Genomic DNA, 72,089 nt, shown 5'->3' with positions numbered 1-72,089 from the left:
ATTTTTTGAGGGACCTCCACAGTGTTTTCCAAAGTGGCTGTACCAACTTGCATTCCCACCAACAGTGTAAGAGGGATCCCCTTTCTCCACATCCTCTCCAACATTTGTTGTTTCCTGCCTTGTCAATTTTTGCCATTCTAACTGGCGTAAGGTGGTATCTCAATGTGATTTTGATTTGAATTTCCTTGATGGCTAATGATTTTGAACATTTTTTCATGTGTCTGTTAGCCATTTGTATGTCTTCATTGGAAAAATGTCCGTTCATGTCTTCTGCCCATTTTTTTGATTTGATTATTTGTTTCTCGTGTATTGAGTTTGAGAAGTTCTTTATAGATCTTGGATACCAGCCTTTTATCTGTAGTTTCATTTGCAAATGTCTTCTCCCATTCTGTGGGTTGTCTCTTTGTTTTGATGACTGTTTCCTTTGCTGTGCAGAAACTTTTTATCTTGATGAAGTCCCACAAGTTCATTTTTTCTTTTGTTTCTCTTGCCTTTGGAGACGTGTCATGAAAGAAGTTGCTGTGGCCTATGTCAAAGAGGTTACAACCTATGTTCTCTTCTATGATTTTGATAGATTCCTGTCTCCCATTGAAGTCTTCCATCCATTTGGAGTTTATCTTTGTGTATGGTGTGAGAGAGTGGTCAAGTTTCATTCTTTTGTATGTAGCTGTCCAATTTTCCCAGCACCATTTATTGAAGAGACTGTCTTTTTTCCACTGGATGTTCTTTCCTGCTTTGTCAAAGATTAGTTGAGAGTGGTTCTGCTTTATCCCACTTCTTCTGCCTCCAGATAAAGAGAAAGAAAGAAATGATGCTCTTCCTGCCCACTGATCACCCTTTCAGACACCTGGCTACCTCTTTTTAGGATTGGGGCAACTCTGAGGCTTGAGGCCCTCCCACCTCTGCAGGATCCTGTACCTGGTGCTGCCCTCAAAAAAACAGAGAGGCATTTGCCTGCATGGAGAGGAACTGAGGACACTGAAGAGTGTATTATTGAACAGTAATGTTGAGGGAGGCGAGGAAAGGAAACCCCATGCTTTCTAGTGCTTAGGCCCCAGACAGAGGGAAGGAAACACGGAATAAAGGGGAGACAGACAGCCTATACTGGTGCAGCCCATGGTAGGTCTGGCCATGGGATGTTCTGGACTTTCAGGTCATTTCTGCAGACCAGGTGGAGAGCAACCCTTGTCCAGGCAGGTGCCAGCATTTCATCCCCAAATGGTATTAACAGCACACAGGCCATGAATAAACAGTTTTGAAGTGGAGTATGGTGCCCAGAGCCTTGCATTCTTTTTGCTCTTACAGGTGTCCTGAGAAGCCCCTAGAGCTTCTTGGAGAACACTTTGAGAACCAATATTGGTGACTATACGGGACAAGTGTCATTCATTTCGGTGACCAGCATCTAAAGTGGCTTTCCATTCTGGAGGAACATAATTTTAGATCAGGCTGATTTTATGGCTATGGAGGTACTTATCAAAGATGTTTGATTCTACCTGTTAGCTCAAGTGTCTGGGACTTGTAATTGTTTTCTTAGATGACTTACTGAAACCTGTACTCAATAATGACCCATAAGGAATGAAAATAAGATACCAGAAAAATTTGATATAATGTAAAGGCTAAAAAAAATTAAGTAGATAAGGTTGACATGGATTTATCGTACGCAGCTCGCTGTGCTCACTGTTTTCCCTAAGAGGGACTAGAAGATACTTCCTTTACCAGGTCACTGAGATTGACCATGACTACCGACATCTTTGAAGAGAGCCGTAACGGTTCTTATCTTCATGCTGAGAGTGCCGTAACTGAAATGAGATCCCTGACTTCCTTGGGGATACTAGAATCCCCAGGGGAAGAGCCCAAGGAGTGACGCTTTAAAAACCTCCAGAAGCAAGGTGCTACATGTATCATTTAATGTTTTTACTTGCAACAGAATCCATGTGGGCTGGCTTAAGCAGAAAGGGATTTTATAGAAGGATACTATACACCACCCAGGTTGCACTGGGCAGGGATGCTGCTAAAGAGCAGAGCCTGGGGTTCCGAGGCAGCCGTTTGGGCACTGCTGCCCTTTGGCACTGGTAATCTCTGGCTGTCTCCGTCATGCACTTGTCAAATGTCAGCTCCACTGCATTTAGCCTTCTCTTCATTTTGTTCACTTCCAAATCGATTTTCACACACACCTGTCTGCTTTGTCAGAATCAAAGTCACACACTTGCTCCCTAACTGCAAGGGAATTTAGTACTGTGAGAACGTCTAGTAGGGCACAGGATTGAACCGCAACACACCTTGTTTCTGTTGGCAAGGAAGAGATGGAGCATGGCTCCTGGGTGCCGGCTAACAATGTCTAACAACAAGGTTCTGTAACAGGCAGCAGGCGGGCACGCTAATCAGAGCAGCCTGCACCCATAGCTAAATGACTATGGGATGGCTAATAACTATGAAGTCTTTTGCACTGAAACAGATGGATAGTTTCTTTTTTTTTTTTTTTTTAAAGATTTTATTTATTTATTCGACAGAGAGAGACAGCCAGCAAGAGAGGGAACACTAGCAGGGGGAGTGGGAGAGGAAGAAGCAGGCTCATAGCGAAAGAGCCTGATGTGGGACTCGATCCCGGAACGCCGGGATCACGCCCTGAGCTGAAGGCAGACGATTAACCGCTGTGCCACCCAGGCGCCCCAGATGGATAGTTTCTAAGAACCTTCTTGGTCCGTGTAATCAGAGAAAGCTAACAAACACTGGACCTAAGGAACAACAACCTCTTTTGAGTCCCCAAGTATAGAGAACCGCTGCTTCTCGCTCAATTCCTAAACTTGAGCCATAGACCCGGAGGCCAGACACCTCTGGGGAAGGACCGTACAATGATGCCACAAGTATATACTGTAAATTCTACTCCTGGCTATCTTCAAAGAGATCCAGAGCCTTTTACCAAGGTAATGGCGGCTTGGCAGAAAAGGAGACATCTATAATTTCTAGATTTTTCATTGGCTCTGAGCTAATTGCTGGGGGATCTTATAGGAGTTAGGTGATAAATGAAATTTTGACATCATAGTTGGCCTAAGTGAATCCCCAAGTCCATTCCATGTTATTTTCTCAGTTCCTGACTGTAAGGTTGGAATAGATATATTCAATACCAGGCAGAATTATTATATTGATTCTGTTAAGGGTTTCTTTGTTAGGAAGTGCCATATGCAAGACTTAAACCCAAAGTAATACCCTAACCTTGGGTGAAATCATATAACCATTAAAGACTCAAAAGCTGGAGGTGTGGTGATTCCTATCACAACCCCATTTAAATCCTTTATTTCTCCAGTGCAGAAAATGGCTATATCTTGGAGAATAGCAGTAGATTATTATAAACACGATGAAGTGGCCTCTAGTTGCAGCCATTCCAGGTGTGGCTGCCTCACTGGAGCAAATACCGAGCCCGTGACGCTCACTCTAGAGCTATTTAGATGGCAGGTGCTTTTTAAAAATTCAGTTCCGATAAGAAGACAGAGTTTGCTTTCACCTGGCAAGGACTGCAGTACACTTTATTGCTTCAGCTTTCTATCTCCATGTCACAGTTTATCCACAGAGATATTTAATCACCTCTTACCCTACAAGGCGTCGGGCTGATTCAGTATTGACAACATCATAATCAGATAACCTGAGTAAGACACATGAATGCCAGGGGGTTGAATTCCATGCAAGTAGAGGTACCTAGTGATCAGTAAACAATTTTTTATTTCTCTTTAATATCTTCGGCAATATAGAGAAATGTTTTTTAAATAAAATTTTGTATCGTTTAAATCAGTACTTTGTTGCTATTTTGTTTTTTCGTTTATCATAATGTTATATATGTGTTCATGTATGTGGACCTTGCCAGTTTTCACTTTGATCTGAAATGCCATAATGTGCTTAGCTTTCCTGGCCTGTGAGAGCTTAGTTGTTACTGTTTTTCTCTGGATTCTAAGTACCGTTGCTATAAATATCTTCATATAAGTTTGCCTTGTTGTTGTTGTTGTGGGTTTGGGTTATTTCCTCAGGGTATTACCCACTCCCTAAAGTGGGTTGCTATGTCAAAGGGTATGAGCAGTTTTATGGCTTACGTTACATCTTGCCCTATTGCTCTTTAGACAGATCGAACCAACTTGCAATGCTACCAATGGTCCATAGGCATGCTCTTTCCCCACAGTCCACCTAGCTGGATTTTATGTGCTTTATTTATTTTGGTTAATATAATATCATAGGGATCCCTTAAAGTTGTGTTACTATGGCTTTTTAAAATTGTTAGAGGGTCTATGTATCACACCACGTGACGTCATTTTTGTCATTCTACACGTTGTTCATATGATGCCGGTTTCCTTGGCGAGTCTGGAAGCCTGTCAGTGGTAGGGACTGTTCGTCATCCATGTGTCTCTCCATTCGTTCATCATTTACTGAGTCTTTATTAAGTTCTAGTCCAGGCACTGTGCCAGGTTTGAGGGATCCTGGGGAATCAGAGGTAGTCCTTACCCTCAAGGGTCTCTCCTGTAGTTGAAGAGAAGAAACAGATCAGTGGTTATAATTAAATGTGACTTAAAATGTGCATATAGTGCTGATGGGGTTCAGAGGAGGAACACAAACGGTTTACTTAAGTCGTCCTTCGAGGAACCCTGGAATATTTTTACGAGGAACCATGCTGTATTCAGATATCCAACCCCCAGGGAGGGTGAATCCAGCTTCAGAAGGAGAGTAAAAGCCAGGAGAAGGAGTGAAAGAAGTATTATACTCTTCAAGAAGAGAGAGCAGCATATGTAAAAAAGGACATGGGGAAGTAAGAGTATTATGGGACCTTCAAGAAGGGAATAAGCAGGGGCAAGTTGGGAGAAAGGCTTTGAAGTTAGGTGAATCAGGTAAGGTATTTTGGCTTCAAATAACAGGCGACTCTGATTTAACTGATTGAGACAGTGAGATAAAGTTGTATTTTATCAAGTGAGGGGTCCGAGGTAGGACTCCTCCTGGGCTGCCTAACTCTACGGCTTGACAGTGCCATCAAGAATCCAGGTTCTTTCCATTTTTCTGCCTTGCCATCCTCGTGGGCTTCCTTCCTGGTTCCCAGATAGCAGCGTCCCTGTTCAAGGACTCTTTTGCAGATGGAACAATGTGGGGTAGAAGAAAAGGAATGGACTCTTCCCCTGTCTCTTCTTAAAAACAAAGAAAGCTTTCCCAGAAACTCCATGGAAGACTTCCCCCTCCTTTGCATGCACCTTCTCCCCTCCTTGTTTTTCTGTAGAATCTTTTGTTCCAAGAACTCCGTATCGATATTGACATCTCACTGACCTCAGTGTATACATGGAAGGAGACTCAGATGGCCAGAGGCCTGCACTAGTCATGAGACCACCTTGAAGAGAGGAGGAATGAGGCGGGCAGCATGTACCAGGATCCTAGCAAAACTGCCCGCATCCTGTATTTTCCTATAAAACCCCGCATCCTTTTGCCCTGGGCAGGTCTGTAGTTTTGAAGGCGTGATCCTGATGCAGCCCCCTTTGCCTGGCAAAGAAATAAAACCAAAGTTCCTCTTAAAAAAAAAAACCCAAAAACATAAAACACAAGCTCCAGCAAGGAGAATGGCATTATTATGATTGGCTTAGCTTTTTTTTTTTTTTTAAAAGATTTTATTTATTTATTCGACAGAGATAGAGACAGACAGTGAGAGAGGGAACACAGCAGGGGGAGTGGGAGAGGAAGAAGCAGGCTCATAGCGGAAGAGCCTGATGTGGGGCTCGATCCCATAACGCAGGGATCACGCCCTGAGCTGAAGGCAGACGCTTAACCACTGTGCCACCCAGGCGCCCCTGGCTTAGCTTTTTTAAAGGACTTACTTATAAAACGAGAATAGCATCATTTTCCTTGAGAGTTGAAATGGACCAGAATAAGAATTTAGTTAGCAAAGAAGAATGGGGAAAGGAATTTTGGAGAGACAACCAATTGTATTTGCTATATTAGGGAACTGATATTTGTATCCCCCATTGGTCTGGTTGATCTGCTGATTGTCACTTCTGAATTATTTCCTATGGAGACCTTATCATTAATCAGTTTTGAGCCATTTAGAGTCCCAGTAGTGATTGGAGAGTCATAGCAGGTGCCCTCTTCTCCTGCCCCTTTGGCCCTAGTAATACAGTGGATGAAAAGAGATGAGAAGTCACCAAGTAAATATTCATTGCATGCCTCCTGTGTGCCAGCCAGAGTGCTAGGTGTCATGGATACAGAACCGAATAAGACGCAGCACCTCATTCCTGCCCCCAAGGAGCTCACGTTGGGGTTTGGGGTGAGATAGAGGAAGGGCCTGTCATTAATCAATTAGAGCTGTCATTTACTGAGTATCTGCTATGTTTTACCAAAGAACTTTGTCCAGTGTTCTCATTTCATCTTTACGCCTACCCTTATTTATGTCCCCCATTTGAAAAGTGAGCCTCAGGCTTTTCAAGTCCCCACCACCAGCAAGGGTGAGAGCCAGAGCTCACACTGAGGTCTGCTGACTCAGAGCCCAGGCTTTTAACTGCTCTGTTGTCATCTTCCTGCCCTTAACCCAAACACCGGAGTGCCCTGAATTCCCAGAAGAATGCTATGCTCCTGTTGTCGGGGGTACACTGAAGAGGTGCGATGTGAGCTGAAACATGGAGGGCCAGAGGAGAAACCAGGTGAACCAGGTTGCGAAGGCCTCCTGGCCATGGGGAAGAGTGTGTGCAAAGGCATGGAGGCGTGGGATTGGTGGGAGGTGGAGTACGTTAGGAGTTGGGACTGAAGAGGTAGGATGGACCAGATGGAGACAGGCTTGTATCCTATGCTAAGAGGTTTGGATTTGTCTTGTTGATGTCTTCTGAAGTTTTTGAAGCCAAGTTGGATTCTAGAAAGACCAACTTGGGAGCGTTGTGGAAGTTGAGTTTGAAGGGGACAAACTCCAAGGAGACCAGTGAGGAAACTATCGTGTGAACCAGATGAGAAATAATTACAGGAAATGGTGGAGTAACTGAAAAGATATTTTAGAGGTGGAATCAAGAGAATTTGGTGATTGATGAGATTTTGGGGTGAAAGAAAAAGAAGATTTGAAGATGACTGCGATATCCCTGGTTTGGGCAACTAGATTGAGAGTGATACTGTATACTCAGGAAGCCCTGTATAACGGGTGACAAAAACTCAACTACTATTAACTGAAGCAGGGAGAAATGTAAAGATACTTGCTGCTGGGGAGAAATTGATGAAGCTCCTGGAGTTGAGGGGAAGAGATGTGGGAACCAAGGGCTCAATACCTGTAGGACACAGTGTCTCATCTTTGTCTCCCTGCTCAGCATTTCCACTCACCAACAAAATGACCACTGATAGCTCCAAATATTCATCCCCCATCTTTGCAACCCCAGTGGAAGGACATCTCCTCTCACCCACAGGCCTGTTTGAGTCATGGGTTCACCTTAGACCCACCTCTGTATCCAGGGAAATGGGTTACTGTGGTGGCCAGGCCAGGACCAACTGCTCCGTCCTGTGGCCGGAAGAAGGAAGCTGATACAGAATGTACTGGGCGGCTCAAGCTGATTCCAGTCCTGGTTCACTTGAGATGTTATTGACCAAAAGAGGCGGCAGTAGGGGAACAGCATTAAATGGCTTTCACTCCAGTTCTGATTTGGATGTGTGGGATTCACAGCATCATACTACCAGCCGACTCCAAATGCCATAATAATTTATAGAAATCAACATGCTGGTGAGACAAGGAGCCTGACAGACAGCAGATGGCTCCCGCACAGAAAGGCTAATCAGTCCCGACAAACGACAGCCATCCTAAAAGAGTGGAACGTACACAGCATACACACACATCTGAATGGCTCAGAGACAAAGGCTCCCGCGTGGCTTAGCCAGGGGAGGGAAACAGCCTCTACAAGGCAACGTTGTGGGAAAGCCCGAGTATTTCGGGCCCTCTCTGGCTGACCTTACCTCCCACCGGCTCTTCACGTTCCTACCTCTGTGCCCTTATTCACTCCTCTCCCCCTGCCTGGGATGCCCTGATCCCTCCTGTCTCTGTCCCTTGAGAACCAACCCAAGCCTCAAGGTCATTGCAAATCCTCTCTCTACCTAAAGACTTGTATTGTTGTTAATGCTTCATGGATGTGTTTGTGACTAATTTTCCTTGCTAGGTTAACTAGATTGTAAGCTTCCTGAGGACAGGTGACGTGTCTCACACATCCCTGCATACCCAGGGCATCTGGCACAGGACCGTGAACTACATTTTTAATGAAGATTCATTAATTCACTGACAATGTTGAGGGAAGGGAAGTCACATTTCTTAAAAGATAGAAAAACTACTTGCAACATACAGTAAAAGATTAATCATACTACTAGGTGGGGGCTTTCACCAACTAAGCCACAGTGCCCACCATAATCATACTAACATATTAAAAAGGGCCTTTACAAATCGATAATATGGTACAAGAAATCCAACAGAGAAGCAAGCAAAGAAAATTAACCGGAAATGTACAGAACAGGCCTTACTTATGAGACACATCAACGTTACTCGCTGTCAAAGAGATAAACAATGTGAGTCTAAGTTTTGCTTATCAAATTGGGGAAGACTTAAAAGTGGCTTCTCCGATGTTAGGAGGAGCATAGTGACACAGATACATGGAGGACACGGTGGGACTGCACATGGCTACAGCTTTTCTGGAGATGAAGTTGGCAATTTTTATTAAGTCTTAAATACGTTACATATGTGTCCATTACAAATGTGTAATTCTGCTTCTAGAGTTTTATTCTAAGAGTGTGACCAGTATGATGGTGAATGACCTGATTGATTCTCACTTATTTGGTGTCGAGAGTCAGTCCCCAAAAGAGAAGTGGAATGTATACAGTTCTTCCCACTTGCCTGACTTGACAAAACCTAAAAGAAACCCTGAAAAAAAAAATCCCTAACTGACTTCCTTTAAAAAAAAAAAGTCTTAACAATTGGAGTGATGCCTTCTGGAAGATGGTGACTAGCTTCCTTTCCATTGGCAGTGGATATTCTAGTTTCCCTGGAAGACCTACACACCCAGGATCTTTTGTTTTCATCTAAGCTTCTGCTGTGAACATTCCCATGCAATCATGCAGCTTCCATCATTTTCTGCTTACTTCTCTAGTCCTGGAGGTCTTTGGGAGATCTGAGACACTGTTTTAGAGGGTGACCTAATTGGCGGGGTGTAGACGGGAAGGAGGAACCTCATTTTATTATTGATCAGGTTGTAAGGCTGGGAATTCCCTGGGGCCATGAGCCACATATATTCCCCTTGCCCCCTCCAGGATATGCCTGCCCAGTCCCTATCTTTGCTCTTCCTCATCCCCTAGCATTTTTGGACAGTGCTTGATATAGTTAGTACTCATCGTTGGGACTCCCAAGTTCTCTGGTGGGGTAGTGCTATTGTTTTTTCTTGGCCATGAACAGTTGCTAACATTACTGAGGTTCAGACACAAAAATTCCCCCAGGTTTTGAAAAGCTTATAGCTGGGGCCTGAGGCTCTCAACTCTCGGCTAACTACCAGATTTCTTCAGCTTGGTCTGGTCTGCTTGCGGGGAAGCATTTTGACCTGGAAATGTGATGCTCTGAGGACGCCATAGGAATCCAAGCACCCGGCTTTCCGCTTGGGAATGCGACTTGTGCCTTTAAGACCTGTCTTGGGAAATCAGCCTGAGCAACATAATTGCAATGAAATTACCCCAGATCACACCCACACATTCATTACGAGATTCCTTATTGACACCTTGACAATTTGTTTCAGAAGACGTTATTGCATATTCCTCCCTCTGGAATAGATGCAGATGCATATAGACATATGAGCCCACACATAATGTCTACGCATATCAGTGCGTGTTTATTATATAATTATACGAGGCTATCAATCAGTTTTCATTTGGAACTCTTTGCATTTATAGTTCAGGAAGTTATTTAAAATCAAGAGGTGGAGAAGGGAGCCTAGAAGAACTGTAGAGGGAGAGCTGGATTGGGTAAGCAGCAAGCATGTCTTTGCTCTTTGGAAGCTGTAGCCCCCACCCTTCCCCCCACTCCTCCCTCCTTCACTAGACCATGTCTTGCGACCAGTAGGGTCTCAGTTCTAGGCAGCACCCACAGTGGGAGGTATCAACGAAACAACTCCAGGGGGGAGCCTCCTCAGGGTCATAAGGTGCCATCTTTGGCCCCTGTAGACCCTTCTCTTGGGTCCGGGGAAGACTTATGGCCACACTGATGTGCATACAACGGCAGAGGGACACTTAGCTGACAATCAGACTCATACACCACCCAAAGTCCATGAAGGTCAAGCAAAATACCTTAGAGCAGGGTTTCCCAACCTTTTAAGGTCATGACACACACCAAAACAAGAATATTAAACTACAGGGCATTTGGGGTTCTATTTTGGGGCTGAGGAAAAAAAGTCATTCCATTTTCTGTATATTTTACAATATAAAAAATAAAATATAGTATATTAGGAAAGACAATATATGTTGAATTAGGATAAACCATTTTCCCAGTTTTAATGAGAAACTTGAGCTTGCTTCCTTCCATGAATACAACCGTTTTATACCAGGGCTTATGGTTGAAATGGCTTCGCACCATGCCTGATGAAGGCTGTTTTGCGGATGATCTCTGCAAATTCTTGGTAGTCACCCTTGATAAGAAACTTTGTTTGCACAAGTGAGTGATAAAAAATTTAAAGCCATTTTTATAACCATTAAAGATTCATAACAGTTGAAATTATATGTAAAGTATTTAACAGCCTTCCTTTTCTTTCATTGACAAATGTAGTGTTGAAAGTTTTTGTGATGATGCGATGGGTTTCAAGTTCAATTGAACTCATTCATGTCAAGGAGTCAGAAGAATGATGGCGTTCTGGCTCATAGAACGTGGATGTGGTGTTGCGGCATCGCTTGGCGGCCGGCTTGGATGACGCTTGAATGACACTGCAGCCAGACCAAAGTATATGAGTTCAGTCTCGGGGCATTGCCCCCATGCCTGCCATTTAAACCCACCCAGCCTCTCTGCCCTTCTCCTCTGCTTGCTGCCTGCTGGGCTGCACCCGATGCCCCGTGGCGCCCGAATTGTTCCAGCGGCCCATCAGGTTTTGTATCTCTGTGATGGCTCCGGTGGGCTCGTGGCTGGCTGCTGGAACAGGTGTCCAGGTGGCGAGTCTCTCCTAGGTCATTCTCACTGCAGCTCTGAAGAGCAGGAGGAGGGGCAGATGACACTTGTCCTGCTCACCGTCCGTGGGAACCATAGCATATGCTGTCACACCCTTCCTGCCTTGAGTGGCCTTCTAAGGGGGCTGCTTGTGGCCACCAGAGACCACCCCCATGCACTGTGTCTGCCCTGGGCCCCGCCCTGCTTGCTGCATCCATAAATGCCCTGTGCATCTCATCTCCAGGCCTTTGCTCACTCTTCGTTCCTTTCTGGAGTGTTTTCTCATCTTCTGTCCTCGGGGTTAAAACTTACCTGGTCTGCAAAGCCCAGCTCAAGCCCTTCTCCTCCACCAAGCTCTATCTGACTAATGTGTCCCATAGAGACATACCTTTCTCAAACTTCTAGAATCTGTGCTCAGGTCTGATCTGTGCCCTGAACTTACAGTAATTCACGTTGCTGTTTAAGATCGAAATGTGCTCTTGTCTCGGCTGGAGAGTGAGCATGCGTGTGTAGCTAGTGTCTCAGGGGCCCTGATCAGAGGACTCGAGAATACATCATCCCTCGTTCAACCCTGCACGGTGCCTTGCACATAGTAGGTGCTCGTTCAACTATCTGAGTGATTGATAGGAACCACTTGCACACAGTAAAAATGATTCATAATGATGGTGGGTGACAAATTCCATCAAAAGTAATGATTTTCAGCTCCAACGTTTTGTGCAACATTCTGGGAATACCAACAACTTGTATTACGACTGACAGAATGTGCCAATGTTCTTCTCCTCTCATTGACTAGTCAAACAAGTGCTCAATTACATTTAATATTAAAGGTTCATTAGCCTTTTGTAAATACCCTTTACCAGCCGGTCCAGCATTTTCATTTGGTCCAGGGGGCATTTCGGCTGCAAGGGAGGGTTGTGGAAACACAGGCTCGTTTTGCTTGGGGTGAGCCCTCTCGGCCCTCACTCTCCCAGCAGACTGCCAGCCGGGCAGTGGGTCGAAGTGTGGGGCCAGGGGTGAGGGTTAACAGCCAAGTTAGGGACCTGCTAGGTAGCTGTGCTTGGAGTTCGGAGTCTTAGTTCGCCCGGTGCCTGTTTTGTTTTTTTCTTAATTTAAGTTTGTGATTGACGTATTATGTACACTGGCACTTTTAAGAGATTCGAATAAAACACAGTGAGAGTTCAGAACAAATGTAAATGGCCTCAAAGAAAAGGGAGGGGAAAACCGGCGATAATCTTTTTTAATGGCTGTGAAATGTGGGAAGGATAGATCATGAGCTCTCTGCATGGGGCCCTCGTCTGATCTCAATCCAGTGTTGTAATTTAGACATGACTTTTTATTTAATTTCTGACTGAGAAAGGGAAATTAGAAAACAGCATTATCTCAGCTGCTTCGTTATAATGAACAATATTTCACAGTGCCAGCCCTGGAGTTACCTTCAGAACTTCTTTTATGAGGCGGATGTTGACTCCGGCTCTAGGAGAGCTTGAATTTTCCCACACACTGGTTGCTGGAGGAGCAAAAACGGAAGTATGGGTTTTAATTAGAAGCTGGTTTAAGGCTCAGGCAGCCCACAGGTTTGCAGGTAAGGGAAGGGAACGGCAAGGTCATAAAACCAGGCGCTGGGAGACCCTACAACCGGAATTAGGCTGCTCTGGACTTGCTTACATGTAAGTAACGGTCCCCTTTCAATCTCCCAACCGTGTTTATTTATTTAATTTTTAAATCGGGGTGGGGGGCGGATTTATCCAATCTGTAATTAACCCTTGCATCTGGCCCAAGCAGTTTTGCCTTCTGCCCCTTCCACTCCCCGCTCCTGGCCACTAAATACATAATGGTCTGATAAATATTTAAGCAGTGTTGAGGGAGATAATGCAAGTGATCCATTAGAGCCGCTGGGCTGGCGCGGGGGGGGGGGGGGGGGTTGGGGGGGGTGGACAGCGGTGCTACAGAGGGTGGAGGAAGTGCTAAGATCCCGGGCTGAGCAGCAGGCTTGCTGACCGCAGAGGGCCCCGAGCGCCGAGCCCGGCCGTGGGGCCGCAGGACATTTGAGGCCCCGGGAGCCTTTTCTCCCACTTAGCTCTCCTAAGCACTGGCCCCTGCCCTGTGGGTCAGCCTCGGTGCTGAGTGGAATAGGGCCCAGCCCATATTCTGGAAGGGGGGATGGCATGGGGCCTCCCCTGTCCACGCTGCAGCTGCTGGGGCCTCCACACTGCTAACCTCTACAACTGGGGTCACCGTGGCCCCGGTTGGCACACGACAGTTCCAGGTTGTGCGAGTTGTCTGGCATCGTCCCTGATCGTGCCCTCTTTCACTTCCGAGTGTCCCGATTTGGACAATAAATTATGCAGTCACCCCACCTCTGACCTTCTAATAACACGCTTCAGAATGAACGAGGGAGGCCAGAAATAGTGGCAGCAATGCTCCTCGTATAACATGCACCCAACACAGCCATCTGTGGGAGCCAGAACCCCAACGCTCAGCTGCAGAAGCCCTTCACCCAGGCGCGTGCGCCCCCCGCCGCCCCCGCTCCCCATATGGCCCCTTGACTTCTCCTAACGCCTCTTGCCCCTCACCTGTACCTCTCTCTCGGCTCACTGCAATCTCCCCCTTGATCCTAATGTTGGCAGACACACCTCATTCTTTCAGGGTCTAGTGTGGGTCTGATCTGTTGTGGGATCCACCGTAGCTCCCAGCTCAGCGTTGACCATGGCTGTGGAATGAATGAATCAATCTCGGTTGTTTGTGATCACGTTAAATCTTTCTTATTACCTCGGAAGGTAAACTTTGACTTCAGCAAGGTTTTTTTTTTTTTTTTTTTGGTCCCCCTTTATTCGGAATATCATTCCTATACCCAGATACACATCCACATAAAACTCTCCTTTATACACACAGATACACCTCAAAAGAATCACATATGAAAACACTTAGAGCGTACTCCTTCCATGCCTTCTCTCCGCCCGCAGAAAATAGATCAAGTTCCCCATTTCTAATGAATGCATGTCTACTCAGTGTCTCTCGTTTCCCCTCTTTGGAATAAGGAGTAGAGTGTCAAAAGTTCAAGACAGCCCCTCTTACCCACTCAGTGAATCCTTCCTCTTCCCTTCCTCCCTTTCATTCAGCTTGCCACTCATTTCTTTACTTCCTGCTCATCAATAATCCTTTCTCGAATACTATGTGCTGGGCTAGACTGATTGCTGGGTGACCTGGGACAATCCCTTCTGAGACCTGTTTTCTCATGATCAGAGTGAATGGAGTGTCATATCGCTGGCTGCAGACCCACCACCCAGGGCATTCCTCATAGAGCTGACATAAATCCACACGTCTGCCTCTTCCCCGCTCCCAGGGGGCAAATCTGGAGGGTGAAGAGGGAAGGGACCTCCAGGGACTTCACACCCTGCAGCCTATTTGCACATTGACTTTCCCTCCAGCCCTGGCCCCTGGTCAGCCTGTGCCTAATGCCCCTGAGCTCTGCTCCTCGGGGGAGCTGCCTTGGCCAGAGCCCAGCTGCCCCGGCGCTCCAGGGTTATCAGCCTATGTGACCTTGACACCAGCTCGCTCCCTATGGCAGTGCCCTTGTTGAGGGGGTTATTTCAGTGCTGGGGGCCTACAGGCCCCACTTCTGGGAAGTGAACCCGTCTGGACACGCAGACCTTCATGCCTTGCCAGTCACTCAGAAGTTTACCCATCTGCTGGTCCTGTCCTCACTGCTAGCCAAAATATCATTTTTCACGCACATATACATACACACAGATACATGTATATGTATGCACAACATACCTGCATTAATACAGGCATATGGCTTGCAAAAATAGTTCACCAAATCAACATGCTTGCACACCTATAAGTTTATGTGCACACACAATTTGTACACATATATGCACATACACCTACAACATACACATGAGTGTGCATACCCTAACAACATTGAAAACATGAGCTAGACACCAGTCTTCCAACATCTGCAGGACTCCCATGTGTGAAGCACTTTGAGCTATGCCATGTGAGTAGGCGGTGTGAAAGTGTACGCTTGTGTGCGGATACGCACACCCTGAACTTGACAGGTAACATGCCACCTTTCCTCTCTATCTTTAATATCTTTCCCCTTACGTTGCTACTGGCTTTGCAGGTGACCACGTGTAGCAATGTCGCTTTTTTAAAAGACTGTTTTATTTTATTTTATTTATTTATTTATTTTAAAGATTTTATTTATTTATTTGACAGAGATAGAGACAGCCAGTGAGAGAGGGAACACAAGCAGGGGGAGTGGGAGAGGAGGAAGCAGGCTCATAGCGGAGGAGCCTGATGTGGGGCTCGATCCCATAACGCCGGGATCACGCCCTGAGCCGAAGGCAGGCGCTTAACCGCTGTGCCACCCAGGCGCCCCAAAAGACTGTTTTATTTTAAAGCAGTGTTAGGTTTGCAGCAAAACTGACTGGAATGTACAGAGATTTCCCATAGACGCCCTTCCCCCACCCCTGCATAGTCTGCGCCATTATCAACACCCCCCACCAGACTGGGACATTGGTTGCAATGAATGAATCCACAGTGACACATCATTGTCACCCGAAGTCCAGAGTTCACATTAGGGCTCACTCTTGGTGGTGTGCATTCTATGGCTTTGGACACATGTATAATGACGTGTATCTGCCATTAGAGTATCATACAGAGTGATTTCACTGCTCTAAACCTTTTCTGTGCTCCGTCTATTGCCCTCTCCCTGCCAACCCTTGGCAACCACTGATCTTTTGACTGTCGCCATAATTTTGCTTTCTCCAGTATGCCGTGTGATTAGAATTATACAGTATGTAGCCTTTCCAGATTGGCTTCTTTTGCTTACTATTAAGCATTTAAGGATCCTCATGTCTTTTTATGGCTTAAAAGCTCATTTCTTTTTAGTGTCAAGTCATATTTCATTTGTCTGAGGTATCACAGTTTGCTTATCCATTCAACTACTGAAGGACATCTTGGTTGCTTCCAAGTTTTGATAGTTAGGAATAAGCTCCTGTAAACGTGCATGTGAAGGTTTTTGTGTGGATGTTAAGTTTTCACTTACTTTAGGTCAAGACCAAGGAATATGATTGCAGGATTATACGGTAAGAGTATGTTTGGTTTTGCAAGAAACCACCAAACTGTCTTCCAAAGCACTGTACCATTTTGTGCTCCCACCAGCAATGAATGAGAGTTCCTGTTGCTCCGTATCCTTGTCAGCATTTGGTGTTGTCAGTGTTTTGGATTTTGACCATTCTAATCAGTATGTACTGGTATCTCATTGTTGTTTTAAGTTGCGTTTCTCTGATGACATACGATGTGGAGTATCTTTTCATACGCTTTTTTGCCATCTATATATCTTTTTTGGTGAGGCATTTGTTAAGGTCTTTGGCCCATTTCTAAAAAATCAGTTTCTTCTTTATCATTGAATTTTAAGAGCTCTTTGCACATTTTGGATAACTGTCTTTTATCAGATGTGCCTTTGGCAAATATTTTCTCCCACTCTGTGCCTGGTCTTCTCATTCTCTTGACACTGTCTTTCACAGAGCAGAAGTTTTTAATTTTAATGCTATCCAGCTCATCAATTGTTTCTTTCATGGATTGTGTCTTTAGTGTTGTATCCAAAAAGTCATTGCCAGGACACCTGGGTGGCTCAGTTGGTTAAGTGTCTTACTTTGGATTAGGACGTGATCTCACGGTCCTGGGATCAGCCCCATGTTGGGCTCCCCACTCAATGGGGAGTCTGCTTCTCTTTCTCCTTCTGCCCCTCCCCCAGCCCGTGTTCTCTCTCTCTCTCCCTCAAATATATAAATAAAATCTTAAAAAAAAAAAAAAGTCATTGCCACACCCAAGGTCCTCTAGGATTTTTTCTTATGTTGTCTTCTAGGAGCTTTATAGCTTCATAGTTTTGTGTTTTACATTTAGGTCGTTGATTCATTTTGAGTTAATTTTTGTGAAAGGTGTAAGATCTGTGTCTAGATTCATTTTCCTTGCTTATAGATTGTTGTTCCACTACCATTTGTTGAAAAGGCTCTTTGCTCCATTGTATTGGTTTTTCTCCTTTGTCAATAGGAGAAATTATTATTGTTATTGTTAGTATTATTATTGTTGATAGGCTGGCTAGAGGCTTATTGATTTTATTGATTTTTTTTCAAAAACCAATTTTCAGTTAAGGTGATTTTCTCTGTTGATTTCCTATTTTAAATTTCATTAATTCCTGCTCCAATTCTTATTGTTTTCTTCTGATTACTTTGGATCTAGTTTGGTCTTCTTTTTCTGGTTTCCTAAGGTGGAAACTTAGATTATTGATCTTAGAGACGTCTTCTTTTCTAATATGTATATTCAATGCTATACATTTCCCTCTAAGCACTACTTTGGCTGATTCCACAAATTTTGATAAGCTGTATTTTCATTTTTCATTTAGTTCAAAATATTTTCCAGTTTCTCTTGATATTTCTTCTTTGGTCCATGTATTATTTAGAAGTATGTTGTTTGGGGACTTTCCACTTATCTTTTGTTGATTTCTAATATAATTCCATTGTAAATCTGAGATCAGACATTATATGATTTCTATTCTTTTAAATTTGTTAAGGTGTGCTTTATGGCCTATAATGTGGTCTAGCTTGGTGAAAGTTCACGTAAGCTTGGAAGAACACATATTCTGTTTTTGTTGGATGAAGTAGTCTATAAATGTCAATTATATCTAGCTGATTGGTGGTATTGTTGAATTCAACTATGTCCTTACTGATTTTCTTCCTTTTGGACCTGTTTCTTTTTTTTTTTTTTTTTTAAAGATTTTTTATTTATTTATTTGACAGAGATAGAGACAGCCAGCGAGAGAGGGAACACAAGCAGGGGGAGTGGGAGAGGAAGAAGCAGGCTCATAGAGGAGGAGCCTGACGTGGGGCTCGAACCCGGAACGCCGGGATCACGCCCTGAGCCGAAGGCAGACGCTTTAACCGCTGTGCCACCCAGGCGCCCCTGGACCTGTTTCTGATAGAAGGGTGTTGAAGTCTTCAACTATGGTAGTGGATTCATCTATTTTCCATCAGTTTTTGCCTCATGTAGTTTGACACTTTGGTTGTTTGGCACATCCGTATTAGAGTTTGATCCGTCTTCTTGGAGAATTGACCATTTTATTCCTTATGATAATTACCTTTGCTTTGAAGTTTGCTCTGTCTGAAAGTAAGATAGCCACTCATTTCTTTTGATTAGTGATGGTATTTTTTCCAATCCATTTACGTTTAGTCTATATTTAAAATGGATTTCTTGTGGAAAACATATAGTTGGGTTATATTTGTTGATCCACGCTGACAATGTCTGTCTTCTAATTGGTGCATTTAGACCACTGATTCAAAGAGATTATTGATGGAGTTGGGTTAATACCTATCATATTTGTTACTGTTTTCTATTTGTTGTTCTTTGTTTTTATTTTTGTCTTCCACTCTTTCTATGCCTTTTGTGGTTTTAGTTGAGCATTTTATGTGATTCTATTTTCTTTCCTTTCTTAGCATATCAGTTATACTTCATTTTTTACTTTTTTTTTAGTGGTTGTCCTAGAGTTTGCAATATACGTTTACAGCTAACTCAAGGCCACTTTCAAATAACACTATAGCACTTCATGGGTCATGGGAGTACCTTACAATGATTAGAATAATCCTAATCTCTTCTTCCCATCCCTTGTATCGTTGCTGTCATTCATCTCACTTATATATAAGCACACATAAATACATACACATAAGGTATATACATAAGCATACGTAATTGAATACATTGTTGCTGTTATTATTTTGAACAAACTATTATCTGTTAAACTAAGAATAAGAAAACAAGTTTTTATTCTACTTTTGCTTATTTTTTTCTCCAATGCTCTTCCTCCCTTATGTAAATTCAAGTTCCTGAACTATAGTATTTTCCTTCTCTCTAAAGAACTTTTAACATTTCTTGCAAGATAGATCTTCTGGAAACACATTCCCTAAATTTTTATTTGTCTGAGCAAGTCTTTATTTCTTCTTTACTTTTGAAGGATAATTTTGTAGGGTACAGAATTCTGGGTTGGTGGTTTGTTTCTCTCAACACTTTGAACATTGCACCCCACTCTCTTCTTGCTTATAGGGTTTCTGGGGAGAAGCTGGGTATAATTCTTATTTTTGTTCCTTTGTAGGTAAGATGTTCTTTCCCTCTGCCTTCCTTCAGGACTTTTTGTTTATCTTTCATTTTCTATAGTTTGAAAATAATATGTCTAGGTGTAGTTTTTGTTTTTATTTTTGACATTTCTCCTGCTTGGTGTTCCTTGATCTTCCTGAATTTATGGTTTGGTGTCTGACATTAAATTGGGAACATTCTCAGTCATTATTATTTGAAGTACTTCTTCTGTTCCTTTCTCTCTTTCTTCCCTAGTGGTAGTCTCATTTTGTGTATGTGACATATTCTGTAGGTGTCCCACAGTGCTCGGGTATTCTCTCTGGCTCCATCAGTCTTTGTTCTCTTTGCTTATCAGTTTTGAAGGTGTCTATTGCTATATCCTCAACCTAAGAGATTCCCTCCTCAGTCATATGCAGTCTACCAATGAGCACAACAAAAGCATTCTTCATTTGTGCTATAATGTTGATTTTTTTTTAATCTCTAATATTTCTTTTTGGTTCTTTCTTTGGATTTCCACCTCTCTGCTTATATCCCCCATCTGTTCTTGCATGCTGTCTACTTTATCCATTAGAGCCCTTAACATAGTAATCATAGTTGTTTAATTTATTTCTTTTCCTTTTTTAAAATTTTTTTTTATTATATTATGTTAGTCACCATACAGTACATCCCTGGTTTCTGATGTAAAGTTCAATGATAGATTAGCTGCGTATAACACCCAGTGCACCATGCAATACGTGCCCTCCTTACTACCCATCACCGGTCTATCCCATTCCCCCTGTTTTAAATTCTTGGTCTGATCATTTCAACATCCTTGCCATGGCTAGCTCTGACCGTTTCTCTGTCTCTTCAAATTTCGTTTTTCTGCCTTTTGGTATGCCTTGTAATTCTTTCTTGATAGCCAGACATGATGTATTAGGTAAAAGCAACTGTTGTAAGTAGGCCTTTGGTAATATTGTGGTGAGGTTGGGGGTGGGGGTGGAGGAGAGAAAGCATTCTATAGTTCTAGGATTGGGCCCCAGTCTTTAGTGTGCCTATGCCTCTGGATTGTTAACTTCACGACAATATCTCAGCCCCCCCCCGCCCCTTCCCACACCTCTTAGGTGGAAAGGGATGGCTAGAGCTGCCTAGAGTCAGGTATTTCCATTTTCCCCCATGGTAGGCTAGAGCTGGCTGGAGTTGGGTATTTCCCTTCCCCCAGGCCAGTCAGGCTTTGATAATACCCCATCAGGTTAGGTTCTGATTAACTAGTTCCCCCTGATAGCTGGCCTTGTTAAGAAGAGCAGAGTGCTCCGGCTCATTTCATAATGGTTCCTTTTCTCTCCCCTTGCTGGAAGCACCAGGGGGATAGTTACTGTGAGAACCTGGCCAAGCTCCTGGAGGTCCGTCTCACAGAACTGCGGGGACCCCTGTATGAGTGGATCTATCTGGAGATTTTAGCTCTCAGACTTGCCCACATTGAACCTCCAACAGTCTGTCAATTCCAGTGCAGGTCTCCCTATTCCAGCACTGGTTCGCAGGGTGGTTTTCGCTTGTGACTCCATGTCTTTGCCTGTCTGTCTCTCCACTCTCAGGGGCAGAGGTTTGTCCTGTGTCCTCCCCGTTCTTATGGGTCCAAGAAGCGTTGCTGATTTTACAATCTGTTTAGGTTTTTACTTGTTCAGGTGGAGTGGTGACTTCAAAGCTTCTTATATGCAGAACCAGAAACTAGAACTCCAGCTCTTCAGTTTTGTTCTGTATATTCAAGGATGAGGCCCATTGAATTCTGCATGGCTTTTCCTGCCAAAATAAAACTACAGCTCGAGTCCAGAGACCTGTTGTCAAAGACAGCAGCATTGCAGAACTGTGTGTAGTGGTAACTGCCCTGGTCCTTGGCATGACCCAAGCAAGGGGCTTTGCTGACAGGGAGGATGAGTGTGATGAAGCAGTTCCTGTCCCTGGGAAGAAAGCACATCCACACCAGGAGAGTGTATAGTTGGGTCTGGAGTCGGACTGATTCGCATTCCAAGCAGGCATGTTTGGCATGTTCTTAGAACCTCTCTAAGCCCAGTTTCTTCTTCTGTGAAATGAGGTCAAGCATGGACCTTTCTCACAGGGTTGTTGTGAGGCTTCAAAAAGGATAAATTAAATGTTAGCAGAGGGTCCCTTTCATAGTAAGTGCCTGGGATCTGGTGGCTATTATTGCTAGATGAAGTATACGTACAAAAGTACTCTGCCTGCTCAGAAGGTAGAAGGGAACAACTCCCTATAAGACTGGGAGGAGCCAGCAGATTCTAGAGTTGCTTGAACTTAATCTTTGCCCCTTCCCCTTTGCCTCCCTTGCCTGTGCTGTGCACGGGCCATTGGTTTCTGAAGGGACCACCTCTTTGGCCTAGTTACAAGGTACTTGCTGTGGCACTACCTCATAAGCCTTAGGGTTGCTTCCTTGAGCTGGGAGGCCTCAGTGGAGAGGGATGTCATGGCTGGAGACCATTTGACTTCTAGAACCTTCTCCAGGTCTTCTCCACACAGGTGTGATGGCCGGATACATTAGGACAGGTGTCCAATCCGTTTCCACATTATTTGTTTTCCCGGGGACTATAATTTGCCTCAGTTTTTGCCTCCCTGTGAGACGGTGGTATAAATCACCAAGGGTAGATTTACAGTTTTGGATGAGTGATAGAGTGCTGATAAAATCCAGGGGAAACATCTAAGACCTTGACTAGAAACACCATACCTGTTACAAAACATGCTGCCCAGCCAACCAACTAACCAAAGAGCAAAATGGAAATGTAGTAACACAGCCAGACCTGACATAGCCAGGTATACTCCAGGTGGGTCACACTGGGTGGGATCCAGGGCCATCCTGGGGAGGGGATGTTTGGGTTTCTAAGCCAATCATACCATGTGAACTTCTCTGCACTGCCTGACATTGACACTTAGGGCAAAAGGAGCATTGGTGACAGCCTTGGAGGACACACAAAGTACAAGGAACCACACTGAAAGAATTGGAGGGGGAGGAAGAGGAGCAATCCCCTCCCCCACCCATGACTTATCTTGGTGATGGGAAGTGACAGGGCAGAGAACTGGACCATGTGCTCATGGACTGCCAATGGGTGTTGCCGTGTTCCCAAAATACGTATGTTGAAACTCTAATGTTCAGTGTAGTGGTATTTGGAGGTGGGCCTTTGGGAAGTAATTAGGGTTAGATGATGTTGTGAGGGTAGAGCCCCCATGATGAGATTAGTGCCCTTATAATGAGATAAAGGGACCAGAGCATTTTCTCTTTGACATGTGAGGGCACAGAAAGAAGGCAGCCATCTGCAAATCAGAGTGGGTTCTCCCCAGAACCCAACCATGCAGACACTCTGACCTTGAACTTCCAGCCTCCAGAACTATGAGGCATAAGCTTCTGTGGTTTAAGCCCCTAGCCTGTGATACTCTGTTCCAGTAGCCTGAACTCCCTGAGACAGGTGTGTACGCGTTCCCACCATGCTCAGCACTAGCTGCAACTTCCACCTCCGGCTCCCAGCTCCTCTGCCAGGAGCCTTGCTTTTTCAGCAACTAAGGGTCCCCACAGTGTTTGCTGGAAGCGTTGTCATCATCTGGAGAGAAACTCCTAAAGCTCCCAAGGGCACCTGTGAACAGAATCTGGTGCAGAGTCCGGGTCCCAGCAGTCTTTCCTCTGCAGGGTGGCAGGGCTGGAACTGTCCAGGGTCACACGGAAGAGGAAGAGCCTTCACTTCCTGGCCAGGAGTTGTATCCAGAATACACTGTGATCTATATTCTAGTAGATCGAACCCTTGACTCTGTGCAGATTCATATCCTTTCCTATCGGTATGTGGGGGGGGTCCCTGTGAGATTACACCTCCCCCCTCCCCTGCTAAATTAGAGCTCTTTCTTCCACACAATTTCACTTGTGAGATCCCCTAAAGTCTGCACTTGCTTGTTAAACAAGGTGACTGTTGAGTTGGGTTCAGTCTGGAAACCTAGTTTGGACCTGGGAATTAGGACAACTAGCTGTAGCCGTGTAACCTCCAGCTCCCTTCCTCCCGGGCCTGCCCTGCCCTCCCCTCTTGGGGCCTAAACCTTAGCATGTTGGAGCAAAGCTAGTCTCACTCCTACTCCCCGCCCCAACCAAAGACTCCATCCATCTGGATTTCCCAGCAATTTTAAGCTGGCTAGGTTCTTGTTATCTCTGACAAGAAGGAAGACAGTAGGGTGATGTGTACCTCAGGGTCCTTCTCACCTCCCTTTGTACCTGTCAGGGGGTCTGCTCCTCTTCTTGCCCCTCTGCTGCTCGGACCAGCTGGAGTCAGCCCCACCTGGTCACCCCCACACTAGTGGTCATCAGATGCTGCCCTGTGCTCTGAGCCATCCCTGAACATCACTGGTTCCCATGAGCAAAGGTTCACTTCTGCAGAGACCTTCTGGCTGGACATTCCCCTGAAAGAACCCAACATCTAAGTCCTGTTAGGCTGTCAGATTTCATGAGGCTGTAATATGCCATTCCTCCCTGAGGTTAATTGCATGTTCGCAGAGGCACAATTTGCCCAAATGGTAGACGTCCCAAGGAACAGAATCATAAGGATCAAAAGATGAACGTCAGGAGTTCCTAGAATGTCTGCTGGCTTCTGCCCTTGACAAGCTCTAGTTAGGGCTCCCCTCGCGGTGCTTCATGGTGTCAGAGAAAGCTCCACCTGCAGCCGAAGGCGGATCCATTGCTCGTAACCGAAATTGAAGGGTGAGAGAGCAGACGGGAGTCCAGGGCCACTGGGTGAGGTCAGGAATTGGAGAAAGTTTTCTTATATGTGTGCATGTCGCACCTGGATCAATAAACAGGTTTTTTTAATTGTTATTCATTTTACAACTCAATAAAGCTTAATTATGAGGAAGCAGAAAGCGAGCAGAAGCCAGGCTCACATAATATTGTATTCCTCGCAGCAATTCCTGCGGGGCCCGCGCACTTGCACTGCAATGGAGAACAAACCAAATTACGGGGACTATTCAAAATTCATTTAAAAACATCATTGAGGAGCATCATAATAAAAACACAATGAAGAAGACAAGCTTGGGTTGTTAATTTGTAGTGCTGTGTGTGTTCACGGGGGTCTGCGTGCCTGCGTACATGTGGGGGTGAGCACCCATGTGGCCTAATTAGCTTTGCTGGGAGCAGCCGGGGACTCAGGGCTGGATGGTCCGAGGCCACGGGTTGGACAGGCACAAGGGGGACATGCAGAGGGCTGGGGACTGCTGGGAACTACCTGCTGCCCTGTGTCCTGTTTTGGACAAAAGTCAGCGAGGTGATGCTGGGACTCGAAGCCCAGAGCAGTGAATGGGGTGTCCGGGATGTTGACAAGGGGCTGGAGAGGGCATCCCAGGGGCTAGGCTGGGGGCAGGGAGTTCGGGGGATGCTGACTCTGCCTCCCGCTCACCTGGTCTAGCAGGGGGGCCTGCTCACTCCACCTGCAAAGAGCCCCACGCTCTGATTAGCTCTAGGCCCCCTAAGGAGCATCTAGGGAGGTGCTGGTGGCTCAGAGGCATTTAATTGTGTGTCAACCACCAGCTTACCAGGGGAGCCCTGTGCCTGTCACTCAGAACCTTCGCTTGGCCTGCGAAGGGCTCGGGCCCTTTGTTGGGAGCCTACCCAGCCTGGGTTCTGGATCGAGAGAGCCTCTGACCCCCGCGGCCATAGCACCCAGTATTTATGTGGTCTCCCCCCAACAGCCTCTGTGGCACTCTTTGTTTCTGTTTCTAGATGCCAGCACCTCAGCTTTCTTCTCCCCAGCCTCCAGCTCCCTTCCTCCCGGGCCCGGCCTGCCCTCTTGGTGCCCAAGCCTTAGCATGTTGGAGCGAAGCCAGTTGCACCCCTACTCTCCACCCCAACCCCATTTTGCCACATTTCCCGTCGTGACCTTGAGCCCATTGCTTTGGGCCTCAGTTTACTCATCTGGAAAACAGGTGTCATTAAGTATGCCTTCCCTCCCTCCAGGAGTGTTTTCCGAATTAATTAATTCTCTTAATTAATTAATTAAGTAAAGCACTTTGAGGTACTTAGACAAAAGGTGCATGAGAAGTGCAAATTATTATTTATTCTTAATGAACCCTTCTTTGGAGATAATTTACTCCCGATTCTGAAGGGAAGCGCAGTGGACCCCGGGGGAGGGGAAAATGACAAGGTTGGTTTTTTTGTTGGTTTGGGGGAAGTAGAAGGGGAGGGAGATTATTATCTGTAGTGATTCTCTCCCTAGGCTAATAGTGAAGGAATTAGGCAGGCGTTCTCCCCACAGCTTTGTCGAGCTGCCTTGGCCAGGATTGGTAACCTGTGGAAGGGCAAAGGTGGACAGCTCTGAAGACAGAAGGTTTTTAGATTGAATCATGATCTGGTTTTAAGACTGGGAAGTCAGAAGTAGGAGCGAGAGAGGGAGGGAGGGAGAGGAGAGAAGGAACAGGACAGAAGGGAGAAAGAGTGAGGGAGGGAGAGGGGAGGTTTGAGTGTATCATTTAAGTGCTTAAGGACAGAGGAGACAGGTGGTGAGGCTGTGTGTTACAGCTGCCGGCTGCTCCAGGTGGGTTTCTCGGCCAGAGTCGTGCCCCCTCTGCACCCTCTAGGATTCTTTCCAGCACTGACCGTATCCGGACTTCCCGCAGACCGTCCTCTCCTCCCTTTTTCTTTCTTAGGTTCAGATGTTAGCAAAAGTGTGAAGTTTGCACATTTCATGGATGGGACTTTTGCTTCCCTGTTATGCACCCCCCTTCTCTGCCCCCCATCTGAGACCACCTTGTTCCCAACCAGGCACACGGCCCCGAGGTTCTTTCTCGACTGTCTTTGATCCCTCCGCTCAGAAGTTGGGGATGTGGGGGTCAGTGGGAGAGGACTCATCCACGGAGGGCCAATGACCCAGAGCCTGGAGGTGAGGAAGGTGAAGGAGGGAGGGATAGAAGGAGCCTTAATTATTTCCTCTCCATGCTTTTGTAGAGTTTGACATTTTTGCCCGTGAAGAGGCATGATTTTTATTATCACCATCTCCTTTCTCCAGCAGATGAGCAAACAGTCTAGAGAGGACATTTAAGGCGTTGGCCAGAGGAGGGTGGCCATTTTTCTCCTGGACAGTCCTGACGCTCCTGACATCATCCCCTGCCTGCTGTGGGAGGTGCTCTGAGGCTCACCTGCGAGGAGGGGAGCTTGGTCCAAACAGGGCCAAAGACAGGGGACGTGAGTGGGGGAGGCAAATAGGTAAGAGCCAAGAAACTCGGATGCAAGGTCGTGCCTCTGGAAGTCCTGTAGACGGTGGGGTTTTGCACCACATTGAAGGCTTTCCTGTCAGACAAAGGGTGTGGGGGGCCGTGCCTCGACTCTCCACAGCCATGGAAGGTGTGCTCTGTTAGAAGTGAGCTCGTGGGGGCTGCGCTGGCATCTGGTCCCAACCGGAAGATGAGAGCTGAGAGGCGGGGTGCACCGGGGGCCATGGGGTGGCCTCGGGAGGCATAGGGCCCACATTTGAATCACTGCTTTGCCCCTTGCTTGCTGGTAACCTTGGGCAGGTTCTCAGTTTTCTCATCTGTAAAATGAGTTAACAATAGCATCTGCCACCCAGGGATGTTGTGAGGATAGGTGAGTTAAATGATACAGAGCTTGACCAGTGGTTGGGATCCGCCATCCTGACTGCTGTTCCCATAGCTTCGTGTCTGTGCACGCAGTGGGACACGAGCTGGCCTCGGCTGGGTAGGCAACGCAAGCTTAGGCACATTGGTGCATGCTTGGGGTGAGAGGAAGGGCTGCCCCAGTCTATCTGCATGGGGCACCGAGGAGGAACCTGCTGGGGTTGGAGCCCTTCCGAGGGTCCACGTCTGTCAAAGGAGTGCTTCCCCACAATGCCTAGCTTTCAGGCTGTGCCTCTCCAGGCCTGGGGACCCCAGACTGATGGCTAGAGGGGCCCACAGCTGCAGGGATATACAAAATGAGCTCAAACTACGAGAGCTGGGAACCAACATCTCTGTAAGACACAGTCCTGCTGCTTTAGGGCTGGTAAAAGTGAGTTCAGGGCAAGGGAGGGGTCTCAGGAAATGCACAAAGGCCTGGGCCTGGGGCAGATAGACCAGCCCCCAGGGGTGGCTTGAGATGCCTGTGGGACTCCTTGGCAAACATTTGAACTGGCAGCAGTTCCCAGAGGAGAAGGCAGGATCAATGCCAGAAAAATAATGAGCTTGTTATTATAAAAGGAAAAAAAAATGTAGAATGCTCTTTACGATGCTTCCTGCCTTCTAAGAAGAGGGAGCCCTGAAGAAAGGCCTGGGTTCCCTACAAGGTTTCTCGTAGGATCAGGCTATTTTTTTCTTTCATTTTCAATGTGTCATGGATGGATACTTTTGTAAAACGCAGTAGAAATGAATTTCTAGAAAAATGAAGTAAGAGGCAGATGTACAATATACAAGTCCCCCCCCCCACTTTTTTGTTACTAAAGTCAACAGACATAAAATTACTCTGTCAAATTGGTGTCAAGATTCTAAATGCTTACTCTCAATTTTTGGACTTAGCTCTTTGCAGACTGGTATCAAGAGTTCGGGGCCTGGCTTGGGTCCAAGACCATGCTAAGTCTCACCTGGACACTGACCCTCACGGAGACACTTGGCACTTGGGGGCAGCAGGTGCGGGGAGGCGTGCTTCTGGATCCAGCAAGGGTGAAAATGGTGGCCCAGCTTCCTCGGGCTGTTGTAACAACGTACCACGCTCTGCGAGGCTTCAAACAATAGAACTTCATTCTCTCATTGTTCCAAAGGCTAGAAGTTCAATGTCGAAATGTCTATAGGCTGTGCTCCCTCTGAAGGCTCTAGAGAGGGATGTTTCCTCGCCTCCTCTCACTTCTGGTTGCTCCTGGCGATCCCTGGAGTCCCTTGGCTTGTAGATGCATTATTGCCATTACTGCCCCAGTCTCTGCATGGCCTCTCCCCATGTCTCCAACTCTCGCTCTCCTGTAAGGACACCAGTCTTTGGATTTCGGGCCCACCCACATCCTGCAGGACCCCGTCTTAACTTGATTATATCCGTAAAGATGCTATTTACAAATGAGGTTACTTTCTGAGCTCCTGGTGGGCATGAATTTAAAGAGGTGGAGATATTATTCACTATTCAACCCGGCATGGAGACCTTGCAGAGACCCAGACCCTGGAGGCAGATGGGACCAGGAGGGCATAGCAAAATTCAGGGGTCGCCTTTGGACTTTGGACCTGGGAAAGTCTGGCTCAGTTATTTCTAGATCCCTACAGGGCAAGGGAGTCCTGGGAGACGGCTGGATACTTACTCTAATTATAACCATATTGGTACTCCTGGGCCATGGTGGCGGGAGGAAGTTCTGCTTATAGGGGCAGGAAGGGAATTCCAATGGTACTTGAGGCTTTCTCTCCCACAAGTGCTGAGGCTGCAGGGGAGGGTGAACAGCGAGAGCCGAAAGCCAAACCAACCAATCTCCATACTCTGAGGGTCTGGGAGAGCCTTGGACAGAGCTCTGGAGGGAAAGGGAAGGCCTTCCACACAGCAGAGTGAGTGCCTCTCGCACACTTTCAGGTGCGTGAGAAGCTGCATCGTCCAGTGGTTAGAGCACCAGCCCTGTCATCAAACCGCTGGCCTTGAAGTCTGGCTCTCCCGCAAGAAGCTTTGTAACCTTGGGCAAGTTACTGTCCTGACCGTGCCTCATTTTTCTCATCTGTAAAATGGGGCTAATAGTAGCTTCCATTTCTATGGTTGTTGCGAATGATAAATGTGATGATATCATGTAAAGAGCTTGGCACAGTGCCTGGCACGTGATAGCCATTCAAATGCTATCTATTATTAACATAATATTTTTAAAGATTTTATTTATTGATTGGAGAGAGGGCAAGTGGGGGGAGGGGCAGAGGGAGAGGGAGAGAGAGAAGCTCAAGCAGAGGGCTCAGAGCACGGAGGCCGTCTCGGGGCTCGATCTCATGACCCAGAGATCAGGACCTGAGCCGAAAACACGAGTTGGCCACTTAACTGACTGAGCTACCCAGGCGCCCCTGTAATGATTTTTAGTTGGCCCAGAGAAGTGACTGCTAACCCGAACTTTACCTCATAGGAAAAAGAGCCTTTGTATTTATAAACACCTTCTATGTGTCAGGTATGGTTTTGGGTGATCTATATGTTTATATAATGTCAATAGACGTTTTTGAGAGGTTAACTTGTAATAAATTTATTAAATCAACCTCTCAGGGTTTTATGGACCACCTACTATGTGCAAGAGGCAATGAGGACTCCAAATACATTTAGGGAAAGGCCACTGCCCTTTGGACAAAGAAGTAAGTCGAGGCTGGTTCTTAATGGGGTGTCAGCCTTTAAGGAAGGATTTTATGTAATTTTGTATTGAGACAGGAGATTTGATTAATTGACGTCTTAGGACCTTCTGGCTCTTGGTTCTGCAGGACAATGTGATAGAAGCCGGTGAATTATTTTCACCAAGGTGAAGCTTCACTGTTGGTGCTTGTCTCTGTTGATTTTACTAAGACAGTATTAGTAATCTGAACTCTTAAGCACTTTCTCTGCTCTGTTCAGGAAAGCCTTTTCAGTTCATTTCGGAAAATATCTTGTTTTATTCCATTCCCACGATGTTTCATAACAAAATAAAAAAAATATATGAGTTATAACCGAACTGATTACTAATATGTAACCCGTAGCATTGCTTAATTTGGCTTGCTATTGAAATTTTAATAGAAAATATCATTTGATTGCAATTTAGAAATAAAATTTGATTTCCATATTATAACTAATATGAATAATAAGCCCCCAAAATGTCTAATGTACTTCGGCATTTCTGTTAACACAATGAATACGTTCCGGATGTTTCCAGCATACTAATTCAAAGTTTCATTGTCTCCTCGGACGTTTCTTGAGCACTCGCTGACCTCACCCAGGCAAGCTTTACCAGCAATTAGTTTTCAGCTGTATTAGCCTTTCAGAGTGCCGCGATAATTAAAGTGTTATGCTTCTTTAAATGAAGTTGGCTGGTGCCAGCCTGAATTGCTCTCATAAGAGTGCTCCCTTCCTCTCTGTCTAATCTGGGGTTATGGGTAGCTCGCCATCTCAGCTCCAGGCTGGGACCCGGAGCTCGTTTACTCATCATACTCGCCATTTCCAGATCCCCAGGCTTGTTCTGTCTTACCAAAGGGAGAGAGGCTGTGTGCTTTCTTTCCTGCATTACTGCTATTCATTCATTCATCCATTCATTCATTCAGTAAATACGAATCAAAAGCCTACTCTATGCTAGCACTGTGTTAGAGGCTGGAGTTACCATGGTGATTAAAAACTTTTACAGCCCTACTCTTGTTACGGAATTGAATAATCATGGTCAAGAATGCATAAGTATGTGCTACAGAAAAGAGAAATAGGAATCCAAGCAAGCAATGAGAAAGGAGGCTGTCATAGTTGGATTGCAAGGAAGGTTTCCTGAAAGAAACTGAAATCTGAAAAATAAGGAGGAGTTATAAGGGAAAAGCTGAGTTGGAGAGCACACCAGGCATGTGTAAGGCCCCATGTGTACAAGAAGTTCAGAGTGAATAGGTTTTTTAAAAGATTTTATTTATTCGTTTAGAGACGGGTGGGGGAGAGAATCTCAAGCAGACTCTTCGCTGAGCATGGAGCCAGACCTGGGGCTCGATCTCACGACCCTGAGATCATGACCCAAGCTGAAATCAAGAGTCGAATACCCAGCCGATGGAGCCACCCAGGCACCCCCGATGTGAATGGGGTTTAGGGAGAGTGGGAAGAAGGGATGTGTCACTAGAGGAAGCTGGGGGGAGCAGGACTATGCAGAGCCTTGAGAGCAATGGGGGGATACTGCTCTCTAGCCTAAGAACAAGGGGATGGTCCAGGAGGGTGTTAAGTTGTGCATTTTGGCCAGACATACATTTTGTGCCTTGGGATGACCCAGAAATGATCCTACTCTGAAATCTTGTGTGCCAATAGCCCATGCTCTGACCATCATCTCTGTCCAGCACTCTCTTAGTCCCTTGGAATCTTCTACATCTTCACCCCCATAGCCTGAGAACATGTTCAGGTCATTCTCATCTAAGGACCAATCAAATAAAACCATGCCACTCCTTCTCCGGGCATCCTGCCTCCCTTTCGCCCTGGCAGCCAGGCATTTGCAAGTCTTTGCTCCCCTGCTCTTCATCCCCGCCTCCTGCACTGCTCTCTTGCTGCAATGTGGCTCGTAGCCCATCTGACCCCGCCCACAGGATGTCTGCAAGCGTATCAAGCCCAGCTGGTCCACCCAGAACTCTTACCTCTCCTGAAACCTGTCTGACAATTGCCAGTCTCAGTGAGGTACACCACTGCCCAGACAGGAACCCACACCAGGACCCTACTCACTCGTCTCTACCTTCCCGCCCAGCTCGCCTCGCCAAGCATTTGGAAAGATCTGCAGCCTCTGTGTCTCCGCCATCATTACCTTAGTTCAGCCTCTTGCAAATTCTTACTTGGATCATGAAAATAGTCGTCAAACTGATTTCCTTGTCTCCTGACTATCCTTGGAAATGGTGCATATTTCCCCAGCCTCTAGAGTAATCTTTTAAAAATTACACCTGATTTCTCCATGCTTCTTCTTAAAAGCCTTCACTTGCTGACTGGACAGAGCTTTCCAACCTGAGGTTCCAATGTCTGAGCTTCATGCATCTGAAGTCTTTTATCATCTGCCCCTCGCCTGACTAGCTAATCTCCTCTCTTTGCTTTCCATCCCCCTTTCTGCAGCCACATTGGAACTTCTCAAGCTCCTTGAACACGTCATGCTCTTTCAGGCCTCCGTATCTTTGCACTAACTGTTATTAATTGTTTAGTTATACTGATTAACCAGCGCTGCCTGGTATCCCATCCATCCATCAACCGCATTGGCTAGCTAATGCCTCTCAGCCTTCCAAACTTGGTTCACACGCAACGACCTCTTCTGAGAAGACTTCCTTGACCTCTTCCTCTGGTTCCCAGTGCGCTCTCTTTATATTTTTTCAATGTACTTATTACTCTGACTTAGAAGACTTGATTGATCTGCACCCTTAAGTGCCTTGAGATCAGGGACTGTCTTCCATGACTTCATCTTCTCGTGCTTAGCGTGATACCTAGCACGTGGTAGATGCCCCATCCTGTTTCATAAGTGAACTAAGCCCCCGATCCCATGCACCCCCACCTCAGAAAGAAGCCCCACTGGCCACAGGGGGGAGTGGGCCACAGAGGGTGCACGGGTGGCTCTCTGTGCTCGTGGCTCTGCGGCTTCCATAGACAGCAGTTACAATGGCAGCTTTGTCTTAGTTTCTAATTTGGACTGAGCCCCCTCAGGTCTCCTTATGTGGGTATTTTCATCATCTCCCCCTGCCCTTGGCCTATTTCATCCCCTCGTCGTCCCAGCCAGGCTGCCCCCTGCGCCCCCGTGTGCCCTCCACATTCCTCCCCCTGCCAAGCCTGGGAGCCCATCTTCCCAGAGCCACGCTCTCCTACCTTAGTTTTTAATCTTTCTTCATAAATTAATCTCTCCTGCTACCTAATCATGCCTGGTGCCCTTTCCTGAACCCTCGCCACGTTGCCTCCCTCTGCCGGGTAATGAGATGCCCAACGGCTGGCTGCGGCCTCCCGGGCCTCATCTCACCGCCGGAGACCATTTCCTCCCGGCTTTGTGTCCTGGGCCCTGCACGCACACGCCCAAATCATCTTGCCTTTTTATTTATCTCTCGGCCACTTCCCTCTGCAAACTCAGGTAATTGGTGCTCTGCTCTGGGCCTGTGCCTCTCTCGCCGGCCCTCACTTTTGAGGTCCCCTCCACTTATTGAGTCCATCTCTGTCTTCGTGATTATTTTTTCCTTCTGTGTTAATGCTTATGCCTTGCCGAGGCAAATCTCACCCGGGGGCACCTTACCCAAACAGCTTGCTTCTCCGGGTCAGAGATAATTTTACTCGCCCCTTCCCAGGCGGGGCCATCTGTTAGTTTCATAAGACACTTTCCTCTAAGTGCTAAGAAAAAGTGGGTCTCTCCTGACCATACGCCCTTTTCCTAGAAAGTGTCATCATACCTTTTTTTTTTTTGGCCTCACCTATCAGGGAACTTAAAGCTAAGTTTTCTGTGTGGTGACAGCAATGGTCTTTTTGCTGGGGCTCCGAGATCTTTTCCCCTTATTAGGCGGCACTCACGAATTAGTATATATAAAGGCATTCATATATATATATATGTATGTTTTATGCTGTAAGTTTACTTCAGACATTTTTGGAAAGAAGTAGGGTCTAAACAGGTATATTTAGTACCTGGACAGTTCATATACCTTCTTTTCTTACCTGTCTTTCTATTGCTAGCTCCTGGCCCTCAACCCTGTGAGCATTACTAGAAGCTGGTGTAAATGAGGTTTTGAGGCTCGATGGACAGAACCCCCCCTTAGCCCTGTGTGGACAGCCTCAGCAGACGGTCCTTGAGATGTGGGTGTGACAAGGGCTGGGCTGGCTGATGCACACAGGTGGGCAGAGGAAGAGGGGTGGAGGGGTGGGAAGACTCTGACTTCAGAAGACAGCTTACGGGCACCAGGCTCAGTTCTGTCCCTTCTGGTTGTATAACCTCACATCAGTTAACCTTTCTGAGTGTCAGACTTCTCACTCTGAAGGGGGGTAAGAAAACCTCCGGAATTATGAGAGACAAATGAGAATGTACATCTTAGTACCTGGCATCAAGAGGTGTATGTGGGGGGAACTCAGTTCAGCTTTCTATCCTTGATTTCTTGAAGGGTCCCCTGTCCATAAGATGTGTGTCCCACCACTCCAATGTTATATGGCCCGAAGTCCCTCCAGCTGAGTTTTATCAACTGACTCATTTTAAAAAGACAAATATCCCCATGGTGTTTATACCTTAGTCTGGCTGATACTCTCCGGAGAATAAGCTGTCATTGGGGCAGTGGGGTAATAGTTTGATGCAAGGGAGCTGGCGGGTGAATTGCAGCGTGTGTTTGGGGGGCACCGATGGGGAGCAGGGTGAAGGTGAGGGAGGCCCTCCTTACTAGAGGGTTGGGGGCATACGCTCCAGCTTTGCAGTGTTACAACATGTCAGTGTGTACCTGATTCCCCTGGGACTTGTTACAGGCAGAAGCCTCTGCAGGCCGGCTGGGTGGGGGGCCCAGGATTCTGCATTTCTGGCAAGCCCCTGGCCTTGGCCATGCTGCTGCTTCTCCCAGGACCACACTCTGGCTGGGGAGGATTTGTCAGGATGTGACTCAGGCCTGAGTTGAAATGCAGGCCCTTCTCCACGCGTGGGGTCCCCTGCAGTCAGCATCAGGAACCCCCACCCCCGCCCGGCCTATTTGAATTGTTATTTATATTTTAACTCAGAACATCATCCAAGTCACTCTTCCCAAGCACGTTCCTAAAATCGAGAGCAATTATATTCACTGCTTTCCTTTCATCTCCTCCTCTGGCATTTCTATAGATTAGGAAAAAAGCAATCAGGTTTGTCTGGCGTGATTTGTACCGCGTCAGTGCCTGCCATTACTGCTGTGAGTCTATCCTTCTCCCACATTTACAAAGAGCTTCTTTTAATGCTGCACCCTTGACTGGCCTAGGAGGTGAATTTCATTTTAAGGTTCTAGAAAGGGTGAGACGTAGGCCTCAAATGTACTGCACAAAATGCATCATGATTTGTCCACATGCACCTCCAAGAAGCTCCCCAAACGACCAGGACCCAGGGATCCCAGGCCCAACTTCTCCATTGACCAGACATGGGATGCCAAGGTGCACGTCTAAGTCCTCAGAGCCTCCTTTCCCCGTCTGTGAGAGTAGAAGCAGCGGGACGTGCCAGTATGCCCCACCGTGAGAGCCCCCCCCCCCCCCGAAAACTCGGGCCATGTCAGGCACTCACAGGAAGCTTATGGAGAAGACACGTTTTTCTGTGCCATGACACTGCCAGCCTACCTGATAGCCATGGTCTCTTCTTCCTTACTAAGAATGCCCAATTTTGTTCAGGGTGGTGCTCACCTAAAACCAAATGCTTTCCCATGGTCCCTTCCAGTTAGAGGTGACCATGTGACACATTCTGGCCAGTTCGACTTCAACTTCTTTGAAGGCAGGGTGGGATAAGTTCTGGGAAATTACGTCTTCCTGATACAGGGGCACTTCCTTGTTCTTCAGATCTGAAATGGAGACATGATGCATAGGAGAGCAGCCATTTTGCGACATGAGGCGACGGGCATGAGGATGACATTTTTAAAAAAGAAGCTAGAGTGGAGGGAAGAGAAAATAAGGCTTCACTAGGTTTCCACACAGTCCTAACTACCTTTACCTGGAATGCTTGTCTCGGGAGAGTGTAATGATGAGACAGACAAAGCCCAGGTCCCTACTTCTGGAGTCCCTCCCCACTCAAAGTGCTGCCTGTGAACCAGGGAAGTTGCTAGGCATGAGGACTTTTCAAGGCTCACCCGGACCCACATTTTAACATCCATCCCCGGGTGAGTTACGCTTGCATTAAAGTTTGAGAAGCACCGTCTAGTCAAGGTTTCTGTTGCATACAGGTGAACAACATCTCTCTAACTCCTCTATATTCTCACGAGAATGAGATATACGCTGAGTTTTGGATTCATGTGTATGTGTGTATTGTTATCAATTTTTTCTTAAGATTTCTTATTTATTTATTTGACACAGAGAGACAGCCAGCGAGAGAGGGAACACAAGCAGGGGGAGTGGGAGAGGAAGAAGCAGACTCCTAGCAGAGAAGCCTGATGCGGGGCTCGATCCCAGAACTCCGGGATCACGCCCTGAGCGTGAGGGCAGACGCTTAACGACTGAGCCACCCAGGCGCCCCTGTTATCAACTTTTTAAACTTATTTTTAAAACTATTTTTCTTGTTTCTCCATGTCAACCTCTAAAACACTGTTTTCAAGATGATTTGATACACATATACATAGTGAAATGGTACTACAGTTCCGCTAATTAACATGTCAGCTTCTCACATAGATACATTTTTTTTGGTGTGATTGGATTTTTTTTCTTTTTTTTTTAAATAAAAGACACAACCAGGGTCTGTTAAGAAACTTCTTTCAACCTTGGGTGAAATTTTAAAAATCTTCCTCTCTTGTGGAAATGATCAGTCTACAACAGACCAGTGCAGAGGAGATCTTAAATAAATATTGGTGATGAATAAATACGTATTTGATTATATGTTGCATCTCCTTTATCAGGTTAAAAGCTTAAGGTTGCCAAGCATTATGTCTTATCTCTCCTTATACCGTCCAGTGCTCAGCAAAGTCTCCATGCAGCAATGAGCACCTGACATATAAATACTATATGAATTACTTCGCCATATATTCTACTTCCTGGAGCAACAAAAGAGAGGTTCTGGTGAATCCTCTAGAATACCCTCAAAATCCTGTTACATTTTCTGAGTATTCAGGAAGAGAGGATCTATTCTAGATAACTGATACATTTACTTTTATTTAGCTGTGCTATAGGATGACTTTCCTCTTCTCTTTGGCTTCTAGGAAACCCAGCTGCAGGTAGTCCAACGGCCCAAGTTAGGTTTGGTTTGGCTTTTGTTTCTTCCCCTAACCTCTCTATGGCTCTTGATTTGATATTTCTGTTTCAACGTTTTAATTTCTGAATTTTATTTCCAGCCCCTCAAATACTTTTTTTTGGAAACAGCAAGGTACAAATTATACATAAAACCCAAAACATGGGGAGTCTGCTTGTCTCAGGGAGTGAATGCGTTTTCCCTAAAAGTTACACCTGGACTTGCGTGTCTTCCTTTGTGAAGGAGGGTTTGGGGGTTTTGTCGCTCGCAGCTTGCACTGTGGAGATATTCACAGCACCGTGGCTGGATGAGAAAGGTGAAAACAGAAACAGAGAGCAAAAGTCTTCAAAATGTTTGAAAATGGAAACTTTTTGGGTGATGGGGATTAGGGAGAGCACTTGTGATGAGCAGTGGGTGTTGTATGGAAGTGCTGAATCACTGAATTCTACTCCTGAAACCAGTATTACCCTATATGTTAACTGAGCAGAATTTAAACAGAAGCCTGAAACAAACAAAAGATAGCAGTGTTTTCAGACCTAGACAAGAAAAGCAAAGAAAAGAAAAGAAAAAGAAAAATGTCCACAACCCGCACCCTTCCCTTTTGCCCATCTGTTCATCACAAGTTATGCCCCTGAGCTGATCACACGGCTGTGGTTTCATGGGCTGCATCAATGTCTGAGAAGCACTGTCCCCTCCTGCATCACCTGGAATGACTTCCCTTCTCTCTAGATGTTCAGCTTGCTCTGCAAAATCCAGCTCATCGGTGTCCTCCTGACCACGGCACCTCAGAGGGAACCCTGCCTCCCTTGGGCCCAGAGCACTTGACTTTGCAGTGTCTTTTTGGTCCTTGTCTTGCTTCCTCTGAGGAGTCCTCTCTTCCCAGGGCAGGAAATGGGGGCATTCCTTTGTTTCCCTCCCAGTGCCTAGCTGGGGACTAGTATATGGTGTGCACTCAATATGTATCTGATTAGATGCTACTTACCATATAACCAAGGTCCCAGATGTGGTCTCATTACGTACCATGCTTGTAGGCTCTGTATTCTTACTTATGAGAACACAAACAGGTCATTCTGTAACCTAAGATGTTCATAAATACAAGCTAGGGGGTTAGTGCTAGAAGAAACCATACAGCCATGTGAGTCCTATCCCCTTCCCTTATGGAGGAAGCCCAGAGACCAGAGGGGCCTGTGGAAGGTCCCACAGCTGCCTGGTGGCACCCCAGACACTAGCGCTCAAGTCATTTGACTTCAAGTCCAGCATGAACATGACCTTCAGTTGCACCTGTTCACCCCAGCCAACACTTCCTGCCTTGTCCAAAGTTCTAGCGTGAGCACTGCAGGCTGAGATTTGGCTGAAAGTGAATCAGTGCGGATTTCTTCACAGTGCTGGATGATCAGCTAGAAAAATGAGTTTCACGAAGCCAGATACTATTTTAATTGCATTAAGCTGTCTAGCCAATTAAAACACTTTAGAGGAGACATCTTTTGTAAAGCGGAGAATCATTTTATGACATCAATATCCACCTCTTTCACTCATTGGGATTCAGCCATGGTTTGTTTCATAAAAGGAGGATTTGCCTGTTAGACATCTTGGTTATACTCAAAAGTGAACAGTTATGAATTTATTTATAAATTCTGTGATAGGCATGAATTATTTATACAGCCATAACATGAGATGCGCAAACTGTAACTCTCCATGTTTCTTTATAACAGAACTGACTTGAGTTCTCAACCCTTCATTTCTTCCAAAGGTGGAAAACAAACCAATTCAAGATAACCAGCACTTCTCATTTAAACACAGTCTGTTCGGGAAGAACTTCTGTTTTGCTTTCTTTTTCCTGGGGTAATCTCTGTCTCTGGGAGCCGTGAGGAGGCGCATCTTGCTGACGCCATCATGGATTCCGGGGTATTGGCTTCTGTCCCTGCTGCACCTGTAGCATGTGACCTTGGTCCCCACTGTGGCTTCCATTTGCCAGGTCAATGCTGTTGGCTTTCTCTTTGTCCCAGCAGCAAAGCCTCTTTGTGTCTTTTCCAGCTGCCCTCTGGGCCACATCTACGTGTCTCTTGGGGAGCATGGAAATGCTGGCAGTTTTCTCCATGGCACACCGGGATGAAAAGGCACCCGAGGCTGATCTAATCACGTAGACACTCACTTCCAGTCATTGCTGGTCTTCTGCTCTGGCACCATATTGGGAAGGGACACCTGGCCTCCTGGGCTCCACTCTGGAAGGCAAACAACATTCTCTTCAGCTCTGTACAGAATTCTCTTCAGCTCTGAGATCTAGAATCAGGGTTTTCATCCTTCTGCTGCCTGCCTTTTACTCCCCAGCTCTACGAAGCAGTGCTGTTGGGCTCTATGTCAGACGCCTACTCATTGAAACTCCAGTCCCATCTCCTTCGATTCTTCTCTCAGCTGCTGGCTGGGGTCTTCCCCACCTTTGAACCTCAGCCAGGGGTGGTTGGTTAAGATAATGGTTGTTACTCAGCTTGGATTCCTCTCTATTCTGTTTAAAAATCTGTGTTATGAGACCTCCAAGCCTCTTTTAAGTGCTGCAAAATGTTATCCCACAAAACTCTTTGCTCTCACACCTCCATTTCTGCTAAGGACATTCAAAAGCGTGCCCTAGAGTCTAAGCTGGACAGTGGCACCATGTTCCTGGCTGTGTCTCTGGAGGGCAGGGCACCTGCCACCTGAGTGGTCAAGAAATGTAAGATGGAAAAAGCCCTGGGAGAAGAAACCTCAGTTATTATCCCAAATGATTATTTACCAGATTCAATAATGATGGTAGGGGCATAATCAAGAGCAGAGCTTCCCATGAGAAAGCCAGGCACAAATGTTTCCTAAGTGGGCAAGAAGATAGTGATGCGTTTAGCCCTGGAGGCTCCTGGGGTCCTCCCAGCTCCTACAGCTGTCAGCCTTGGCTGCCAGGACCCTGGTGGGGGCTCCTCTGAGCACAGTCTGAAGGGAACAGACTCCAAAGAGCCACCGTGTGGTCCTCATCCGTGGCAAGCATCTGTGTGCTGTGACCACTGGCCCTCCAGGTGTGCTGTGTGCAGCCAAGAGCTGTTCTTGCGTGCCTACTTCCACAAAAATGTCTGCCATGTGCGAGGGGCATGGACAGCTGCTGGGGAACTTGTGTTCTGGGCGCCCAAGAAGCATGGCACATGACCCGAGGTTTGTGGGGAATACAGTATGGAGTCCCAGGAGGGGACAGAATGAGGGAGGCCCAGAGCCTCTGCTTTACGTTTATGAGATTCTCTCTTCCATTTGCAGCTGATGGGCCCTTTCAGGAAGGGCCAAGCCAACCGTTGGGTGACACTCAAATATTGCATATGCAACCCTCAAATCAAATTTCATCATCATATTGAAACATTTGGTATGCAAAAGTTCAGTTCAATTAGAAATCCAAATGTAATATCACAAGACGTTCCAACAGTATAATTGTCAGTGAAAGAAAAGGAAAGGCTGTGGCATTCTTAAAATATAATGTCAACTGTTGTAAATTTTTTAACTGTCTGTAAAAAAAAATGATTTAAAAATTTTATTGCCTACTCGTGTGAACAAAGTTTCTCGTGAGTGGCGGTTGTTGAGAATGTGAAGACACCGTCACGAAGAGAGATTGATCAGGAATTGCGTGTCGCCATTTCGAACATAAAATTTGATATGAGACTATTACGTTCACAGAGGCAAGCTCAGGTTTCTCATTACAGATATGAAAATACACTATTTGAAATTTTTATACATATTCAATATTTGATATCTTTCCCAATACACATTTTTCTTATTGTAATTATATAATATAAACGAAAGGTAATAAAAAATTTCCACCAGGCCCCATGGAAAGACTCTCAAATCCCTTCCAGTCCATTCTGGCCTGCAGCACAAATACTACTATTTTGTGTATGTGCCACGATGTCCAAACGTGTGGGAAGATCCCTCCTGCTGCAAGGAATGTGAATGCTGGATGCAAACCAAGTCGGGATTTCAGGGCCACCTCTGCCGCGTGCTGGCCGTGTGACCTCACGTCAGCTACTTGAGGGACCCGATGCTCAATTTCTCGTATGCACTACTTCCAGGATGGATGAGACCCAAGGAGCCACGCTCGTATCGCAAACTCACCTTTGCACCTCTGCGACCTTGAGCAAGACCTCTTGCCTTTCTGAATCCCATTTTCCCAGAGTCAGGGATTCATAGGCCGCCCTGGCACGCCACCGTGATGGCACGTGATCCCACTGCCTGTTCACGGGGTGCCTCGGCGGCTGGACCTCGGGAGGGGTGGGGCTGGGTGCCAGAGTCCCCAGAAACCTGCCGCTCCAGGAAGAAGGAGAGCCAGGCGCCCAGCCCTCGGCTGCCACTCGCTGATTTAGTATTCAGAGTTCGGAATTTATGGAGCCGCCTTCCTCTGTCACATCATCCATCAGAGACAGACACTCAAGAGATGGAAGGGGAAAAAATTAAAAACCTGTTTATTGCTCAACTTGCTCTAGGCATGTTTTAGCTTATTGTTCATCTCTGTTCATTTCAGTGCCGCAATTTGGACGGCTTGCTTAGTTGCCGTGGCTAACATGTATATAGACGGCTGGCTGGATGGACTCGCGTAGATATCTTTATCTCCGGCAAAATGAAAAAGCACCAGAAATTGCATTGTCAGTGACGTTCTTAAGGCTTGGGGTAGGCTGGGGCCTGCCGGCGCGCACCTGGGCTCGGCTCTAGGCTCCCAGCAGACTGGTATGGACCCGGCCTCCTGTGGCTGGCGGAGGGTGCAGCCCTGTGGGTGTTTATCGGGTGTACTGCAGTTGCCCCTGTCGATGGCAAGGGGACTTTGTGGGCAGGATGGGGATAGAACACACAGTGGCAGCAGGCAACAAAGGTGACAGGATGTGCAGGGATGGAGGGAGAAAGGGATCAGGGCTGTCTTTGCAGAACAGGGACAGTTCGGTCACATCCAGGGTTTTTAAGAGCAAAACAGTCACCTGCGTGTTTCAGCAAACACTGAAATGTGTCTGGCGGCAGGGAATGTGTTGCAGGTCATGCTTCATGGGGAGCTGGGAATCCTGGGTAAGAACCCCCTTTGCCCCCGTGAGAGCTGTGCGGGGATATTTGGGGCGGGTTATTTGGGTTTGCTCCCCCCTCCACCACTTCTAGCTGTTGGACCTCGAGTGGGGTACTTAAACCTTCTAGGCTTCAGTTTCCTCATTTTTCACATCTGTGAAATGGGGCAATAATGTTCCTATAACTGTGAGGACAGATGAAGTGCCTGGCACATGGTCACTGCCCAATAGGTTAGTTATCATTACATGTCGGCAGCGTTGACCTCCCAGGGCCCTCACACCAATGACTCAAGGTGTTGGATGTGTCATTTGCAGAAGTGTATTAAGTGCTATCACGTGATGGGGGTGGTTGGCACTGGTGGGTCTCTCCCTGATGGCGGTCGTAGTGGGTCCCCGCTCTCGGGGGGCTGTCGTTGGGTCTGCCCTACACCCTTGCAAATGCTGGCTTGGGGGCATCTGCTGGCCTGCTCAGGGAAGTTCTGACCCGTGGCTTCAGTACATTATAGCTTGCTTTCCATTTACTTTTTAATCAGTATCAGTTCTAGTAAAGGTTTTTGTTTTGTTTTTGATATCTCAGCTCTGTCTACTCACTTTGCATGCAGAGATGGCTTGAGAAAATGTACTCTTTTACCAACATTCATTTCTAGAGAGGGCTTGGGGGAGGGTGGACATTGCCAGTCTGAGACAGGAGTCAAACCTGGTCTCCCTCTCACGGGGGGACAGGGTAACACAGGCAGGGGCTGGTCTGGAGAGGGCTAAGGTGGTTTGTCGGAAGAGGTGGGTTTGAGCTGAACTTCCGTGGTGGTTTGGAATCGGGGTAGATGGAGAGGAGAGGATGGGGATGTGGGGTGTGTGTGTGTGTGTGTGTGTGTGTGTGTGTGAGAGAGTGTGTGTTTGTGTGTGTCTGCGTGGTGGTGAGTGCTATGGAAATGCTGGGGAACCTTTTTGGCAGTAGGCAGAGCTCACATGCAGTCGCACACAGCTAATCTGAGACTGATTCTGAGACCCAGGAGGTCAGCGTGACACCCACAAATCCACAGCTCACAGAAGACCTTTCCAAAGCAGAGGGTGCTGGCAGAAGCAGCCACTGCTGTCCACGGCGTGCGGGAGGACTGGTGAGGATGGTGAGGGGCCGGAACGCACACCCCGCGAGGAAGGGCAGGAACAGGAAGACTGTGCCTCGGTCTCCTGTGAGGAGGGCAGTGACGAGTCACCAGGCTGCAGAGCCCCGGCTTTCAGGGTCCGTCTGAGGCAGACGTGGCTTCTGGGGAAGCTGACGTTTTGCATCTGCTGCGGGCTGTAGAAAGCCAGAGGGCAACTCTGCAGGGCTGAAGCCTGTGGCCCCACTCTGTCGGTTCTTTGACCACAAGAGAGAACACAGCCTCTAGAAAAGAGCTGGGCTTTGGACTGAGACGGGTTCAAACCCTGGCCCTGCTGCTTTCTGGCTTCATGACTTCCGATAAGTTCTTTCACTCTCTGAAACTCTTGTCTTCTCATCTCAAACTGGACGTAAGAATATCTACCTTGCAGGGTTTGGTGAAGAATTATGGACAGTGCATTTCAAATGCCGAGTTCATACTAGTGCATTAGTACATGGTAAGAAGAGCTAACATTGAGCAAATCCATCCTCGTTCCATGTCCTCTTCTAGAGCTTTCTACGATTTAACGCACTTCTCACAGCAGCCCGTTAAGGAAGACACGATTATTATCCCGGTTTTCAGGTGGGGAACTTGAGGGGCAGAGAGGTTAACTCACTTGCCCAAGACCCATGACGTGTCAGGGGGCAGCCAGAGATGGGACCAGGTAGCTCAGATCTGGTGGTTTCCCCGAGGCACGGTGTTCCCTCTGCCATGATGGCTTGTCCCGCGCTGAATTCTGCTGAGGGGACAGGGTCCACATGGCTGCAGCTCACAGTCTCGGTCGTAAGCCCCTTGATCAGCTCACATATACATAGTGGGCAAGGCAGACCCTGGGAGTTGCTCACTCAATAGTCACTTCACTTCCCCTTCCTTGCTCAGCAGACCCTCGGTGCCCCGGGGGCAGCAATGTGGTCATTGTGTCTACACCAGCCGTGATGGCCCCGTCCCCTCTTCCAGCCTCTTCTGCAGCCAGGGTGGCTGTGTCATCCAGTCTGGTCGAAGTGGGAGTTTGTTGGGAGCAACTGGGAAAAGTTTTTCTCTCTGAGAAACAAGAAATGGGGCTCTCTGTTACCCAAAACATCTTCATGAATAGGGTTGGTCTTCAAATGTAACCCGCAAAAGAGGGGCACCTGGATGGTTCAGTCAGTTAATCAACTGACTCTTGGTTTCAGCTCAGGTCATGATCTCAGGGTCCTGAGATCGAGCCCCAAGTCGGGCTCTGTGCCAAGGGTGGAGCCTTAAGATTCTCTCTCTCCCTCTCTCTCTGCCCCTCCCCTGCTCTTTCTCAAATCAATCAATCTACCTATCTTGCAAAAGAGGTTGTGTGGATTTTTTTCTCTGCTCATTCTGGAGTTCTTGAGACTGAAGCCAGAGGGACGGCTTTGCCCCTAGTCTCCCCTTGTAGGCAGATACATTAGTAATTTAGGCAGACAGGCCAAAGGCTTTAAATGTGCAGTGAACGTGTTCCAGTCCCGTATGGAATGCATTCATTTCATTTCCCCAAGGGGTTGAGGACAAGTTCTCTAGTGGGGTAGGGAGTGGGAAAGTGGCTGTGACACCACCAACAGAGAAGATATGACTGTGTGTCAAACCCTGGCCCTTGGCCCTGTTTCTTCCCCTGCAGCCATAGGGAAGGTTAAGTCCTTTTCCATCAAACAGAAACCATAAAATCTCTCCCTTGATCCAATGGCCCTCTTCTGTCCTTCACCTGATCTTTCTCAACGCCCCATTCACACTCAAGTCACCTACTTTCCACCCCTTCACCTCCCAAAGCCTGGCTCAGACTCCCTCTTGCTTTCAAAACCTCTGCAATGGACTGAAAGCCAAAGACCAGCCTCCAGCTTGCTAAGCCCATAACTGGGCACACGTGTCTACCTGGCCAGGCTCACTCTCACCTCCACACGCCACCTGCCCAGCCTGCGGGCTCCAGCCACCCAGGGCACCTTGCAGTCCCCGGACGGCTCAGCTCATGATGGTCTCTGCCCGCCATGATGGTGTCCTCTTCTGGGTCATCCCTCCTTGCTTGCCTAACTCTTACTTATCCTCCACACCTCAGCTTAGACACCACTTCTCTGTGACATATGCCTGAGCCTCAGGTGCTTGTATGGCATCCGTATTCCTTACCACTCTAAGGGGCAGCTGTCTTTCTGTCTTTTTATTTACTTTCTCCATCATTCACCTTGACCGATGGGACGCCACGACTATTCTTAGTCACCACAGCGTGGCTCTCCAATACCTAGCTCAGTGCCTGACACCTAGTAAGTGCAAAGCAAATGTTAGATGAATGAGAAGACTAAGCCTTGCTCTCAAGGAGCTTGGAATGAACCTGAGAGGTAAACATGAAACCAAAAAATAAATAAGGATACAAGTCAAGGGGAAGTGCATGGTCCAGGGTTTCTGGCAACAGAACACCGTGAGGAGGTTTCTGCCGTTGCCTGGCAAGAGATGAGGAGCACTGGGGAGTGGGAATGCAGAGAAAGACAGTGGCGGAAACTCCAGCCCCTCAAGCATTCAACAATCTTTTATTGAGCACCTACTGCGTGCCAGGCTCTGAGGACAGAGCAGTGAACGAAACAGTCTCAGATCTCAGCCCTCTGGAACTCACATTTCCAGTTGGGGGGAAAATGAGATGGTTAACTGAAATGTATAATAGATCAGGGGTGCTAAGTGTCAGGGAGAAGACGAGGCAGGGAGGGGGACAGCCCACCGCACAGATCTTAAGTGTCCTGCTCGGTGAAATTTGAAGGGAATCCTTTCAAGCCTCCCACCTGCCCCAGCATTTCCAGGAGCCTTTCCTGACCTCTTTTGCCTGCAGGGACGTCTCTCTCACTTGAAGAGCCGCCAGGGCACCGAAGGCACTCCCCTCCGGCTTGGCACACTCTCCTTGGTGTCCTTCTGAAGCCCCTGGAGTGTGGCAGCCTCATGCACTCGGTCAGAAGCTCCCTGCAGACAGGGGCCACATCCTCAACTTCTGTTCTCTGTTATCCCACAGCAGCATACTCTGCTCCTATTAGATATTCAATAAATACTTGTTAATTTGATTGATTGCATGATTCATAAATAAAATTGCAAGTGAAACCTCCAGTTAAGGTCTCTTAAGGAGTTTTCAAGGCACTGATTACTAAACACTCTACAAAGGGGAAAACATCTTTAGAAAAGAAATTAGGGTACTAGCTATTCTGGCTATGATGATAACAATCAGAAATGTGAACATGGTATATGATAATATATTCCCTCCGAGGACACTGGGATCCAGAGAGGAAAGCAATTTGCCCAGGATCCCACAGGTAGGCTTCCCTCTGACTCAGTTTTCTTATCTGTACAATGGGGTGATCTACCACCTAAATCCCTTACTTGAAAAGCAGCTGTGGATCAAATAAGATGTGGAGGAATTCATCCCGCGTGACTGTTTATTTCCTGTTGATCCCTCCTCCCGCTCTTGCCAGCGGAGGCCGAGGGCTCCCTTCTGATGGCACATTCGCTGATGCTCTCAGCTGCCTCCTTTCGGGTGGGAAAATGAAGCCTTGCTCGCCTGCGCGGGTAGGGGGTACCTGCCGACTGGAGGGGAGCAGGCAGGCCCGTGCCCAATGAACCCGCTCTGCCTGCCTAGCAGCTTGCTAATTTTTAATTTAATCTCGTCCACCCTCGTTAGCATCTGGTTATTATTAGACCATAACCACAATAATAAGTATTCCAGTTGTATCTTCTATTTGTGGAGCGCTTTGCAATCGTTTTTATTAGTTAGTTGCAGCTCGGTTGTCCTGGAAACCAATATACACACAAACAGGAAGAAAAATGGGGAGGGGGCGAGGGTAAAGTGTCTGCCAGGCAGCTCAATTTGTCTTTGACCAGCAGGACGCCAGTGTTCCCTCGGGGGCACTTGGGGAAGTTAGACCAAGGTAACCCTTCAGCAAAAAGAAAAACTGGTGCCCAACCTGGACACCTCGATTGGTGGGAACCCTTAAATGTATCTGTGGGTGACCTGGCTCCTGCTGCCCGGTTAGTTAGCAGCAGGGCCAGCCCTGTGGTTTGGGGTGCAGAGAGAGGCTGCTCTTTGTCTTGCATTTGGGGCGACATCTGAAGAAATCGCCTTGTACATAAGCAAATGTACGACTCTCTCTCTGGGAGATCAGTCAATTACAGCAAATTGAGCTATTTCATTTCGGCTTGCAAATGGCTTTCAGTTACACAAGCAGACACATTAATCTAGTAACTAATGGTCATGTATTTCACTAATCATACAGCCCTGCATGTGGTATAATATCTAATTATATTTAATATTAAGACATCTTCACATGTGCATCTTTACCAACTGTCTAGCTCGGGGAGCCACGCCAGAGCGGAGTGGCAAAAGGGGAGGCAGCGGGTCCCAGGTGGAGGAGAGCCAGCAGGCATTGGGACGGCGGGGTCCAGGAGACCAAGGGCTGCCCCCTGGTGGAGGGGTCTTCTTGGGAGGGTGTGAGGGAGATTTTTGTCAAATCAGGTTCCAAGGCTAACCCCTGGGAAGCTTTCGTGTTAACAACACCCTCTGTGGACAGACCAGTCGGAAAAAACACCCCTTGCTTGGAGCTCATGTGGTCTGTTGCCAGGGTGCCCAGTTAGGTCTGAGCGAGCAGGGCATGCGCTGATTTCAGCCCCCACTTGTGCTCCTTCTGCCAGGCCCCCGGGGGGCCAGCCACCGTCTACGTAGCCCTGGGCGACTGTCCTGGAAGAGCTTGGAGCCGGGGCAGGGAAACTGAAAACAGCCCCTGCAGGCCAACTCCAACGCCTCATGCTTTATCTCTTCTGAAAGCCAACACCGCAAATAGCAAGGGATGGTGAATGGGGGTGGGGGCTGGGCTTTACTGCAGAGCTGAAGGGGCGGGTAGGGGAGGAGGTGAGACTAAGGAAGGAAAGCCTGTTGGTCCTTTTTGGGCTGACTGAGTGCGTTGAAACTTTGGGTCTTTGGTATCAACCTCCAACTGTCTCTACCTCTAGCTGTGTCCCTGGGACATCGGTTATTATGGGCTACACGTTTGTATCCCCCCAAATTCATAAGTTGAGGCTCTTGTCTTCAATGTGAGAGTATTTGGAGGTATTTGGAGGGGCCCTTGGGAGGTAATGGAGCTTAGATGAAGTCGTGAGGGTGGGGTCCCCATGGTGTGATTAGCGCCCTTAGGAGAAGAGGAAGAGAGAGCCCTCTGCACGTGCCTGCACCGAGGAAAGGCCCTGGGAGCACACAGTGAGAAGTGGTCGTCCTCGAGCCAGGGAGAGGGGCTCAGGAACCAGCTCTGCCGGCACCTTGAGCTTGGACTTCCAGCCTCCAGAATTGAGAGAAATAAATATCTGTTGGTTAAGCCCCCCAGTCCATGGTATTTTGTTACAGCAAAAGATTAAGTCATGGGTCATCTGTCTGATGATCGCGGTGGCTCTGGGGCCACTGTCCTGAGGACAGCTCTAGTCACCTGTGCCACTGGTTGGCCAGGAACTGACTGGGATGGCTGAGGGCAGTTCTCTCCATGCTCAGGGGTGTGAGGAGGGTCAATCAAGGATGAGCCTGAGTCCAATCTTGGCCATGGACTGGCTCCATCAAATTTCAAAAAGAACAAAAAGTGAGCCTGTAACCCCAGTTCACAGTCTTTAAAGAACCATGTGGACCCAGAAACTCACTTCCGTGCATCACCAGGTGTCACCAGGGCGGGAGTGATTGCCCCTCGCTGGGGCCCAGCTCCCATCTCTTCCCCTCTTCCTGGTGCTCAGGGGCTCACACCCTCCCGAGCTTCCTCTGCAGGGACCTGGGTGGGGGGTGGGGTGCGGTGGTTGAGAGATTTTTCCCGATACAAGTGCTGTGCTTCCGTGCTCAGTTTCCTTGAGCACTTTTATTGTTTGCTGCAGTCCCCAGTTGCAAGCTAGGCAGGAACTAGTGAGAGGAGGGAATCTAGGAACAGAGTGGGAAGTGGGAAGATGAGGACCAGAGACATAAACGGTCGAATGTCCAGTCTGCTGTGATGGACAGGGCCGGAGTCCATGGAGAGAAGGAAGACCAGCCTTTGAAGGCGCCAACCCAGAGCACGGTCGTTGCCCTCCGCCATGGGAGCAGGGCTCGATGGGATGCTAGCTCTGTTTTCGAACCCTCAGCCAGGACTTGGGCGTCGGAGTCTGACTTTTGCTTACCCCCATGCCATTCTGTGTGACCCTGGATACGTCACCACATGCCTTTGAACCTTAGTCGTCTCAGGTGTAGAACGAGAGGGGTGGCATGACATAGGTGAAAAGCAAATGATTAATAAGGAGCCAGTCTGGGAGTCAGGAGTCCTAGCTCTAATCTTACTCCCCGCTCTGAAGCCCTGGGCAAATCACTTTCCCACCCTGAGCTTTAGCTGTCTGGAGTTGGACTGGGTCAATGGTATTCGAACTGTGCTCATTGCCATTCCAAGGGGCCCACCGCAAGTGGGAGGTGAGGGAGAGACCCAGGCCCTGTTGACAGGGTCCTGGCCACCCAGCAACCCTGCCTGTCTCTGTTTTGGACAGTGGGGTGCCGCACGAGACATGTTTGACACAAGAGCTCTGCTGCTTGGACAGGTCTGGACATCTCTCTATTAGGGGCCCCCTTGGTGCCGACCTGCTTGAGCCTCTGGTTTTTGGGAAAGTCTCAGCTGAGGAACTCCCACAATCTGGCCCACATAGGGAAGTGAGCCCAAGGAGGGCAGAAGGGGGCTAGAAGAAGTTCAAAGTTGATAGGAGAGGCGGAGAGAAGGCTGGACTCGGGCCTGCGGGGCTAGCCCACGGAGGCCATGCCGTGAAATTTGAACTCCTCGGCTCTGCACAGAAGTCTGAAGTATTTGAAGCAGAAAGGCATAGTCTGAGTTGGAATAAAGAAGAGAGATTCGGGGCTGAGGTCATGGTCATGTGACCTAGACCACTCCTGCAACAGCGCCACCAAAGAGTGTCTGGAACAAACCTTTTCCCCGGCCTCCACCTCATCTTCCCCTCTGTGTCCCTCCTTTGGGAGGCGACAAGGTGGAGCAAGTTTCCGAGGAAGTCACAATTGACAGGTAAACAATGAGGTCTGGGTACCCCCTGCAGGCTCTCTGTTCTCTGATGACACCCCTCCCCACTTTCCCCAGAGCTTCCTGCAATGAGGACAAGGAGACCACCCCTTGGGGGCTTCCCTCCTGCGCCAATCAATTCTCCTCAATTACCAACAAATCTAAATGTGATTTATCTGTGCAAGAATCATTCCAATATCAGGCGAGAATCTATCAATAAAACCCCCTAAGGCAATCTTGCTCAGGGTTGTCAATAGAAGCTCTAAAGCACAAAGGCAGAGCAGCTAGCAATCAGAGTATTTTGGCCTCCCTCCCCCCTTTTTGGGGAGCACTTAATTAAGTCGACCAGAAGCTGTCAAAGATAATTTTCAAAGCGCATGACCTCAGCAGCTGACATTTGATAATATTACATTCCACGTTGATTGAAATTGATTTTCCCCTCTTTTTGGGGGGATGGGGAGAAGGTGGGAGGGCGAAGTGGCAGAAAAGGGGAGGCTTGGATCCCTTTGACTCTGCCTGGGACCAGCAGTCTAAGAGTTTACCAGGAGCGGACTCCTGGGCTTCCCTGCCTGCAGTGGGACCAGGGCTGGGCAGCCATTTTCCAGCGGACCCTCATCCGGGGCTGGTGGAGAGAGCGTCACCCAGCAGGAGAGCTTCTATTGCACAAGTCTCACAAGCTAATACACATAGAATTCCCGGTGAAGTTGATGGTGTCCAGTGGCCTATTTGTTGGAAAGATACTGGCACCGAGTAGGGAAGGCATGATGGGAGGTGTAGATTGGCCCATCTCGTTAGGTCCATACTTCACATTAGCCATTTAGTCTATATTGGGGGCGCAGGGTGGCTCACCATGTTTGGCTTGTTGCTTTCATTGGCCTGACGGCCCAGCTCTCTCTTCCAGCTCTGAGCTCTGGAGAGCTTGAACAGACAGCTTTGATAGCATGGGGCGTTTGGAGGTGATGGAGGAATGTGCCCCAGGAGCTGAGTACAGGGTGGGGCGCTTACAGAGATCGAAACGATTCTGGGGCTCCTCCTCCTTGAGGTCCACAGCTCAAGGGGCTAACCATCAAAGAGCCATCGAAGGAACAAGAGGAGAAGAGAAGTTCAGACTCCCTGTGGCGGGAAATTGGATCTACAAAACTGATCCGAGTCATGCATCTTGTTTAAGGAGGACAAACCAAGCCAGCTGTAGTCAACTGTGCTGTGTCACATAGCGGTAAGTTGCTGAGAGAGTAGACCTTAAAAGTTCTCATCATGAGGATAACACAAAATGTGTAGCTCTAAGAGGTGGTGGGTGTGAGCTAACTTACTGTGGCAATCATTCGTCAATATTTGCCTCTGTCAAATCATTATGTTGGGCACCTCAAGCTTCTATAATGTTCTATGTCAATTATATCTAAAAAAACTGGACAGAAAAACTAAGTCATTGAAAGTGTTGTGCCTGGTGTGCAAAGGCAGTGTGGAGTGTGGGACAGCCAGCTGTGTGGTTGTGAGCAAAGCACGTCACCTTTCTAAGCCCGCATCCCTCATCCGTAAGGGGCTGCAGAGATGGTGTGTGGACTTTAGCAGCTCTATGTCAAAATACACAATCTGATGATAACTTCCTCTCTTCCCTCCTCCCCAGGGGACTGGCCAAATAACTTCTAATATGAGCCACGTCTTTCCCCTGGGCATGGCTTCCCTTGGAGTAAGGATGAAGGTGGATACACTTTTATGGTGAAGGAAGAAAATAGTACCTCAAATGGTCTAAAGGAGCAGATACAATAATTGAGTTAACTTTCAGCTGCAGGATGTGATTTAAAAGTCTTATTGAGGGGCGCCTGGGTGGCACAGCAGTTAAGCGTCTGCCTTCGGCTCAGGGCGTGATCCCGGCGTTCTGGGATCGAGCCCCACATCAGGCTTCTCCACTATGAGCCTGCTTCTTCCTCTCCCATTCCCCCTGCTTGTGTTCCCTCTCTCACTGGCTGTCTCTATCTCTGTCGAATAAATAAATAAAATCTTAAAAAAAAAAAAGTCTTATTGAAATTGTATGTTTTCTAAATGTACTTTTTTTCTGAATAATTCCCACTCCGCTGATAAGCATCTGATCTCTAAATTATGCAAGAAGCAAAGTCCATGTATGTTGTTTCCAGACACGGACTAGAATCATCAGGATGCGTTCGGCGATGCTGTGGTAAGGTACCGTCCCCCAAACACCCAGCATATTTCCTGCTCAGCGATATATCCATCAGGGGTCCACAAGGGACTGACTCTGTGCTTTATTATCATGCAGGACCCCAGATTTAGGAAGTCTCTCTCTCAACATATGCATGATTGCTGAGGCAGGGAGAAGAGAGCCAGGGACTCACATGCTGGCTTTTCAATCTACTATCCAGAAGTGACACGTGTTACTTCCTTTCATGTTTCGTTGGCCCAAGTAATCATAGGACTGTGCTGACGTCCAGGTGGCAAGGAAGTGTTATCCCAACAAGGACCAAACATTGGATAAAAGACCAATGGCAGCCGCAGGGTACAGAATGGTTGTACATAATGGTTACACTTGGAAGCGTAATTTCAACCTTGTAGAGATTCTGAAATCTTGGTCAGAGTCTGTGAGGAAGTGTGAATTGTCATTCAGCCTCTTCCCTTTGACTTTTTAAAAAAAGATGTATTTATTTATTTGAGAGAGAGAGAGAGAGTGTGCACATGGCACGTACAAGATCAGGTGGGAGGGGCAGAGGGAAGGGACAAGCAGACTCCCTGCTGAGCAGGGATCCTAGGTCCCTGGGATCATGACCTGAGCCGAAGGCAGGCACTTAACCAACCGAACCACCCAGGTACCCCTGACTTTTAACAAATACAGCTCCTACTATGTGCAGCAGAAGATTTTGATACCACGTGTCTGCTCCCATTGACTCATCTCCAGTTTCAGCTGCAAGTGCGAAGGGCCAGTTCTAGATGAGTCCAGACACGCACTGGCCTAGGTCCATTTCAGGTGCATGCTCATTTCCACCCCAGGGCCTTCTCCAGAAGGAGCTTGCTTAACCAATGAGCAAGTGCATCTCAGAAGGCAAGGACATTATTGCCGGGGAGTGGCCCGCTTCCTGTGGGGGATGGGAGCCAAGTGTACAAACATTCCAACCTCCCATCCTTCAGACAACTTCAAATGGCATTCTCTAATTTTCAGAGGTCCTGTGGACAAGAGCACCCACTGCCTACAGCTCCGACCTCGAAAACGAGTCCTTAAGTTGGCTTTTTCTCCTTTTCCACTGCTTCCTTCCTGATCCTTCACTCCTTTAGGGGGGTCACCTCCCAAATAAATGACCCGCACCCAAGTCCTTGTCTCAGGCTCTGCTTCTGGGAGAACCCTACCCAGGGCTTCAAGTCTTCAGAGAGGAGGGCGTTGTATATATCTGCTCAAAAATTTTAGGGGATGAAGGACCATCATAGGAAAATGGAAGAGAAAGGAGAATTAACTGTATTGAAATAAGTTTGAGTTTTCTGTTGCTGAGGTCAACAGAAAGGTTGCAAAGGGGAAATGAAGATGTTCAACTGAGATTAAGGTTGCAAGGAAAGCTCACAATTACACACAAGCAGTCTGGGAGTTTGCTGAAACTAGAGTCCCAATTCGCTTCCATGTTATAGGGAAAACTAGGGATCCACCTACCCCTTTACATGCCCTGGAGACTATGGAAGAGGAAGGTCTTTGCCCAGGCATTTAACTGCCTTGACCCTTACAGGTGATCCTTTCTGGGCTTCGAGGGGACTCTGGGCTGTGCAAAGGGGGACTGGGGCAGAGTTTGGGTGATAAAGGATAGCAGAACTACTCTGCAAAAGGAAATTGGAGAAATTGCATTTTTGCTCCATAGATGGAAGGGCAAGAGACTTTAACCAGGTAAGAGGGAAAGAGCATAGACTAGTATGGAGCCCAGATTGTAGAGATGGCTTAGGTCCTCTTATATTTACTATTATCTTCTTAATGAACTAGGATATCTAATATGATTTCTGAGTGGCTTGTTCTGGTAGAAATCTCTCCACTTCTTCAAACACTCAGTAAAGTCCACTGCATACCTAAATGCCTTGTGGGCGTAGTGTATCTGGAAATTAATGGGCATTTTAGTCTGAGTCCTGAGCCAGGTAAACACTGGGTGCAATGGAGATAGTAAGTTCAGGGAAGCAAGATATTCTCTAAATACAAATAATTCTGGGGTTGAGGGGCCCAGGGAAGGGGTTTGTAGAAATCTTGAGGAAGGCTTTGGACTTACCCAAATTTAAGAAAGAATGGCTTGGGTCGATCTTACCTAAATACTAAGGCATATGGGGAGCCAACTGATTGGTCAGTTTCTGAACACACGAGGACAGAAATTATTAACATAATTTGATAGATAAGGAAGTGGGGCTCAGCTCAGTCACGTGAATTCTGCACTTAATCATCTCTCCTTAAAGAATATTTTGTTGTGTGCCTGTTGGGTGGGAGGCTAAGACTGTGGATGACATTCCAGAAGCATTTATGCCTTGGGGCGCATGGGTAGCGCAGCCGTTAAGCGTCTGCCTTTGGCTCAGGACGTGATCCCGGCGTTCCGGGATCGAGCCCCACATCAGGCTCCTCTGCTGGGAGCCTGCTTCTTCCTCTCCCACTCCCCTGCTGTGTTCCCTCTCTTGCTGGCTGTCTCTCTGTCAAATAAATAAATAAAATCTTAAAAAAAAAAAAAGAAGCATTTATGCCTTGATGGCCACCCTCGAAGAATTTCTAACAAACTAGAGCAAAGCCACAAGTGGGTTCCGTCACTCGGAAAACTCTTGGCTCCCACAGTCGGCTGCCTCTACCTTCGCTGTGCTCTCCAAGAATCAGGCATGAGGATCAGCCGTTTCCAGACCGCAGAACTGGTCCTCTCCTACACTGGATGAGCAAGGCTGGTGGCTTTTAATCGCTGCACCAATTCCACTGCTCATTGATGTGACCATTGCTAGATTAATGGGATCCATCAGCCTGCGTGGATAAAGTCTCAGAAGCTGAGACCGATGGGGACTGACTCCAGCAGCTTCTGGGATGCCGATGACCTCCTTGCAACTATATTAACTATTTCAACAGCGGTTTCCTTTTTTAGCCGATCTATCAATCAGAAACGGTATTTCGGGTTCTTACTCCACGGATGGGACTCTCTGTTGTCTGCCCCAATGAGGAGATGAGTCTGTGTGAATAGCCATGAACCAAATAGAGCACTAGAATGGAATAATGAATAATAAAGAGGAGAGAAATGCATTTTGCCAACAGAGCTGCTGTTTTAAGCCTCTCTCTCACTCACATTTGGAACAGCAAACTTTGACCAATGCTGCTTCTCCACATGGAGTGTCTTCCTACCTTCTTGTTTCCTATCAAAATTTTGCTCCTTCTTCAAGGCCCAGTGCATGTCCCCTCCCTCAGGAAGGCCTCCCTGATGCTCTGGCCCTTATTATTTGCTGTGTGTGTAGGTTACTGAAGTGTTATTTCTGTCTGTGGCAATGTTCTTAGAACATTGACCCTGGGAGTTGTTAATAGATGTTAATGTAAAAAATTATTCCATTCTCAGATACATTTGGGAAACACCAGGCTTAACAGTTAAGTGGGTTTTTTTTAAAAGCAGGATGACTCAGCCTTTAATATGCTCACGTAGTTATACCGAGGGTGACCGTATAATTTATGATCCAACTGAGGGTACTTAGAGAGTAAAAGGGGCGCCATTATTAATGACGCAAGACAACTGGTGCAAACTGGAATTGTATTGAGCAAACCGGAATATATGGCCAACCTAATGAAAATCTCTCCGAGTGGTGTTTCCAGAACTTCTCGGAACAAGGAGTTGTTTGGTTAAGGAGCATGTCTCCGGGTTAGTATTGCGTGGGTCACACTTTGGAAAATGCTGGTGTGCTATGTGACCCAATCACATGGGAGCTCCCTGGAAGCAGGGTCTATGTCATGTTCATATCTGTCCCCCCTTGGCACCTAATGCAACTAGCAGAGGCTCAATATAATACCAACTGAAAATTAAAGTAGGAAGAAAATTACTTTTATTTTCCTTGGGCATCTCAAGTAAGAGGTTATTCTAATGGATTTTGATACAGGTTTGGGTTTTTTGTTGTTGTTGTTTTGTTTTTTTGTTGTTGTTTTTTGTTGTTTTTTGAGTCTGGGATTCTCCAGCAAAACAGAACCAATAGGGTGTGTGTGTGTGTGTGTGTGTGTGTGTGTACGGACAGATAGATGCTAGACAGATATTGCTTTATTTTGAGGGGTTGGCTCATGCTATTGAGGAGGCTTGGTCAGTCCAAAATCTGTAGGGCAGGCCAGGAAGCAGGAGGCCCAGAGAAGAGTGGCAGTCCAAGACCAGAGGCTGTCTACTGGCAAAATTTCTTCTTGCTTGGGGGAGCTTAGTTTTTTGTTCTGTTCCGGCCTTCAGCTGATTGGAGGAGGTCCACCCATTTAATGGAGAATAATCTACTTTACTCGAAGTCTTCCGATTTAAATGTTAATCCCATCTAAAAAACATTATCACAGAAACACCCAGCATAATATTTTACCAAATATTTGGGAACTGGGGTCTAGCCATGTTGACACATAAGATTAACTATCAGAATACATATGGGAAGCTCACTTACCTCTAGCTGGGGATGTGTTTAAAGCAGGGGACCCAACCTGAGCCTCCAGGGAGCCATAGGTGTCTGAGCATGCGTGGTGGGCTATGGTGGGGTCAGCAGGACTTGAATTGAGTAAGGGTCTTTGTCCAGAGAGGAGTTGTGGGAAAGACTGGAATGGGTACAAAGCAGCCGTCTCTCCCACTGGTTCATGTCTGATCTTTGTGGTGAGAGGAAAAGAGTAGAGCTATCACCATGAGGGTCCTGATGAAGACCCTGGGCCCTCATGGGGTTGCTGTGTTTCCTAGTGGCAAACTGAGACTCGGAAGTGGGGTAGCAGCCCTCTCCCGCTTCAGCATGGAGCAGAGACTGACCCTGACGGGGCCAGTCCTGGGGGGTTGCAGCACCGGGCCTGAGTCTCATATACTCTTAATAGAACCCTGCAAAGTTCTGTTGTAAAAGAGGGTAGACTCAGTTGTCATAGGACCTTTCTTTTCTTTCCTTGCCCTGTCCCCCGCCCTTTCTTCTGGCCTGAACCTTGGATGTGATGCCCACAGGTGGAGCAGCCAAATTGCAATCTCAAGGCCGAAAGTCACATGCTAAGAACGGTGGGCCAGGAGGGGAGAAGGAGCCGATTCCTGGAGTAGCACACCCGTGCTGCCTATCCCGGGACTCTGTTCTACACGAAAAATAACATCTGACTCCATCAAGCACTTATTCATGCTGTCTCATCTGTAACGCACCACCCTAGGACTTGTGGGGCTTACAACAATCATAGCAGTCATTTTGCTCATGAACCTGCCATCTGGGCACATAGGCTAGCCCATCTCCGCTCTCCCTGGGGTCAGTGGGGGCGGTCAGAAAGGTACAGGGTTGGAGTTACCTGAAGGTTTGCTTACTCACAGGTCTAGTGGTTGATGATGACAGACGACAGATGCCTAAGTTGGCTTCAGCTAGAATATTTACATGTGGCTTCTCTTTGTGGCTTGTGAGTTCCTCCCAACATGGTGGGTGGGCTCCAAGGTCAAGCATCCCAAGAAAGGCAGGCCCAGCTTATCTTTTATGAGCTAGCCTTGGCTGTCACAGTGGTGCTTGCACTGCCTGGTGTTCACTGAGGCAGCCACAGAGGCCAGTCCAATTGCAAGGACAGGGGAAGCAGGCTCCATCTCTTTATGAGACAGAAACATATAGGACTGGAAATGTGACTCTGGCCACTTTGGTAAAATAGAATCTGCCACAGCACTCTTGCCAGGTTTCTCTTCCACGCCGCGGCTAGCAGCCCGAACTGCTGGACGAGGATCACTGCCGTGTGCCCACTTCTCCCTTCCCTCCCAGCCTCTGGGCTGTTTTATGAGGTCTTGCAATGCCATTATGCTGTGATCCCACCACGAGGGGATGACCGACCCTGAGGTGCAAGATGCTTTCCAAATTGCATTCAGTCAATGAGCATCTTAACATTCCGTCTGATCACCTACAATGTTTTGTGACAGATAAAAAAGAAGCTGTGACTCTTCTAAGTGTTCATAGTCTTGTTAAAGTATCCGTATTTACATACATGGCCCAGTTAGCCAACAATGACGCAACGGTAAGACTATTTCTGGAAAGGGTGATGCAGACCAAGTGCTGTAAATGATGAAATGATGTGACAGTCAGTGTGGCCTGAAGCTAGTCAGGGACAGCTCTGTGGAGCATAGGGGATGGGGGAAGGACTGGGAGGCTTTCTAGGCAAGAGACTCAACACAAACCCAGCACAGCAGTGGGAGCCCAGCGTGAGCTCTGTGTGTTCATGGACATGCAGGCAACAGGGCTGTTTGGACAATGGAATCTTCCAGCAGAGTAGGGAGACTGGCTGGAGGTGGAGTGGGGATGGGAGGAGGGCAGGAGTACAGACAGGAATTTTTTGTGGCATCAGACAACCAAAGATCTCTCTGGGTCCTTTCTTAAGGGATGGGAAGGTTGTCTTGTCATCTTGAAGCACAAGGAGTGAACGAAGAATAGTTTCCTTTCTCCTTGTGACAAGAAAAAACCACACATTACAGATTTTTTTTTAAGATTTTATTTATTTAACAGAGAGAGACAGCCAGCGAGAGAGGGAACACAAGCAGGGGGAGTGGGAGAGGAAGAAGCAGGCTCATAGCGGAGGAGCCCGATGTGGGACTCGATCACGGAACGCCGGGATCACGCCCTGAGCCGAAGGCAGACGCTTAACAACTGCGCCACCCAGGCGCCCCCACACCTTACAGATTTATTCAAATCACATTTATAGGACACATGGTATGTTCTAGATACTGATGATATCTAAATCAATGTGAAACAGCCCTGCTCACAGGACCTTCCAGTCCACTGGGGGCACACAACAGAAATTGGGCTATCAGCATGACGTGATGGTGTGGGAAGTGAGACGGTGAGGCAGGTACAAGGTGGAGAGGGAAGAACATGAGTGGAGCACTCACTGCAGCCCGGGATGAGGTGCAGGAGCCAAGGAAGGTGTCCTTGGGGGTTTCTAAGTTAGTGCCTTGGGAGAGTGGGCTGTACCCTTCCCTCTCGCTCTTTGCTCGATAATGAGCTGGCAGAGAAGGAGGCTGGGTGGTGGAATAGAAAGACTCCTGCTAGTCTGTGAGGTGGGAGGCCCAGGGCTTTAGTTGAATTTTTGTCTCTATTAGCTGTGTGACCCCAGGAAAATGACTTTCCCTCTCTGGGCTTCAAGTGTCCTCAGCTATAAAATGATGAGGGTGGCCAATGACCTCTAAGGTCTCTCCCGGCTTAAAAATTCTATGACTGTCAGAAATCGCTTCCTCTGAAAGGAATTTATGTGGAGGTGCTTAAGGAATGCATGTGTTTAGTTAATTTAGCTCAGCTTCATATGTACAAATCACAGCCCCCCCAAGAGAGACAGGGTGCTATTAAAAGCCTGGCATTCGTTTTGATCCCGCTTAGAAATACTGCGGGAAACATCAGCAATGCACACGGAACCTCCTCTCACTCATACCCCAGACAGATGACAAAGTGATAAGCAGAGCTAATTCCCTGGGGCAATATTTCTTCCCAAAGCATAGATATGGGTGAATTATTGCCATTCTTAATTGCCTAATGATTTTTTTCCCCTTTCATGTAATCTTTTCGGGGGGTTGTATTTTTACCATCTTGCAAATTCATATTGGCAGAGTGATATACATTGTCGAATAAAACACAGTGGCCAATCCATCAAAAATCAGGCTGCCGTTGCCTTGAGTTTTTTGGAGAGAGACTGTAAAAGGGGAGGAGGGGATGAGGAGAGGGAAGGTGCTTCCGTGAGGTAGGCGGTCGCTTTCCTGCTGGTGGACCAGCAGTTCTCAGGGCTGACCCTGAGATGGGCTGAGCATTCCAATTTTCTCCGGGCTCTTTTCCTTCTGGGTTCAAGTTTTGGCTCTTTGGGGTGTTTGCCTTATTAGCCACAGCTGTCTGGGGAACTCAGAAGGCAATTAGACCAGGGAGTGGGCCGTTTAGGGGATTGGTAATGGAATGGGGATTCTTTTCTCCCTAACTTAATTGTTTGCATCTGACCAGAAATCATTACCCACTGATGGCTGCTCGGTGGCATCTGTGAACTAAAGTGGTGACCCAGTGGAGTTCTTAGCACTTGATGGGCGAGGGTTCTTGGGAGAGCCTTAACAGACAGAGGGGTTCTTTCGCTCCTTTGACGGTGAGAAGGATTTGCCCTGGACTTGCGTATCCTGTGAGAGGTGATCTTGCTACCGTGTTGCCTCCTGTCCACTTCCGGGGATGTAAGGACCAACCACAATGGCTGAAAGATTTGGTGATACCATGCCTGTAAGTCCTTGATGGGCTCTAAACTGTTCTAGCCTTCAAGGCACATTAGGGTGAGATGGGGATCTTTGTAACTTCCCTTTGTTCAAGGCTCCACCCCAAACCAATTAAATCTGAATCTCTGGGGATGGGACCTGGGCATCAGTATTTGCAAAGCTGCGTGTTTCCAGTGTACAGCTAAGGTGAGAGCCATCCCAAAAGGAAGGTTTCATCCTCTCTCACTTGGAAACAATTATCTCAAATGTCTTGATCAAGGCAGGTGTAGGTGAAGGGAATAAGGAAGAAAGGTCAGGAGTGTGGGGACCCCTGGAAGCAACATCCTCAACAAGTATTTGTTGAGACCTACTACGTGCCAGGCACTGGACGAGGGCTGCTGGAATGAGACAATCTTTGAACTCATAGTTCCTTTGGGGGATACAACAGTTGATCCCAGTGGCGAGCATGCAGGGTGCCAAGGGAGCACAGAGAAGTTTCCAGTTACAGAAGAAGAAAACCCAAAATCTAAAGGGTGAGGAAGGATAGGGTGAGTGAGTGGGAATTCAGAATGATCTGAGCCAGTTCTGTCCAATGAAATGGAATGTATTATAAAAAATAATATAAAATAAAATATAAATTAGATATGTAATTTCAAATTTTCCAGTAGCACCATTAAAAAAAGAGAAACAAGCAAAGTTAATTTTAATAGTATATTTTATTTAACCCCAGTGCATCCAAAATATTATCATCTCGGCATGTAATCAATATAAAAATTACTAAAGAGTTGTTTTACATGTTTTTGTACTAAGTCTTCAAATTCCGGTGTGTGTGTTTTTATACCTGTAATGCACCTCAATTTGGACTAGCCACATTTCAAATGTTCAGTAGCTAGAGGGTAGCGATTTTTAGCATTGAGTGGTCAGTGCTGCTTTAGGGAGAGTGAATAGCGCGTTGGCGTTGGTGTGTCGAGGAGGGTGGGAGGTCCCGTGTGGTGAGCGCAGAGTGAAGGGCATGGCAGACGTGGTCTGGGCGGCTGAATAATTTGCAGGTCAAGTGCAAAGTGCAAAATGAAAATGCAGAGCTCCTTATTCAAAAACTACAAGAAATTTAAGATGGAGATAGCAGAACATTACACCAGGCTGAGGGTGGGACCCAGGCAACTAACTGCACAGGGTGGGCACTCGGAAGCTGGTCCTGGGTGTGGCAGGCACCAAGATCGCCAACTGCGATCCCCTCCTCCTCCTCCCTTGCACATGGAGGCCCCATCTTGATCCAGTATTCCTCCTCCCAAATGCTTTAGGGAGGACCACCCCTGCCAGTGGAAGGAAATGTGGATTGCCTTAAAGTCCATCCAGGTCATTTCATTCCCTTTGCTTGCGCCTGGTCTAGAAGGTCCGTGTGATAACACAGAAGCTTGCTGAGGTTTCTTGGCGAGATCACCCTCCTTAATGTAGCGACTGTGGAAAGACCCTGTCCTGCCAGATGTTGCCTGTGGTTATGACAGGACCTGAAGCTGGAGCTGCCACAGGCTTCACGTGACTTAAAGGGAATATTCAGGAAGCTTCAGAGAGACCCGACTTTGCTAAGCCACTGAACAGAACAACCCAGGAGCATCCTTGCTGCTGGGCTTCTTGTTGGGCGAGTTAGTAAATGTCATGGTTGAAGCCCCTTCAGGATGGGCAGCCCAGAGCCTCCTCATGGACGCAGTGCAGGGTGAGGGCATACGAACACAACTATAGGGCTGCCTGGGTGGCTTAGTCCGTTAAGCATCCAACTCTTGATTTCGGCTCAGGTCGTGATCTCAGGATCCTGGGACAGAGTCCCAGGTCAGGCTCCATGCTCAGCTGGGGGGTGCCTGCTGGAGGATTCTTTCCCTCTTCCGTGCCCTCTGCTCCTCCCGCTGCTTGCACTCTCCCTCTCTCTCCCTCTCCAAAATAAATAAATCTTAAAAAAAACAAAGGCAAGCCACAAAGCACTTTCTTTTCTTTCTTTCATCTTTTTTTTTTTTTTTTTAAGCCATGAAGCACCTTGAAAGGTCACCCATCCCCAGCTTCTTGTCTGGTAACCAGCTGAAGCCTGATTCCCTCACTGTCCTCAGGCAGATGTGGGATTAGGCCCCATGCTCATGGAGAGTGGACCTGTATGGGAGATTTGAATTGCTTCTCTTGGAAGCGTGTGCCGGCTGTGGTTGGCGAGGAGGGGCATCCAGGTAACTGCTCTTCTTTGTCAGCATCGGATGTCCAGCTCCTGAAAGACTTGGGGCCAGTGTCCTGCCTCAGAGGAACATCTATTGGGTACCACCAGCCCAGAAGAAATATCTAATACGTGGGAGGCATACAATACGTGTTCATGTTTCCTCTTGTTTCTTTTGCGGTTGTTTCATTGTAGAGTTGAATGAAATAGCCAAGGTGCATAGAGGTCTGTTTGAACTAAGAAGCCAGTGACTAATTTTGCGGGTCAAAGTGGAAGGTTGACAATGGGTAAGAATCCTTCTTTAATTCATCACAACTGAGCAAGTACTTATAAGTACTGAACATTATTGAGTACTTGTTATACACAATATATAGTTGAAAAATTGACCACGCTGTGCTCCAGGGAGGGCAGAGCTTCACAGCAAGGTGCTGGCAGAAGGCTTTTCAACGTGCCCATCATAAAAGAAGAAATTTGCTTGGCCCATGAACAAACGTAGAGGTGCTCAAATGTGTTAGGAATCCAGGCCATGAAAACTAACATCCTCATGACATACCACGGCACACTCATCGGCTCAGCAAAAATTAAGTCTGAAAAAAGAAGTGTGGGCAAGGATAAGGAACCGTGAAAACTCCTGGTGGGAGCATAAAATATTACAAATGTTTTGCAGAAAGTTTGGCATTATCCACTAAAATTAAAGCTAATCCTGCTACTCGGTAGTTCAGTTTTTCAGGAAACTGCACCTCAGGAATGCTATCCAATAATGCTCGAATATCAGCCAAATCCTGGAAACAAGCTGAGTGTCCATCAACACGGGAAAGGATACATAGTGTGATCTATTAGAACCATGGACAGCGGCAGGGATGACCAGACTGAGCTTGGCTAAGAACGATTCCCTGTTTGGGTCTGGCCACTTCATAGTCACGCTCTGAAGCCACTAACCTCTTCGGGCCTCAATTGCTTCATCTGGGGAGCAGCAGTGGTCATACCTGCTTTACCGTGACGGTGTGAGTTCACTAGACAAGTGCGTCACACACACTCCCTCGCTGACCATGAGCCTCACCGTGGAGCTATCGGACAGAGTGAGAATACTGCGGTCTGCACGTTGCCTGGCAACTTCCTCCCTCGGACTCAGGGCAGGCTGGGTAGAAGCCTCCATCACTGAGGCTGGAGGACCCTTAAATGGACTCTCCAAAGATGCTCCTAGCAGACCAGGTGAGTGTGCACACTGCAAGCAGGAAGGGACTGAGCCAGAGGGAAAGGGAACTCGGGAGGAAACCAGGAGAGACAAGGAGAAAAATGGAAACCTAAGAAGCTCCTTTTTCAGAGAGGAAGGCCAAACAGGGCCATGGTGGTGCTAGTCCAGCTGAGTCTGGGCCTCCTGGATGCAAAGGGTCCCCACCCTGGGGAGAATGTGTGAGGATGTGACCTAGACAGTGCAGAGAAGACATCAAACAGTAATCAGGTGCATGCTGGGGCGTCCCAGAAACTCCTCCTATGAACAGAAGAGGAGGGGGATGGAGCTGAGTCTTTAGGAAATGGAAGTAGAGCTTGGCGGAGAAAATCAGACCCACCCGTGCAGCTGGGAAGGAGGGCAGGGGTGGGGGGGAACTTCAGGCCCCCTGCGGACCGGGGAGGCAGGATGCTTATTCCAACAACTGCAGCTCTCAGTCCTCCAATGCCAGCCGCAGTCCCTGGCAGGCCCCATAGTGGCTGGTCCTCAGGAAAAGTGGACCGCAGAACCCGGATGTCAGTGACTTCTTAAAACCCAACTGCTACTCTGTGGATAGTGGAAAGTCTGAAGCCACCCCCAAATTCCAGTGAATTCCGGGAGGCTTACCTTCTGAAAGTCACCTTCAGTTTGAAGCTTTGCTTCTGTAGATTTAATTCAGTTTGTAGATCATCTTACTGTTTGATATCTGTGGCCCCTGTCTCACAGTACAATATAGAACACCGCGCTTTTCCTGAATTCACAGAGAACAAACCAACAATTGCGTGAAGGGTTTGCGTGAATGTTTGCAGCCAACTTGAGTGAAGCTTAAGAGAGTAGAAGGATGTACCCTGTATTAACTGCTGGAGGCATCCTCCTGCAAAATTCTTGACCAGGGCGGCAATGTGGGCCCCTCCCAGCATCCCTTCCTGTTTCTTCTCTATGATTCTGGCACCACTGTCCCTCCCTTCTCAGGAGCAAAAGGAAAATTCCTCCCATTTCCTCAGTGTCTGCCAAGTAATATCCAGGCTGGCTTTGCCACAGAGTTGGCTAGGGTGACCGCTGTCCCGGTGTGCCCAGAATCAAGGTGGTTCCCAGGATGCTGGACTTGAGCTTAAAAACCAGGACAATCAGGTGCCTGGGTGACTCAGTGGATTAAGCATTTGCCTTTCGCTGAGGTCATGATCCCGGAGTCCCAGGATCGAGTCCTGCACTGAGTCCCGCACTGAGTCCCGCATCAGGCTCCTGGCTCAGCGAGGAGTCTGCTTCTCCCTCTGACTCTCCCCCCTCTCGTGCTTTCTCTCTCTCACATAAATAAATAAAATCTTAAAAAAAAAGGGGGGGGGACAATCTTGGGTGAACCAGGATACATTGGTCACCATGTAGAAGGACCGAGACCTAGATGAAGGCTGATTTTCTCCCCAGGCTCTGGATTCCTTTGTTTTGTTTTGTTACAAATAAAGGGTGAAGCTTGATGAGGGACGAGGAGCTCTAGCTGGAAACAGAGGAGGGGGAAGTGGAGAGAGGTGTACGGGTAGAGTCCTAGAGGCCACACACTGTGTCTCCGTCCAGACGATGAGGGGAGACTGAAGCTTTCACACATCTTAGTTTCCTTCCAAGTTCACACTTTAGAACTCCAGGTTCCTTAGGGTTTTTTATTTTCAGTCACGTAAGACTCTGGTTTACATTGCAGCAGACTATCCTGACTGCACAGAAAAACAGACCATGATTTCTCTTTTTTGAGTCAATTAGTAATTCAGAGGGAAACCACGAAGAAAAAACATGCTCTGGGGGGGACACAGAAGAGGTAAACTGTTCCCCTAAAGAGTTTACAATCTGGTTAAGGAGACATACTGAACACACGAGAGTAAAGGAAAAAAACAGACCAGAACAGTGATTTTATCTGCAACAGCACGGCTCTAGGTAGACGTTCAGAGAAGATGCAGGTTAATAGGGGCTGGGGATTCTTCATTAAGGCGGTGCCCCAGAGGGAGGGTGAGCTGGGTAAATAGAGAAGAAAAGGAGGACATTTCAGGCTGAAGGGGTGAGGCCCTTTGAGAGGAAAATAGCACCAAGCAGGGTCTTACTTGTCTCAACTGGTTTGTGAGCTCCTGGGAGGCAGGCCCCGGGCGTCCCAGCGCCGTGGTCCGGGCAAGAACATCACACCAGGAACTCGAACTGCTGGTTGGGAGGCTTGGCTTCTCTCTCCCCATGCTGTGTGGCTCAGGGGGAGCTGGTTACCTTTGCCGGGCCTCTGTTTTCTCATGGAAAGTGGAGTCGACAACCCCCGAGTTTGTGGTGACGCGTGAAGCTCCAGTAAAACCCCGGGTGTGAAAACATCCCCAACCCTTAAGAAACGATATCAATGGGAGATTATTATATGTCTATACACGCCCACCTCCTGCACAAGGCGAACATTCCATTAGTTTCTACCAAACACATGAATGAATACAAGCTACCTTGTTCTTTTTTTGTTTTTTTTCCCAGAAGTCTCTGGCACCTGGCAGAGTCAGGGACACTGGATGAACAACAGATACAAAGATCCCCCCCAAAACTCCCTTCATTTTTAATCCTCGGGCTGGAAAACTGGCAGAAAAACCCAAACCCACACAGCCAAGGCCCCTGGGTGTGGCGATCTTCGGCCATTTCCCACCTCCGGGCCCCTCCCCCGAAGCCCCCCTCCCCGTAATTGCCAATCCTCCGCTGTGGGGTGGTGCTTTCCGAACCTCCTAAACTCCCTTAAACCATTTGCTTCTAAACGCCTCCACTCATCAGCCTCTTGTCAGCGGCCACCGGGAGGAACGCGAAGGCCTTAATTGATCAGGCAGGGCCGTAGCCTTGAGAACTCGATTCAGGTATTGACTTCCGAGCAGCCAGTTTCGCTCCGGCCTCCAGAGCCAGGAGCCGCCGAACATCAAAACTATTAACCTCTGGCCCGAGCCGTTGGCGAGGCAGCCCAGCAGCAGTAATTAGGAAGTCAATCGGAATCGCCTGTCTCACTTACACGGGCATGTCAATCAATAGCCGCGGTGACAGGTTCATTAGGCCCGGGCCATGCAAGCCCAGCCTGGAACAACCTCGTAAAGTCCGCCAACGACTCGGGGCAGAGAGAAATCTGCTCGGAGGACTGGAGTGGATGACAATACGCATTGATTAGGACTCCAGCGATTTATGAAGTGCTACTTGTTGGCCAACCTTTCTGACTCAGTGCTAAATTTTCCCAAGTCGTTGCAAGATGAGACCAAATATTACCCTTTAAAAAAATGAGGGAAAGCCAGCTGTTGTCTGACAGGACATTTTTTTATGTTAGTTACTCCTAGCAAATAATCTATCGGGGTAAAACTTCAATAGTTAGTTAAGGCTGACGTGGTCCCTTTGTCTCTGTGACCATCAGACTTTGAAAGAAGACATCCATCTGGAGAAGAAAAAATATGATTTGACGTGTGATTAGGTTAAGACTCTACCTTCGGAGAGACAGGGTGATTTAGGCATTCATTTCTTCTTGGCGTTTTTAATGGCTCGTCTGGGCTGTTGCAGGGGGACGGCTGACACCTGGTTTTCAGAGCTAATTTAAGAGCTCAATAGAAGGAGGGGGGGTTCGTATAAAGGGATCCCTTCTGGCTCCTTCCCCATCCTCACGGATGACACGGCTTGACCACATTTGCCAGAGACCTTGCCTGCCTCTGAGCCAGCTGGATAACGGGGTGGTGATTCTGAGCCTCATTCTGGGCTGTGGCCTTGAACGTAACACAAGGCAGGGTGACATGTTCACTGCTTAGCCAGACTTACAAGTCACCTCACTATTAGCCCCGGGAAACAGCCAGAGGCACGTGGAATGTCCAGTGTTTCCTGCCACGTGCCTCTGTCTACAGTGATCAACGCAAGTCCACCTGCACCTATGAGTTCATTACCAAGTGGAGGCTTGGGGCAGCTTCCTATGTGAGAAGACTCCAGAATCTTATGACATGCCCCAACATTAGTCCCGTGTGGACTGTCCCCAGAGGTATGATCGTGCTACCAGGCGTGTGCACACCAAAACAGAGACACAGCGGTTGGAGCCAGCTCAGAAGGGCTGGATTCAGTCCATGCGGCAGCATGAATGAGACCCCTCCCTCTCTAAGTATAGTTTTTGCATCTATAAAATAGGACCCAAAATGCCGGTGCTTCTATCCAACATGGTTGTAACAATGAAGAATGATGAAGTAATGGAACGGAAACTTCCTTGTTGTTGTTGAAATACTGTAGAGCTGGGTTTATGGAGAAGACATCCACTGTATTCATCCCAAGCAGAAGGGGAGGTTTCAAATGGTTATATGTGAGCTGAGATTTTTCTCCCCCAACATCTCACCGGCAAGGCCGGATCAATCAACCTGCAAGCGTTTACGCAGCTCTGTAAGATACTGTGGTTGATCTTCACCTCCCCCTCCTCTGCTTTCAGTTACAGGAACTCAGTAACAATGGGCAAAGGGAAAATATCGGTTTTTCCCAGCTAAGTTCCAAGTCACCTCTCTTTATGCAAAATCCATTCTTTAAGTGGGAGTTTCTTTTGTCCTGTAGGTTCCAGGAATCTGGCTTATTGGTCCCCGAACTCCAGCCCTGCCCCACTGTGGGCTCCACTTAATTTCCTCTCTGGAGTTCCTTTTCTTTCAAGAGCTGGTTACCGTTTCCCCAGCCACCATCCGTACGTCCTCCTGAACAGACACAGAGATGGGAATTTAGTTGCCTGGCATTGTGAAAATAGAACAAAACAGCAAACACAAAAACAAAATAACCCCAAAACCAGCACAATTCACTCAAGGCATCCTAGCTGAAGTTGTCATTTATCTTGGGTTGCTCGGTGGGGCCAGGGCAGGCTTTTTAATTTTTTTTTAAACCATCTCCTCCCTCACCATCTTTCCCCGGACCTGTAAAGTCTCTGGTTCTTGCTTCATAGATCTGCGTTCCCAGTTCTGAGCGGATGGATGCCCAGACTGAGGCCAGTGGTGGGATTGGGATGGAATAGCAGCTAGGGCTGGGGGTTCTCAACCCCTTCGGGACCCGCTGTCTCATTTAGCATTTGGACGTGAGCTCCTGGGCCAGCCCCCTGATAAGGGAGGGCATCTAGTCCCCCAGGACTCCTCTCTTGTACCCAGAACTATGAGCCCTGAAAAGTTCCCCCCAACCTTGGACTATTTAGTTGTTATGTGCATTTCTTTTAAAATGTGATTGTTTTTAAAGTATATTAGCAGGCTTGTTATCAGGATTGGTTCTACTGGAGGTGAAGCTTGGCTTGTTAGACTTGTGGTCCTAAGTTGATTTCTGGACCTGGTTTCACCAGGAACCATGGAGCCTTGATGGGGGCCGCCTTCCCCAGGCCTGTCTACAGGACTGAGGCTCCTCACCACCTCCAGCAGAGTGCCATCTCTTGTTGCAAAATCTCTCCCAAGGTCCTGTTTCTGTGCTGAGGAGCCTCTCGTTTACAGCCCATTGGCCAAGCTGATAATGGACAGATTTGAGACAAAGGCATCTGTGTTTAGGGTATACAAGCCACCGAGCTCCCAAGGTTCACCACTCTGCTCTATTACTTAGGAGTGTGACCCCCCCCCCCAAAGGACAGCAGGTCTTAATAACCCGAAAACACATAGAGCAAGAAAAGATCTTTCACCAGGGGAAAAACAGCCCCAATTGTGCTCTCTAACTTAACTTTTCAAAGCGCTTCCATACCCCTGACTTCATACCCCCCCACGATGGCCTTACGAAGTGTGTATGCGACCAGGGAGAGTAACAGAAGAGTGTTTGTATCCTTGGAAGAGGCCTGCTGATCGCCACCTTTCAACTCCATCACAGCATCTAACATGGCTCAGTTTGGATCACTGCAAAATGCAAAAATGCTTTCATTTTTAAACGTCCTGAAGCCTCCAACATGTGAAACCATGAAAAATGTAGAAAAGTCACACTGGGCTTTACCACGAAATTACTTTGCTGTTTGTGTATCGTGATCGCAACATTTGAAGCAGACAATCTTCTTATTACCTGGCTCATCCCTGTATCGCAGGGTCCAGCACAAAGCTGGACACGAAGGCAAACCTATTCTTATGAACTAATCTTCATTTAGAAGGGAAGGGGACAGGAGAGATTTTGATTTTTTTTTTTTTTTAAGGTCACACAATATAGAATTTCTCCATCCCCTTCACCTGCTTACAATAGCTTTGTTTGTCCTGTGGCTCAGGTTTCATCTAGAATCTAAGATTGGCCATGCCTTGAGGAAGGCACCCTCTCCCCCACCACAGCCACAGCCCTCAGTCCTCCAGGCCAGGTATTGCTGCCAGCTCATTGCAACGGAGAGATGGGCCATATGCAAGTTGCCAGGGTGTGTGTGTGTGTTGGAAGGGGAGTGACCCTCTGAGCCTGGAACCTCTGTGGGCAGCACTCTGCCTTAGGGAACCAAGCTCCCCTCCTGCCCGCACTATGAGCAGCCCTACTGCCTGCACCGAGAGCCCTACAGGTAAGCCCTGGCAGGGGCAACTCGGGGAGCCTGTGAGATGCTGGTTTTTCCTTCTCTCAGGCACACACACGCCGGGTGAGCCTTCGGAGCACGCTGGTCTGGTCTGCAGCAAGGCCTGCAGGAGAAATCCTCACGCTCCAAGACAGAGCAAGCAGCCAATACCGGCTTCCCTTGCACCTGTGCCTGTTGCAAGCATTTTTATCATTTTGCCATGCTTCATTGACCGATGGATTTTTTCCAGCTTTGCACTTTTTTTTATTACTATTATTTCTATCTTCATCATTACCTCCGTGCCTCTGATGGCATTTAGATATGAACCGCCTGTGAACCTTCGAGCCCGATTGTGCCATGACAAAAATACTGTCGTTTACATTCTGTGCCAAAGTATTATATAAAAACACATCAACGAAAAGGAAATTCAGGAAGCTGGGAGTAAAGATGTATAGTCAGCAAAGTATATAACTTCTGGCGTATTACTGCCTAATCCTAACATAATTATTCTCATCCTTTTATTTGATTAACTTCTGATGGTTCCTCTTGGTGTTAAAGGTCCCACTCTGATCATTTGATTTTAGTGTCTGCTATAATTACCGATAATGTTCTTTGCAAGACAATTTAATGATAACCGCATAATGGCCTATATGAAGAAAGCTGCAGGGTTTCAAAGCTTTTGAGTAATATAAAATACATTAGACTAACACAAGCTATCAACATGACAGGGAATGTTTGATTTACACTCAGGACTAGGTTATAGCATTGTGGAATTTTTTTTCTTTTTCTTTTTCTTTTTTTCTTTTTGCAGCCGTTTACAATAAATGACAGAACAGTTGGACAATCTGCAACTTGCTGATTGCAAAAAAAAAAATGTATCGCAAAGTTTGGAGTGGTACAGGGGCAACCAGGGGAGCTCCTGGGGAGCCGTGTGCTTGGAGCAGAGCTGGGACAAGAGCCGTGGGCCCGGTTCCCTAGGGGCGGCCACCAAATGCGCCTTCTCCCGGGGAAGATCGGCCAAAAGGGAAGCTCTTTACCCTTCTCTGGTGCCAGGTCTGAACGACCGAGGTTCTGTCTGGCAGTCCCATTCACTCGGTAATTGTTAGCTGCTGGCATCTGTTCAGGTAGCCAAAGCCTCAGTCAGCTAACTAGTTTTTTGGATCGAAACACAGATTGTTACATTTTTAGTTATTCCACCTCTCCTTTTTCCAAACAGGCAAATGAGCGAGCAAATGAAAAAAACCCGGCCTCACACAAAAGAACCACTTTTTCCAAGCCCGAATGGCCAGCGGAGTTGACATCACCTTCCTCCGGGCCTGCCCCCTCGGCGGCGTTCATGTTCGGGAGCCTGGCATGTTGGGAGCCTTGTTCCTTTGAAACAAAGTAATCACTCACCACTCTGGCCAAATGCAGCATAATTGATGGTGTGAGTGGATGGAGAAAATTTCCTGTCAGGAAAAAAAGGTTAACCGTGGACATATTACACCAGGGTCTCTGATTCCGGGATAATGGCATTTGGACAAAAGTAGGGCCCCGTCCTTTTTATAGCACTTTATGCCCCATTAGTATTACTGCAAGTCCCAGGACCTGCCTGTTCGGGCACTTAATCAAAAGCAATGGGTTGAAAATCATGTTCCAGCTCTCCTCATATTTGATTCATTCCTCCCAGATAGGAAGAAGTAAAAAACACATTACTAGCATCAAAACAGCACATGCATTATGTGCTAAGCAGTTGAGAAGGCTATCATTGGGTTTTATCCCTTTGGGTACTTGGATGGACAAGTACTTTCCTATTCATCCATTCAGTGGACTGAGGCAGCCATATTTCATTTT

This window comes from Ursus arctos, unplaced genomic scaffold (genome assembly GCF_023065955.2).
Source record: "Ursus arctos isolate Adak ecotype North America unplaced genomic scaffold, UrsArc2.0 scaffold_17, whole genome shotgun sequence".
In the NCBI taxonomy this organism is placed as follows: Eukaryota; Metazoa; Chordata; class Mammalia; order Carnivora; family Ursidae; genus Ursus; species Ursus arctos.
The sequence above is the reverse complement of the archived record's forward strand: the minus strand, read 5'-3'. Positions refer to the sequence as shown.